This window comes from Peromyscus californicus, unplaced genomic scaffold (assembly GCF_007827085.1).
Source record: "Peromyscus californicus insignis strain IS unplaced genomic scaffold, ASM782708v3 Scaffold_13__1_contigs__length_99412109, whole genome shotgun sequence".
Taxonomy (NCBI): domain Eukaryota; kingdom Metazoa; phylum Chordata; class Mammalia; order Rodentia; family Cricetidae; genus Peromyscus; species Peromyscus californicus.
In genome coordinates, this window is record NW_026294424.1 from 24,172,238 (window position 1) to 24,225,528 (window position 53,291).

The 53,291-nt window shown below is 45.9% G+C and overlaps 2 protein-coding genes across 4 annotated transcripts; one reads left to right on the top strand and one right to left on the bottom strand.

Annotated features, from left to right (window-relative positions):
* Nucleotides 1-5,908: 5,908 nt before the first annotated feature.
* LOC128109023 (translation initiation factor IF-2-like) lies at nucleotides 5,909-28,013 on the bottom strand. Its single transcript, XM_052736027.1, has 3 exons — nucleotides 27,899-28,013; nucleotides 11,635-12,367; nucleotides 5,909-10,932 (listed from the first exon to the last, which is right to left on the bottom strand). Exons 1-3 carry the CDS (start codon nucleotides 28,011-28,013, stop codon nucleotides 10,818-10,820), a joined length of 963 nt encoding a protein of 320 aa, XP_052591987.1. The 3' UTR covers nucleotides 5,909-10,817.
* On the top strand, nucleotides 12,079-36,885 carry B3gnt2 (UDP-GlcNAc:betaGal beta-1,3-N-acetylglucosaminyltransferase 2). 3 transcript variants are annotated; one of them, XM_052734703.1, is made up of 2 exons: nucleotides 12,079-12,244; nucleotides 34,330-36,885. In XM_052734703.1, the coding sequence occupies exon 2, from the start codon at nucleotides 34,339-34,341 to the stop codon at nucleotides 35,530-35,532; it is 1,194 nt and encodes a 397-aa protein (XP_052590663.1). In that variant the 5' UTR covers nucleotides 12,079-12,244; nucleotides 34,330-34,338; the 3' UTR covers nucleotides 35,533-36,885. The 3 variants fall into 3 exon arrangements, with proteins under 3 accessions (XP_052590663.1, XP_052590664.1, XP_052590665.1); XM_052734704.1 differs by lacking the exon at nucleotides 12,079-12,244 and adding an exon at nucleotides 12,858-12,881; XM_052734705.1 differs by lacking the exon at nucleotides 12,079-12,244 and adding an exon at nucleotides 32,138-33,323.
* The last annotated feature ends 16,406 nt before the right edge of the window (nucleotides 36,886-53,291 follow it).

The window sequence follows — 53,291 nt, forward strand, 5'->3', positions numbered from 1 at the left end:
TAACAGGCTTGTGCTCCGATAATCATATAATGGTGCAGTCTCATGCCCCACGCTGCGGTTTTAGGCCTCTCCTCTTGAACATAATGTTTCAGCTTGATGATAATTAAGACTCTGATTTTGCATTTCTCCTTACTGAGTGCTCCATTTCCCAAATATGATGACCCTAATAGGGACAGCCAGTTGGCCACACCCCTTCAAATGGCTGACCTTGTGCACCATGGCGGTGTCATGTCAGACTTCCCAGAGCTGGGGACTTCGAGTTGTTCGAGCATCAGGCTGTGTGTTATGGAGTCCCCTAGCATCTGCATCTGGTGACAAGCTTTCTGTTTTCCTCTGTTGCAAGTCACCCTGGGAGCAAATCGTCTGGTTTAGGGCCTGGTGATTTTAGCCTGTGACTTGCTTGTCCACCATTCAAGATAGCATCTGTGGTATGTGGCCTCTGGAAGTCACGTTAGGGCCTTTCCCCCCTCAGCTGCCAATTTCAAAGGACTCAAAATAGAATTCTTAGAATTCCAGTGCCAAGATTCTACACTTTCAATCAATAATTACTACTTCACCCAATGACAGGTGTGTTTATAGTCCCACTGAGATTAACAGACTTGCAAAACCGCTATCCGTCCGCAACAGTGGTTCTCAACCTTCCTAATGCCGTGACACATTAATACAGTTCCTCATGTTATGGTGACCCCCAACCATAGAAGTATTCTCATTGCTACTTCATAACTGTAATTTTCCTACTGTTATGAATCATAATGTAAGTATCTGTGTTTTCCGATGGTTTTAGGTTGATCCCCTGTGGGTTGCGACCCACAGGTTAAGAACCACCGGTCTAGAAACACCTAAATTCACAATATATATGAATTTAGGGAGTTTTGCTGTGGATGCCTGCTGTGTTGCGCCCCTTAGCCACGCTAGGCCTTTCCTAGGCCTGCGGGTGAAAGGCAGAGTGAGCACCAAGGACTGACGAGGCTACGGGACTAAGAGGCTCACCACTGAGGAAGGGAGGTCTTCGTCCTCAGAGTCACATGAGCTGGATCTGACAGAACTGAGGAGGTAGACGCCAGCTTTGGGCTGGAAGATTGGTGCAGGGTCCTGGCTGGTGAGGCAAAGGCAGTCAGGAGCAGAGGGGATAGTGTGGCCCAGGGCTTTGGTTCTGTAGGCATGCAGGAGCTATAGGCTAGCCAGGGGCACTGAGGGGGCTGCAGAGCTCAAAAACATCCAGATCTGCTTGCTCAGAAGTTTGCGGTCTGTATAGGCAAAAATACTAAATGGGCACTATGGTGTTGAGGAAATGTATGCAGAATTATTCTGGTGGACAGGAAGTGTGTGCAGAGTCTTCTTAGGTTTCTCCACTTTTTTTGGTCACTGGAGAGCCAAATACGAGAGGCACAGTGTAAAATGCACTGATTCACCGTGTGGCCCAAGCTCTGAGTCCTGAGAGGGGTCAGGGACCCACAAGTAGCAATATTCTGAGTGAAAAGGGTATAGTGAAACCCATGACCTAAGATCTTTTCCTAGACCCATGTCACACTGTGGTCACAAAGGAGTGGGCCTATCTACAAATGTCCTCTTCAGGCTGGGTGAGCAATCTGGGCAGCTTCCACATTATCCTCTCCAGGAACCCTCCCAGGCTTCCCCAACCCTGGCTAATTGTTCCTTTTCTGATCTCAGAGCTGCTATTGTAAGCACCTAACAATTTAGCACTTAATCGGGCCCAGCTGTGCATTCCTCTCTAATTGTTTTGGATGTGTTTGTCTGTCTCTGAAGCAAAATTATAACCTCTTCTGGGGCAGAGAGTCACAATCTTTTGAAGGCCATGAGAGAGCTGTGGGTGTACCTGGAGGCACTCTGGGGGTTACGAACAAGGAAACTCCCTCACATTCACACAAGGTTTCACAACGTGGAAAGCACTCGTGTGCAAGCCACCCCTTCCTTGGGGGGAGAGATAGGTGCATTTTAACAGTCCTATTTTATAGACAGTGAAACTAAGGCTAAGGAGTTAGTTAACATGTGTCTGGAAGAGGTGGCAGACAGAGTTGGGCAAGCTTAGTATCTGAGATTCAGAGCTGCAGAGGGCCTGCAGGGGCTTATTTGGAGGAGGCTGGAGGCTTGGATACCTTGCCCTGATGGAAATCCTGGGATGGAAAGGAAGCAATGGGGACATGGCCCTGGTTTGCAGATTCAGAAAGAAACAATCGAGGCAGACTCCACTGTGCCTCTCATTCTTCCCGTCTTCGTTCCTTAGGTTTGATTCTCACTCCAGCACACCATTAAGCGCTCTGCTCTTCCTGCAGCTGACTTAGCCTACTCCTGAGAAGCTGAGCGCAAACGCTCCTTTTCCACAAGGTCCGGGGAAACTGCAGACTCCAGCGAGCAGAGTGAACCGAAGGCTGCTTCACCTCTGTCCAAGTCTGTGACCCATCCCCCAACAGCAGCTGCTGCTCAGAATTCAATTCCTGCTTTGCTCTCCCTGAGGGGCTGTGAGGTGAGGCTGCTGACTCTCACCTGTGTTCTCCAGGGGCCCAGAGGCAGGGATGAACCTTCCTTCTATCTCTGCCCCCTCACATACTCCTTTGAGAAGACTGACATCCGGCCATATTCCCTTCCCTTTTCTGGTGCTCCCCACCTTCTGATCTCCCGGCCCCTTACTCTCTTAGGACTTTAGCTCCTGGCCCAGTGTCTTCACAATGCTGCATTCCCAATTCCTGCCCACATCCTGGATGGCTTCACTCACAGCAATGGCCCATCCATTAACCTTGCCACTTAATCCCTTGGCCTTGATATTACTACTCTTAGGGTGTTCACCTCTACTCTCCCCCACCACGCTCAGGCTTACCCATGGCTCCAAAGTTCACCTCTGAGCATCCAGATCTCAGACCCAACCTCCTTTTCTTAAGTGACTGGAGCAGATGGTCTCTTGTCCCCTCTCTCTGCTCATGCATCACTTGGACCGGGCTCTCTGCTCCTTTGCTCTTCTCTTCTAATAGTTCCCTCACCTGAGCCTGGACCACAGCGGGCCGCGGAGCTGTTGGAGGAAACCCCAAAGAAGGGCTGCAGCCACCAGCCTCAAATGGATTGTCATGCTGACATGCTTGTCTTGCTGTTTGTCTGATCACTCCAACCCTTCCAAACCTTCTGAGAACTTTTCCCCACTCTTCAAGCCTCACATCAGTCCTTGTCTCTAGCCTCCCTGTCACTAGGTGTAAAGGTTCTACACCAAGCCTCTTTCTTCCTCACATGAGCTCAGCCTTGCCTCCGAAACCCTGGCTCCACCTTCAGCCTTGGGTACAGACCTTTGCCTTCCGTACAGACCTTTACATCGTCTTTTCCTTGCTCTACCTTCCTCTTCTCTGTGGGCTCCTCCCGTGTGCACTTACAAACTATCAATCTATGTTATCTTATAAACAAGGACAAGCATTTTTTTTTTTTTTAAGATTTACTTAGTTTGAGTGTTTTGCTTGAATGTATGTCTGTGTACCACGTGTGTGCCTGGTATCTGTGGAGGTCGGAAGAGGGTGTTGGATATTCTGGAACTGGAGTTAGGGATAATTGTGAACCACCATGTGGATGCTGGGAATTGACCCTGGGTCCTCCACAAGAGCAACACATGTTCTTTAACAGCTGAGCCATCTCTCTGGGCCTCTGGCTACTTCTAACTTTTCACAGTCAAACTTTTTTAGAGTTGCCTACTCTCAGTACCTGTCTCAAAAAAAAAAAAAACTTACTTATATTTTGGGGGTAAGTGCTCTTATTTGTGTGTGTGTGTTTTTTTTCAATTTTTTAAAAATTAAAATATAATTACATTATCTCTTCCCCTTCCATTAGTGCTTTTCTTCATCTCATTTACTCCTTAGGTCATTCTTTTCTCCACCAGCTATGACCTGCAAAAGTCCCAACATTAAAGCCACTAAACACATCACTCTTCATCTTGCTTGAGTTTCTCTGCCATTTTAAGAGCTGTTAACTTCTGTTAAAACAGTCTCTACTGACTGTGAATGCACCTCCCCAAGCTCCTACCTTTCCCCCTGCCTCATTATTGCTCTTCCTTCCCCACAGTGAGCTAGCTCACTCTGTCCATGCCTTAGTTAAGAGACGTCAGGGGGAAGCCTCTGGCCCCCTCCTGATCGAACTCTACATTCTTTTAGTCTACCTTATGAACTTCATTGCTACAGCAACACCAGCTACTCCAGCGCACAACCTGCTCAACAGGACATCTCACAGGCACCCCACACCTGCCCTGCCCAGCTAGAACCTTGGCCTTCCATCAGGCTAAAGCAGCACCACTTAGGAGTGTTCCCCGACCCCTCCCCTTCTAAGCAGTGACCTAAGCCTGTGTGATGGTATCCGTTCTCTACTGCTGTCTACACCAACACCCTCCTGGCTGTGCTCTGCCCCCTTCACATGGCAAAGAATAACTTACGTTTAGTGCCAATTTTAGAATATAATTTCTACCTCAAATGTCTCATTGAATAAAATCCAAACTCCGCTTATTTCTACGGCTTCCCCCTTAGAGCTAGAAACTTCTTGTTCTGGTTGTTTTTGTTTATTTGTAAACTTGATACAAGCTAGAGTATCTGGGGGCAGGCGCCCCCAAAAGAGCAAAAACAACCAACAACATTTTGGCGTACCAATGTGGGCTGAACTTCCATGTAGGTCCTGAGAAAGCTAAAAAAAGAAAAAGAGAAAAGGAGGAAAAGCAAAAGGACGTGGCTCCTTTAAGAGGCGCTGCTGTTTAGTCAGCAGCACTAAGTAGAAATGGCAAGATAAGAAAAACCGTGCAGAGACAGTGCAGATACCAGCTTCCTACAGCTAGGAGAGTTCTCGGTCACAAACCTCCCACTGGGTGCAAGCTCTAGGTTTGGCTTTCCAGAACAGAGAAGCAGACAGAGCCAGCTGAGAGCCACGTGGAGGATCCAGGTGAAGGTTAGAGTTTAAAGGTTTTCTTACATGGTCAAAAGGGCTAAAAGACAGGCAGTAAAAGAGTTCCAGACAGGAAAAAAAAAACAAACCTCTAAACAGGCTACAGTGTGTTTGACAATGTACATAGGCTTAAGAAAAGAAAAAGGGTATAGTCATAGAAAAAAATGAATAGTTTAAAAATAAAGTCTTTAAAGAGAGAAGTAAAGTAATAAAAAATAAGCCACATAGAGATGGGAAATACACAGGGAATCTGGCTCTTGTGTATTATTATGTTGATTTTGAATTTTTTTTTAATGTTGATGAGCAAACAACAGCTGCTGAGAGACATGGGATTGAAAGAGGGACTGATGAGCTGGGTGGTGGTGGTGATAGCAGTGCATGCCTTTAATCCCAGCACTCAGGGGGCAGAGCCAGACGGATCTCTGTGAGTTCGAGGCCAGCCTGGTCTACAGGACAGGAACTGAAACTACACAGAGAAACCCTGTCTCAAAAAAAAAAAAAAAAAAAAAAAAAAAAAAAAAAAAAAGAAAGAAAGAAAGAGGGACTGATGAAATATCCAGCCTAGATATTTTAGGAATGCCTTAACTTTAAAATGGAAGTAAAAAATGTATTTGTCAAATGGAAGTAAAAATGCTTTGGAGAAGAGGCTTTGCTTTTGTTTCCACGGGAAATAAGAGGCTGTGAATTCGTTCCACATTAATATGGATCAAGTTTGATCAAGGGAGACCTCCTGAACCTTGACAGGTGATATCTATCAACAAAGGTGTGGGAGTCTGTGGGAGACCAGCTCCGACCTGCTCCCACCTTTTGAAGAGTTCTTGGGTGGAGAGGAGAGGAATGAGGAAATATTAGGTAGAAAGAGAGACCTAGATGGTGAGAAGAAAGACAGAGACACAGGATAGCTTCGGGAGGGCCTGGATCAATACCCAACAGCCCAGAACTTTATTCAAAAGGGCTTTTTATAACAATGCCAAGGGGAGAGGCAAAAGACCTCCCCCTTGCAAGATCAAAGCACACCACACAGCCAAGTTTAGATTCTTCCAAACACCTGATAAACATGCCTAAGATCAAATCATCTCCTTCTGTAGCCCTGCTGGGTAAAGCAAGCTCAGATTCTCTGACCCTGAGTAATTTGGGCCCCCACACAAAGGTTATAGATGGTCTGCCCAGGATTTGGCCATTATTATCTTAAATTTTCTCAGGGACCTTAAAGATACTTTATCCACAGACAACAGGAAGCACTTTGGAGAACACAACACCCACATTTCCAAAAGGGGTGTGAGAGGCTTTTAGTTAATTTGTTGGTCATGGATGTTTGTTATATTTAGGGGAATATAGGAATATAGGATAAAAAGACAACTATTAATCTCAGGTATTTTGCATTGGCATGGATTTTGGTAAATTGATACAAATTTAAAGTTAATTTTGTTACACTGTATATATATACATTTCTACTCTTGTTTGGGGTATTGTGTTTATGCAGTTCATTTAAAAATGCAATTCTTAAATAAGAAATGAGATTAGTAGTTAATCTATAATAATCAAACTTGTAGTCACATTAGGTATGTTTTCTAGGTTAAACAGATATATTTTAGATAGATAAATGGTTTTCAAACACTTCAAAGACGTACAGAATATGGCATTTAAATGTTTTGTTAACCTAAGGTTTTTCATGACAATGAGACCCATCTGCTCCTGGCAGCACCAATTTATTTCATAAAAGAATGATGGGCAGTGAAGAAACTCCTTACGGGGTTTGCTTTCATTGTGGCAAGGTTAGCCACTGGGCAAAGAAACTGCTCTTGCCTTTGACTGCTGACAGTGTGCTGTGCAGACTGGACATGCAGGACCCACAGGAAAAAGACTGTTGAACTTTGCCAAACAAGGCAAGACAGTTCTTCAAAATTCCTACTTCACAGAAGTCTGCTATATATTCTGTAGGACATAGAGAAAAGCAACTGATGAACTTTGCCAACACAAGGCAGGACAGTTCTTCAAATTTCCTGCTTCACTGTAGCTGGAAGGTTTCTCTGGTCCCACCTGGCCCTGTGGTGGGATAATCATTCAGAGGCTTATACTAATTACTAACTGTATGGCCTATGGCAGGCTTCTTGCTAGCTAGCTATTATAACTTAACCCATTTCTGTTAATCTATAAGTTGCCATGTGGCCGTGGCATTACCAGTCTGCTGGCTTCTTCTTCTATTGGTGGTGGCTGGTGTCTCTCTCTTCTCTCTATATATCTGCTTGGATTTCTTGCCCGCCTCTAAGCTGCCTTGCCATAGGCCAAAGCAGCTTTATTTATCAACCAATGGGAACAACATATATTCACAGCATACAGAAAGTTATCCCCCAGCACTTCCTCTTTTCTATCTAATCAAAAAAATATAACTTTAACATAGTAAAATTACATATAACAAACAGTTATCAAGCAAGAATTACAGTTACAATATCTAGTCTATTTGTATTTGGCAAAATTAAAGAAAATACTTTATCATCTATTCTATATTTGTGCATCTAAAGTTTCATGTCTAATTTATCTTTTATCATAACCAAAGAAAATTGTAACTATTTAGTCTTCAACTACATCAAAGACCCCAGAAGGGTACACTATTACCTAAGTAAACAGGAAGTGCATTGTAAGCAACTTCCAAAAATTTAGAATGACAGAGACAGCTCGCTGCCTGGACAATCACCTAAAGTTCCTCTGAAATGTTGGGGGCATCCATCTTCAGCCCATAGGTCTAGAGTCTCACAGTCATTTCTCCCTGTGTCCTGCAGAATGTCTGGAAGTCTCCTCTATGAAGCAGGAACCTGAAGGACCATCTCGACTTGTTTTGGCAAAATTTAGTGGTCATTTTTCCATGGGTCCTGCATGTCCAGTTGATACAACATTTTGTCAAGCAGTCCAGGCAAGAACAGTTTCTTGCCCAAATGGCTAACCTTTGCCATAAGGAAAGCAAACTCCATATAGAGTTTTTTGATGCCCATCATCCTATTTGAAGTAAATTGGTGCTGCCAGGAGCAGATGTGTCTCATTGTCCAGAAAGTCTAAGTTCTTAAAACATTTTAAATGCCATATTCTGTAGGTTTTTGAAGTGTTTGAAGATTACCTTCCTAATTGAAATATATCTTTGTATACCTAAAAAACTTAACATGGCTATAAATTTGACTATTAATTTGTATTTCTTAACTATACATTACAATTTCAAATGAGCTGCACAAACATAATACCCCAAACAGGAGTAGAAATATATACAGTATAACAAAATCAACTTTAAATTTGCATCAATAAATCATAATGCATAGTAATGTAAAACATTTTAAACAAGTTGTTGCTCTTTGAAAGTAGATTCAATAATCTACCCTTTCATCCTATCATATCTATAATATCCCCCTTTCTTTAGAAAGAGGTTGCATTTATAATCAACCCCCTTTAAATAAAAATAAACATTTATAAACAATATTTTGGGAATTGGGGCATAGCTTCTCATATTACTCCCTGATGGTTGGGGCCGCTGTTAATCTTATGGGGATCTTGAGAAAATTTGAGATAATGATCAAGTCCTGGAAAGACTGGCCAAAATCTTTATTGATAGGTACCCTCTGTTAAAGTTCAGGAGGTCTCGACTGATTAAATCTGATCCATCTTAACCTGGAACAAATCCATAGCCTCTTGCTTCCTATGGAAACAAAATCAGAGCCTCCTTTCCAAAGCAATATATCTATATCCTTAGACCCAAAATTTGAAGTCAAGATACCTTTAAAATACATATATTGGTTTAACTCAGCAGCCTTTACAATCAAATGTCTCTTCAGTTAAAATCCCAAAGACAGCACAATTCAGACTCTGTGTAATCTTCATTTTTGCATGACTTAACTTTAATATTACTTTACTATCTCTTTAAAGACTTTATTTTTAAAATATATATAACTGCATATATTCCTTTTCTCTCTCTTTCAAGCCTAAGTACATTTTTACATACATTGTAAACAGTTTAGAGTTTTATTCCATCTGAATCTCTCTTATTGTGAATCTATAATTCTTCTCTGACCAGGAGAGGTTTTTTTTCCCCCCCAGACAGGGTTTCTCAGTGTAGCTTTGGAGCCTTTCCTGGATGTCACTCTGTAGACCAGGCTGGCCTCAAACTCACAGAGATGTGTTGCATTTTTCAAGGCTGTGTAACATTTGTTTTAATGATGCAAAGATGTGTTGCATTCTTTTATGCTGTATTTGTTTAACTCTGTGAAGCTGTGTTACTGTGCCTGTGCAAAACACCTGATGGTCTAAAAGAACTGGCCAATAGCAAGGCAGGAGAAGGATAGGCAGGGCTGGTAGGCAGAGAGAATATATAGAAGGAGAAATCTGGGAGAAAGAAGAAGGAGCAAGAGAACAAGGAGAGAAGGACAGCAGGGGCCAGCCACCCAGCCACCCAGCCACAGAGTAAGAGTGAAAGTAAGTATAGAAAGAAGTAAGAAAAGGTAAAAGCCCAGAGGCAAAAGGTAGATGGGATAATTTAAAGTTAAGGAAAGCTGGCAAAAAACAAGCCAAGCTAAGGCCGGGCATTTATATATAAGAATAAGCCTCTGTGTGTGATTTACTTGGGAGCTGAGTGGTGGGCCCCCAAAAGAGCAAGAACAACAATCTCAGAAGAGGAACCTCAATTGAGAAATGCCTTCACCAGATGGCCTGTAAGTAAGTCTCTAGTACATGACTGACGCCTGATATGAAAGGGCCCACCCCATCTGGGGTGGTGTCACCCCAGGCAGGCAATCTTAGGTGGTGTAAAAAAGCAGACTGAGCAAGCCACGGGGACCAAGCAGGGTTCCTCCACCTGTATCAGTTCCTGCCTCAGTTTCCCTTGATGTTGAATTGTAAGTCAAATCAACTCTTTCTTCTCAAGCTGCTTTTGGTCATGGTGTTTTATCATAGCAAAACCAAACAAAAACAAACCCACTTAAAGACACTTTACTTGGACTCCCCAAATGATTCTGTGCTTACACTTCCTTTGGTCCATATCAAAATTGTAATTAAATAGTTTTAGTACATTGAATTATTAAGCACCTCTCCAGGGGGGCTGTGAGCTCCAGGAGAAAGCGTCATGTTTAATGCCCTGGTACGTGCCCTGTGCTTGCACCTATGTTGGGCAGCATATTTGTTGAGTGTCTATCTCTGCCTATGGATATTGAACCCCAGGAAAGTGGGCGTGGACTCCAGCACTAAGTTATTTCCCCAAAGTCACACTGTGGACGGAGGACGGCACACTTCAGCTGTACTCAATGGTACCATGGAGAGAATGCTTTCCATTTCTTTTTAAACTTTAGGGCCCGGCAGCTTTTGGCAGCTGTGGAAGACACAAGCTTTATTTCCCTGATGCCTGCCAGCTGACTTTACTCAAAACTCTTTGGCTAGCAATCCTTGAAAGCATGTCTGTGGCTACTGAAAGCACATTTAAGGGAAAACAGTAACATCTGATGGTGGGAAATAATCCAGCTTTGTCTCCTCACAGTATTTAAATATCAACACAGCGGCCTTCAGCTAATCAAATACACAGACCTAACTTCTAATTTACTTCTTTTAAAATGTTTTATTAGCTTTCTGAATTATGAATAAAATCTGTGTGTGTGTGGGGGGGGACCGCTCAAACCCCGGGAAGGTATACAATTTCCCTTCCTTTCTTGCCCCGGGTGACAGCGGTTAACAGTTTGTGTGAGGAGATAAAAATTCAACTTGTTGCCTGGACTTCACGTCGCTCTTCAGAGAATCCTGACCAACATAAAAACAGTTTGGTCTGGAGACTGCCAATCTTAACATTTCCGGAGCCACCGACTCAGAATCCCTTCTTTTTGGTGACTCCATTCACGTGGCTCGACGCATCCAAAACAACACGCACTGCTTTAGGCTGCTGCGTTTCGCTGAGAGTACGCGCTCGGTGGTCCAGCGGGCTGAAATCCAACCCCCAGCGCTCGAAATTCAATGGCTTCCCTTTGGCTAACGCCGCCTGACAGCCCGCTGCAAAAAATCAAACAGGTGCGGAGTGTTAATTTCTCAGCGGGATTAACTCCAGAGGGTCGTTCTAAGGCCTCGGCGAGAAGGACGGAAGGGGAGCTTCCAGGAGGGCCCCCGAGCGGGGCGGGGCGGGGCGGGACTCGGTGCGCTGGGCGTACCGGCCAGGCAGGCCCACCCGAGCCTTGTAAACTAGAGCAACTTCACCATCCGGTCCCGCCGGCTTCCCAGGGGCCTCACCTAGGCGTGCAGCGCTTTGGGGAGCCTGCGGAGGCGCTGGGTCAGGGGCGAGCATCGTGGGTGCAGTGCGCTCTGCGCGTGGGTGTGGCTAGTGCCCACCCCAGTAGCGTTACGGGGGGCGGGGTGTCAGCGTTGAGATGGCAGGCTGCACCCAGCTCTTGGCGTCACGGTGCTGGCGCCCCCCCCCCGCCCCCCGCCCCTTACATTCCTGGCTTTCTGACGCACGAGTGGAACCACGTGGAAAACCCATGTTTTTGATCCGAAGGCGCCGAACAGGCACCATCCTTAGGCTTTGAGCAGCTAGGTGACTGCAGGTACCGGGTGCGCTGAGAGCAAAGGTCAGGTCCACTGAGGTCCAGCTTTCCCTCTCCTCACCTCCCAAGGTGGAACCCTCTCACCAACCACACGGAGCCGTCTAGGCCTAGCCACACGCCGGCCCTGGCCGGAAAAGGCCATCAAAACTCTCACCGAGCGCCTCGCCGACGGCACAGAGAGGCCCCGGTAGCGGAGGGGTTTGGACTAGACCCTGAGTTGGAGACGCTGTCGCTGCTGTTTTTCTGGGGCAGACTACATCTTGGGGCGGGGGAGCGCGTCTCTGGAGATGCGGCTCCCCCGTGGCGCCTAGGGTTTTCTAGGTGCACCGAGAGGCGGAGAGCCCCGCGGGGACCGGGCGCCGACTGGCGGGAGGGTAGGAGTTCGGCCTTTCCCAAACTTGGGCCAAGGGGCGGGAACGCGGCCGTCCCGGCGGTGACGCGCGCGGGTAGCGCGGCGTCTGATTGGTGCGCTGGCCGGGGGCGGGGCCGAAGGGACGCTGTAGGTGGTGGCGGTGCCGGGCGCCGCGGCGGGGAGTGAGGCGCAGCGGCGGCGGCGGCGGCGGCAGCAGCGGCAGCGGCGGCAACAAGTGCTGGAGCTGAGGCGAGCCGGAGCCGCCCCGACCCCGCCGGGCCGCCCGTCCGCGCCTTGCGCATGGAGCAGGAGCGGCGGCGGTCGCGGGGCTGAGCCGCAGGCGCGGCTGGGACGTGGATGCGGCCGCGGTCTCCCGCCCCGCCCCGCCGAGCTGGAGCTGCCCCTGGACAAGGTAGGGCGGGCTGGGTGGGCACGGGCCCTGCGTCCCCGCCCCGCCGCCGCCGCCGCCGCCGCCGCCGCTTGCCAGTTCCGGCCGGTGCGGGCACCGTGCGCTCCCGCCGCTCCTCTGTGGCTTCTGTGGTGGCGGCGCCTCCGCGCCTTCGGGTTCTCCTCACCTCCCCCAGGCTCCTCACTTCCCCGGCCTCCTCACCTCCCGGTCCGTCTCCCCTCCTTCACTGCCTCCTCACCTCCTCCCCGACCATCTCACCTGCTCGCCCCCTGCCCCCGCAGGGAGAGGGCAGTGACCCCGGGGCCGCGCTGCACCCCGCGCGGGCCGGGAGGTGCGGGCCTGGGCGGTGGGGGAGCGTCGCGTGCGGTGTGCTGCCCCGCCCGCCCGCGCGCGCAGTGCGCCGGTCTCGGGTGCCGCAGGGGCAGATCAGGTGTTTGTGAGCCGCTGGCGGCCGCTCTCCACACTTCCCCCGCCACCCAGCCGCTGGCACTGTTACCTCCGGGTCCCCAAAGACTAGTTTCTGTGAAACTTCGGGAGAACCTTTGGCTTTGACCTCTAAAAAAAAAAAAAATATTCCACGCCGCCCGCGTTGAATGATTAACCAGACTGAGGACTCAGGAGCTGGCCCTGCGACTGGCAGGTGGGCGCGCCTGCGGGGCGGGGACCCTTCGGGGGGACGTGACACCCAGCTCCTGGTTAATTGCACTCGCCCGGGGTCCTCTGAGCTCCGGGGTCTTGGGTGGAGAGGAAGCTCGGTGGAGACGACTCTTTCGTGTCACGGTGTGCGAGGTCATCTTGGAAAGTATTGCACACATTTTGTAACCTGGGCTGGCTGCAGGGTGGCTGGTCTTGGCTCCCCTCCCTGAGGTGGTCGCCTCGACGGTCCCAACTTGGTAGACTAATGGGAACGATTAAACCTGTTCTTCTGCCACGCACCCCCCCCCCCCCAATCCCCCGCAAGCCGTGCTTTTCAGGTTTCGAAGCCAGTGGGTGAAAATGGGCTTCCTGTTATAACAGATTCTTTCAGGGGTTTTGCGTGTATTTGGGGGAGTGTTGTGTGTGTGTGTGTGTCGGGGGGGCGGATGGTTCATGAGGAGGCCACTGGATCTTGAGTGGAACTAGGCGATTGGGACCAGGACCCAGCCCAGAGCGCGCTCCAGTGGGGTTCAGACCTCGCTCCGAGAGGGACCTGCCCGAGGACCCCCGGTGACTTCCCACCTGACCTAGTCCGACTTCTGTTTTTCTAATAAAGATTATGAAACTGGTGGAATTTTTTACGCCCAGTCCGAGAGCTCTTCATATTTGATTAGGTTTTAAGACCAAAGAAGTGTGCTGGAGCCCTGTAGAACTTGCCGGAGTAATTTCCGCCCTTTCCGGCGCGGTGGTCTTTTTTTATCTGCTCGGAACTTCTTTCCCAGCGTGGAATACTGCTTTCTCCCTCGGGACTCTGCCTGCCGCTCTTAATTTAGTGTTTTGTGCAGATGGCAAATACAATAAACTGCCGAATTCCCCGTTAAACTTGACCGAGTCCCTTCTCCAGTCTCGTTTCTCTGCCACGTGCTGTTAAAAGACTAGTTAGTTTTTCTGTATGAGCCTTGGTTCCCCTACTTAGTTTCGGAACGGGATACTTGCTTTGTAAGATTGTTTTTGAACACAAATAGGATGCTTTAAGTACTTAAAGAGATCACAACGAAGTTCGCGCTGGTTCAACTTCCGCTTGCCAAAAACAGTGATCTGTTGTTGGAACGGTTCAGATATGTCTAGCCTGAAATCACCCAAGCTTGACAGATGAGATAGCCGGTTTTTAAGACCTAAGGAATGAGGTAGTCTTTGAGAAAAACAAACATAATTTGCTTATGAATTGCTTTCACCCAGCCCACGTGCTTTTGAAGGCCTGGGCATAGAAATGACTTACAGCTTTGAACATATCATTCAAAGCTGGACATGGTGGTACATGCCTCTGATCCTAGCACTCAGGCAGAGGCTATCGAGTCCCTGAGTTCCAGGCCAGCCTGGGCTATACAGACCTTGTCTCGAAAAACCAAAAAAATAAATTTTTAAAATTTTTTTTAAATTTCTTTTTAGATTTCCCAAATTCTAATATACTAACAGTTATGCTAAAAATGGGGAAGGGGAAATGGATAATTTACTGTTGTTTCCACTAACTATACTGTTTGTTCAAATATGTGCATATGCTTAAGGGTTGTATTAGGAGACAAGATCCAAATATTGCTCATCTTAAAATAATGCTGGTTGGTTTAAAAGTTGGGATACTCTGTATTAGAAATTTGTAGGGCTTTTTTCAAATGATGGAGAGAAAGGATGAGTCTTTGTTTCTCAAACTTTGAAACGGCTACTGTTACGTTTTTAAACCACAATTTAAGGTCAGGTGTGGGGCCTATATCTTTAATCCCAGCACTTGGGAGGCAGCTGGCAAGCAGATTTTTAAGTTCTAGGAGAGCCAGGGCTACATAGAGGACTCTTATCTCAACAAACAATAATCCATAATTTCAGATCTCTATCAGACCTGTCTTCACGTTGGGTGGGTGCTGTTAATTTGTCCTAACTCGTTTAATGAGCGTAATATTTGACTCTTTGGGCATTTTAAAACAGCTTTATTGGATAGTCTGTTCATACTTCAAAACTTAATAAGTATAGTTCATAAATGTGAGATTTTGCAACCAGGCTAGTATTTGGTAATACAACCTGTTATAACACCCAAATAGTGATATATAAATTACCAAAACTCATAAATTATCATAGCAGTCTTTTGTCTTCTGTAATTGCTCTGGGGTCAAAAATCATTGTGATCAGTTGTCTGGCATTTTTTGGTGTGTGAGGTGAAAGAATGAATAGAGTGAGGCTGAACTCTATCCAAAGCGGTAAATATTTCCTAATTAAAGAAATCACCCAGTGAAGGAGATAACCCCAGCCCAGCTCACCCTGCACTACCCCAGGTAGTTCCAGCTGCCTTCTCCCCTTCTGGAGTGGGTGTTTGATGGCTATATTAAAATGGTAGGATGAATATATGCCTCTCTGGAGAGGCAATTACTGTTTGGATAAGAGGCGTGTGCATGTGTGGGGCGAGGCTTTTTGAGAATTGATGTAATGATTTCATCATCATCTGCTGTAGAGAAGCTTTGCCAGTCTGAACAAAGCCTGAGAACCATTTACGGTTTGATGGAGGACTTGTCCCTGGGCATCCTGGTGCGGTTACTACTGGAAACAGTTGCTCCCCCTGAGTCCCAACTGTATGCTGCCCCTCTTTTGAGTTTCTTTCTTTTGCTGCCAGCTTTGTTTGCTTGGCATGGCTTCATGTTGTAACAAGACCCAGTGTTTTTGACAGCCAGCATTGTATCTGATTAAATAGATGCATATTTTAACATTTATGCACTTTCAGGTGTCTACATTTTATGTAAATGTAATAAATTATTACAAATGGTTTTCTGTTTCTCTATAGACATTCCCTTCAGTTTTTTTCTTTTTGTTTTTTGTTTTTTAATTCTGAGGGGAAATTCCCAGTAGTCAGGAAATTGATACTTTCCACTTTTCATTCTGTGACATTTTAAACTAGGTTTATTTAGGTTCTTCACTTTTTTTTTTTTTTAAACAAACAAACAAAAAAAATCCTTACTAACCAAGGTAATCGGTTTTAAGAATGTAGGCTCTCTGAGCTGTGAAAAGGTGGTTTGGTTAGTTAGGAACAGGAACTTGGAGTCAATTGCCTGAGGTTTTTCTTTTTGTTAATGACACAGTGGTGAGTGTGAGCTCCTGTTTATGAAGAAATGGGAATTTCAGCTGCTCCATGAGGCTCCTGTGCTCACCCCTACAGGGTGACATCATTGCAGATGTCACTCACAGCCCTGTAGGTTGGTTTTTACCTGCCCCCTAGTTAATCGGAATCAGTCATAGCATATGTAGTGTTTTATAAACAGTGGGGTTTGAATCTGGTTTTACCACTAGCTTTGTGATTATGGTGAGTTGCTTGGCCTCCCTGAACCATGAGATGCTAGGAAAATTAAAGCAAATGATACAACTAAGATACCTGGGTGGGTGAGATACCTTAGTGAGTGTGGGGTCCCTGCCATCAAACCCGACCGTTGGAGTTCAAACCCTGGACCTCATGGGCATGGTGGAAGGAGAGAAGCAACGCCCCCAGGTTGTCCTCTGACCTCTACCTGTGTGCCATGGCTGATGCTCACATGTGTGTACTCATACATGCAAATTAATAAAACAGTAGCACTGCACCTGGGACGGTGATAGCTAAAGGAATTACATATTCTCTCTTTCAATAAGCTACATTATAAAAGCTAATTAAGTCTCGTTTTGAGGCTTGGAACTCAGTATGTAGATCAGGCAGATCTTTAAACTCTGATCCACCTGACTGCCACCCCAGCGCTGGTATTAAAAGTTTGCAGCCCCACGCCTGGCTGACATAGGGCTTTTATTAGAAGTTAGAAATAAAATCTGTTGATGAATACCTTGCTGTGGCATTTAGTCTAAATAAGATGTGTTCTTAAAGTTGATGACCTCCTGTTTTTCATAGATTTATCTCTGATAATCCACACTGAGATGTCCCACCCAGAGCCGTTTGGGCACCCGCATGGTATGAGTGAGCTTGTAAAAGGTGAGGTGATGAGTGCTCCTGAAGTGCCCTGACTAAGCACCCTGAGTGCTCAGACAGCATTTACCACTTCATGTTCTGTGAGTGAATTGTTTTAGAAGTGAGAGCACATTGCTGGTTGTTTTAATTGCATGCTTCCTTCTGGCCATTTAAATCACTCTGCTGTATCAGGGCACTCCTGTCCTGTGCGTGTTAATTGGGTACTTCTCATTCTTTAATTGCAACATCAATGATACTTTGCTGTTTTTTTCCTAAAAGGATCTTTTTACTTACATTTATTTAGAAATGATATTCAAGATCTCTTAAAGGAAATTGCCTTTGGTTGCCCTGCAAGTTAAGGATGACTCCTGTCACCAGCTTCGTTTGTACCCCTCTAGGAGCTCACCTCTGCATCTCAGCATTTCTGGAATGGCCAGGAAAGCATATTGCTGGGTTAGGTGACACTGGTCCCTGTGGGTCTGCCTGACAGGGTGCCTGACAGACGTAGCAGGCCTTTGAAAACCCTGCACACCCCGGCCTCTCCTGGGGATAGACTCCTTTGCCCACAAAAGCTGGCACATTGTTGCTGGCAGTGTTTGAGGGAATGGCTGCTCGTGGCAGCTGTGTTTGTAGGTAGAGTGCTGTGGTTCTGGGTCCTGTCTGGGCCGTTGGGTCTGGAGAGTGCTCGGCTAATAGTGACAGGGTTACAGGATCCCATGGGAGCAGGCTCGGCACCCTCCTATCTCAGCTTTGGAGAGCAGGAAAGGTGGAAAAGGCCATGCAGAGACAGGAGTTGGTGAGCGTTGGGAGGGCCGTTGGATGCTCTTGCAGTTGTTGATGAAGATGAGCTTGCGCAGAGAGGTGGCTCAGAGGCCTGTTACAGTTTGTGTCCCTGCAGGACTGTCTGCTTCCTGTTACACGGCCTGATGGGTTCTCACAAGCTGAGGATCCTGTAAAAATCGAAATGTCTGGAGGTCACTTCTGTGCTGACTCCTCCTGTCTCTGTTGGAATACCGGAAGTTCTGGTGTCTCCCACGGGGATGTTCCACCTTTGTTCCTCGCCCTCATTCCCATCCTGGCCTTTGGCTCTTGTGCCCACTGCTCCGCTCAGTGGCGTCAGTCCTCCCCTTCTCTGGCCATCATTCCTCTTTGCTCAACATACTTACCAGCCTCTTCAGTGAGCCTGCAGCCTTATTTTTATTGTCTATTTTAGGCACTGCATGTTGGTATTGGTTCACTTCTCCCATTACTCTTGGGAGGGAAAATCTGAGGGCCTCAGAATTGGTCCAGGGTTAAAGTGTACGTTGCATTTGACAGAGGTGAGAGGTGAAAAAACCAACCCATAGGGGATGAGGTGGCATTTGGAAACATTAAGGAAGGTGTGGAGGAGGGTGTGAACCCCCAGGCAGGTCTGATTGGGTGGAGTCTGGGGTAGTGTCTAAGAGGGTCCCAGCCCAGCAACAGACTTGGCCCAGGTCTGCCGAGGTGGGGCGAATTTTGAGGACTCTGGCCAGGATCCAAAGCTGCCAAGAGTCAGGAGAAAGGTATTGCTGGGACGGGAGGGCTGAGGTCATGACCAGCAGTGTTGGGCCTGGAAGTCAGCAGAACTCAAGAACTATGACAATCTAGAAAGAAGGGAGGGAGATTGGGAAGGTCCAAGCAGGGCTAGGAGCATAACAAGGACAGTATGCCTGTGACCACCACAGAGTGCAGACATTTGGGATTTGCTGTTTTACCCTGGCTCTAAGGGAGCAGTGTGGGAGTCTAGGACAGTGGCCTTGGGGCAGGCAGCATGACAGCCCACTGGAGAGTTTGCTGAAGTTGTTTTGACTTTGTGGCTGACAACCAGAATTCTGGCAACCGTGGCAAAGGTTAAGGGGCTGTTTGTACCCCTTTGCAAAGACAGGACACAACTCTAGTGTTGGCTGATAACACAGCTGTAATCCCAGCACTTGGGACGCAGAAGCAGGCTAATCTGAGTTTTAAATCCAGCCTGGTCTCCATAGGGAGTTCCAGGCCAGCCCAAGGCTACATAGTGAGACCCTGACTCCAGACACCTGGGGGCGGGGCACATTCACACACAGGTGGGTAGAATGAATGCTCTACGTCTTGACTGCGAAGGCATTAACATTCTAGCCAGATTCTGTGACCCTTGAACCCCACACTTAAAATTCATGTTCAGGTTTTTAAGAAATTGTTTGTTTGAAATGCACTTCGAGGTGTGTGTGTGTGTGTGTGTGTGTGTGTGTGTGTGTGTGTGTGTGTGTGTGAGAGAGAGAGAGAGAGAGAGAGAGAGAGAGAGAGAGAGAAATGGACCCTTTAGGTCTGGCCTTAGATTGTCAAGGGGAAGCTCAGTGATGTTAAAAATCAAATTATTTGAATTATTTGTCTAACACTAGAAAGGATCCAGGTGGGTGTATTAACAGATGGCCCCTCTGAATCTTTGAGCTTGGCAGTAGAGAGTTCAACCAGAGATGGAAAATATCTAGGGAGGGAACCCAATAGAAAATGATACAATAGAAAGTAATGCTGCAGCAATAAAAGTAACTCAAGTTAAAGGTACACCTATCAGCTACTCTGTAGCTCCTGAATTGTATTAGTCTACCCGGCTCTGTAGGGCATGCTGGGTGCTGAGCCCTCTTATGTGAAGGCTCATTGGGGGGCTTTGAGAGTCTTGAGGTCCTGGGGCTACTCCCTGATGGGCACCAGATGTACCCTGGTTGCTTTGATTGTTGAAATGGGAGACAACCATTTTATTTTTCCTTGCCACATAAGGAATTATTCCCTTCAACGGAACTTAGAATATCTCCCACGAATACTACTATTTTTAACTGAATGTTTTCTTTTGAGTTTTTGTTCTCAAGGTTCTGGTGGGTCTGCTTTAAAAAGAAAAAAAACAACAACAACAAAAAACCCAACCCTCTTTATAATGGAAATTTTCAAATCGGTAGTGTGGTGAAGCCTCTGGGGCAATCCTGCTGTTCTTGCCCCACCCTGCCCATATCCTGTCTGCCTTGGGCACTGAGCAGGAGGGAGAGGGAAGGGCCCCTAGGTGGGGTGGGGCCAGCCAGCCAGCCCGCCCTGGAGATAGCTGCAGCTCTGTGTTCCCTACAGCACGTGCTGGGGTGTAACACTGAGGTGACTGGAATCACTTGTAAAGAGGCTGGGGCTGGGTTTCCAGGCTGTTCTGCCTTGTGCCCGTATACTGAATGAACACTAATTTTTCTTGGCAAGTGGCCAGAGAAAGATACATTACTATTTCACCTCTTGAAATATGTAGCCATTAGTCTTGGTTGAATTACTGAATGATTTCTCCATCCACCTTTAACAGGACTTTTAGATGAAAGGCCAAAATGTCACTGTTTTGAGGATGTGTATTTTAAATCTATATGCTTTGTTTTTATGTTTAAAAAACTTAGCTGAAACAGTCTGCAGATATCTCTCAGTAAGTAGTTGAAGTCCAAGCAGTGTCCAAGAGGCTGGAGGAATCAGAGATGGGGGTTGAGAGGAAGGATGGCTTGTTTGTGTTACCCCAGGGTCACATTGCACTAGGAACATAGTCTTCTGGGAGAGAATGGCCCCTTAGCCTAGAGAAGGGTGGCATTGCAGAGGCTGCTGCATGCGTAGGATGATGAGTGATGCCTGACTTTTATTAGCGGAGTGCTGGGGGAGCATCCATCTTGTAGGGCTCTGGGGGGCGGGGGGAGGGGGGGACTGTACAGTACAGCCTCTCTCTGGGCTCAGAGCCAGTTCAGCTTTCCTGGAGCTGTTTGGGAAGCAGGCCTGGCAGGGAAGGTACATCTAGGGACTAGATCGTCTCTTCCTTAGTGGGATGGACTCCTTGTGATTATACAGGGCCCACAGAGGAAGGCGGAGATTGAGCCTGACCTTCAGGGATTGGGTAGAGCTGAGAAGCAAGAGATCGCCCAGCGGCTTTGAGAGCAGCACTGCTGGATGGACAGGGGCCAGACCCTGTGAGAACGCTCAACAAGGATGGGGGGATGGCCATCTCCTCTCCACCCGCTACCCCATGCTGTCCTAGGGGCAAAGGGTGGAGAGCATTTGGGTTTCTAGTTCCTGCTGCCTCCTGCTTCTCTCGGGGAACCTCAGGCAGGTTTCTGATCCTAGGGGCCAGCTTCTCCCGAAAGTGAAGAGACTTAGTGACTGCTTTCCTGGCTTAAGCATTCTGTGGGCCTTTGATATTCTTATGGCTAGGAGGAACACTCAGACAGTGCCTGAGGACTTAAGTGTGCAGTTTGTTATTTAAAATTTTCTATTTAAAGTAAACCTGGACCAAAGTTATATACAAAGTAATGAGCATCATTATTCTATTTTATTTTGTTATTTTATTTTGCCTTGCTAAGAATGGAACCCAAGGTCTGGGGCATGCTGGACGAGTGCTCTGCTACTGCGCTGTATCACCAGGCTCCATTATGGTTTTCATGCTCAGGATTTTGTTTGAGCTAAGACCTACGTATTCCAGATTGACCTTGAATTTACTGTGTAGTGAAGAACTTCTGATCTTCCAGTTTCCATTCCTACTGAGATTACAGGCATGCACCACTACCCCTAGTTTGTGCGGTGCTGAGGATCAAATCCAGGGCTGCTTTCATCTAGGCAAGCTCTCATCCAGCTGAGAGCCACATCCTCAGTTCTCAGGCCTGTTTTCAGAAGAGTGAGATTGCCGCTCTCTAAGAGACTCTAAAGCTGTAAATCAAGGAGCCCTGGAATCTCAAAATGCCATCTCTTATTTTCCTTGGTGTCGTCTTCACAGTAACCAAGGGCATGGTCTCTTTTAGGAGAAATGTGTCACCAGAACGAGAAGTTGAGACTTCCCACTGCAATTTATTAAGTTACTTAAAATAAACACAATGAATGTCATTGGTATAAGTTTAAATATTTATTGAAGTTACAAAAGAAGATAATTATTAATGTGCTCAGTGTAGTCCCTACTGGCAGCTCGTTTACACAATGCTTTCCTGAGTTTTAGAGGTTGTATCTTTTATTTTGGAACAGAGATGCCTTCAAACTATTTCACAGGGCATAGGAATTACCAAATATAATTTTTTAGACTTGAGAAAGACAGAGTTTGCTCATAGAATACCTGTTGGGAATAACAGGTCTGTGGTGTTGTTTGTTTTTAGGCAGAGTCTCATCGAGGAACCCAGGCTGTCTTTGCACACACTTGTGATCCTCCTGACTCCCCAAGTGTTGGAGTTACAGGTGTGTGACACCAGGCCTAGCCTTATGGAGGTGATTGAAAATGTTTATTTTTGAAGTTTTTACTTAATATGTGTATGCATGCATGCCACATATGTGGATGCCTAAGGAGGCCCAGAAGGCTTTGGATACCCTGGAGAGGTGGTTATGAGCCATCCCATGTAGATGCTGGGAACTGAGCCTGGGTTCTTTGGAAGAAGAGTCAGTGTTCTTAACCACTGAGCCATCTCACTATCCCTTAATTAAAAATTTTTAGAAGATTTACTTTTATTTTAAAGTGTGTGTATGTGTGTGCGTGCGCCCACGCGCGTGCGAGAGGGAAGGAGGGGGAGAAAGAGAGAGGGGGGAATATACATTTGCCCCTGGGCGCCCCCCCCCCCCAGGGGGGGCTAGAAGAGGGTGCAGAGCCCTTGGAGCACAAGATGATTGTGACCATTCTAATAGTTACTTTAGTTTGTTTCCTAATTGCTTTTACTGACTTTTGAGGGTATGAGTCTATAGAAATGGGTAGCCAACTCCCAGCCCATCTCTACACTAAGATAACCAAGTCAAGACCAGTGGCCTGCTTATTTCCAGAAGCAATTACACAGTTTATATAATGGGATTCTGTTTCTAGTCCAGTGCTATAATCTATGCTTGTGCATTTTTATTAATTTTTAATTGCCTTCTTCCTCCCTTTCCCTATCCCTCGGGCCTGTGTGTGTGCTTATAGACCTACTTGTGACTGTTTCCTGAGAGGTATTTCCAGGTATCTCTTCTGTCTTGAGGATGGTACCGGGTAATGTCCTAGTAATATTAGTAAGTGAAGTATTAAAGGTAAGAGGCTTATGGCAGGGATTGGCAAGTAGCCAGCCAAGGACTAGAGAGGGAAACTTATGGCCTTGTATGAAATTAACCAAGAATGATCATGTCAGGCAGTGTTAGATACTTGGTTGCAAAGAGTAAGCTTCCCTTGAAGCCATGAGTGGCTATGAATACTTGTTAACTCTGCCAGCCTGGGAGGTGAAGTCTTGAGGACCAGGAGCTCAGGTCATTCCTTGTTCGGGAATTCAAGGCCAGCCTGGTTAGACATCCAGTCTGGAAACAACAGAGAAGTTTTCCGTTTAGGCCCTCCTGTTGCCTCCCCTGCCCTGGAGCCTGGCGTGTTCCCGTCCTCACATTGGTTGTCTGTGGAGTGGCAGACTGACTGGAGAGAAGGGGCCTGGTGTTCTGTCAGACTTGCAGTAAGTCAGATAAACGTGGAGGAGATGTCAGAGGGAGAAGCAATAAAAGCCATGGTGTGGGGAATGAGAGGTAAGACAATGGACGGTTTGTTTTGTTGTGTTAATGAACCAGAATTTGTTTACTGTGCAAAAGGACTTTGTCACCAATAATTCCCACTGCAGACTGACAGTGACATGTCGGTTCTCCCTGTGGGTGACTTCAACACAGCAAGGCTCTTGTCTCTGGGGGCTTTGGTCCTCTTCTGTAAATGAGGTGAAGGATCTGTAACCCTGGTCTAGGAATTAGTTTTCTCTGCACTTGGTCTGGGCTCTGGGAAATGCATGTGTGTTGTTGGGAAAACATGTGAGTGCAGTTGTACCCAGGACTGTTTCTAGTTACCCTTTCTGTCACAGGCTGGTTATTTTCGGGGCAGGTGAGACTAGGTTGTGGCCATACTGGTTCCCTCCAGTCAGGCTCTGCTGCTGGAGGGCAGCTGAAAGCTAAAGTTCTAACAGAAGGTTTGCACGAACATGTTTGTGGCTGCGCTAGTTTAAGCCTTTGCCAATCTTTCATTCTTTAGTGTGAATGAATAACTAATCAAGAGAACTCATGAGTCATAAAACCCATGCCATGAATGATGCCTTTTAGCAGGCCAGCGTACCTCAGTCCAGAGATTGGTACCTAGTTGGCCATTTGCTATATGTTGTTGTTATTATTTTTTAACAAAAGTTCAGTCCTTGGTTTTTCTTAGAATTGTTTATGTCCCTTCAAGTATCAACAAATGCTGTGATTTCAGTTTCTCCATTATTTAAGAACTACTCTTCACTAGAGAACCCTGTCCTCTTTGATGCTGTTGATGGGAGTAGACTGTACAGGAGCATAGCCTCTGGGGTGGGTTCGAAGGTCAAAGCTCACCTCCACGGGGATTAACTCTTTGTTCTCAACCTAATTGCTTCACTTTTGGGAGCTTTAGTGAAAACTAAATGACATGAGAACATCCAGACAGAATAATGGGCAAAGGGCAGAGTAGGAAACTTAGGAAGGAAGTTCATGAGAAGATGATAAATGAAAACCAGGACATGTTCTTTTCTGGTGAACTTAAGGGCAATGTCCTAGGGTGACCTTGTGTTCCTGTGTGTACTGTGACAAAAGACAGTCTGGCTTCTCCCTCTTCTGGGTGTGGCCACAGAGCCTCCACTAGCTGCTAAATGACTTCAGAATTGTGTGTTCTCTTTGCCATTTTCCTGAAATGCTCAGAAGATGGGAAAAGATAGTTGGCATGGTTATCACTTTTTATCGTAGTTGGGGGTCGGTCACAAGGGTCCATCCATGCTGTTAGTTGGCAGGAGTGGTCCTCTGTGGTAAGGTGGTAAGGTGTGTACAGAGCTGAGGAGACAGACTGCTTTATAGAAGACATGCCATTTCATGTCTGTGTATGATACAGCTGATCAGTTTTCACTTTTAAGCAGAGGTGTGAGAGAAAGCTCAGTGCTGTAATCGGTCTGGCAGCCCAGCGCAGCATCTGTCGGGTTAGCGTTAGCGGCAGGTTTCTCTGACTGGGAGAACCCCGGGGTCCACCAGCTCCTGCCCACTCTGCCTCTAGTTGCTTTGTGCTCCACCCATTCTTGTGTGCCTGCTACTCCCATGCTTCTGAAATTAGCCCTGCTGTGCAGCCCCCTCAAGGCCTGTCTCATCCCTTGCTGTCGGTTAAAGCCGTGCCATTTATTGCCTCTGCTCATCCACTGAGCAGGACTGTTTGGTGGCCTCTCCTTAACTTTTACAGGAACAACAGCATTATGCAGAGATGACCCTGGGTTGACGGTGTAGAGACTGTCAGCTTGCACTGGTTCATTGGTCACTTACCGCCTCTGCTGCAGGTGCCTGACCTCTGAAAGTAGATCTGACCCTTTAGCTGTTTCTTTTACTCTCTTGGTAAGTTGGTGGTTCTTGCTCTGCTGGTAGGATAAAGAGATTTTCTTTCCTGGGTTCTCGTCTATAAATGATGAGTATGTGGCTCTCTTTGGAATGTTGGTTGCTTTTCTCACCCTCCCTGGTGCTAGGGCACAGCTTTCCCCAGTACCTGGCAGTGCTGTGTTCTCGCTCTGGCAGCATAGTGAAGTTGTGCGACTGAGACAGTGGTCTGTACCCAGCCCTCACGTGCACCTAGGCGGGCCCCTGGGGCTGGCTGTGTAGTGAGCTAGCCACCTAAGCTGTGTCCTGAGCTGCACTGAGCTGCTCTGGTCGCCTGTAGTGACTTACAGCACTGGGACATTTCCTGAGATTTCCTCTCAAGTCTGACACTGACCACTATTTCTGAAGCTCAGGTCCCCTTACTCCAGAAAGTCTATGCTTCCTGTTGCTCTTCAGTACTTAGGAGAATGAGGTGGATTTATGTAATGTACATATTTCATGTAATTCACTAGCCCACATGTAAGTGGCTTTTCTGATATCTTTTTGAGAAAAGGTTATATGTATTTAATTGGTCCAGTTTCTGCCTTATAGTCACTGTTTTCAGTGACCTTGTCAGATGCTGAATGAGTGCCTTTGAGGCACTGTGTCTTGGTGTGTAATAGTGCATCAGAGACCTTGCCTGGAGCAGATGCCTATGATTGGGCCACCCTGACTAGGAGAGGAAAGTGAGCTGGTGTGTGTGTGTGTGTGTGTGTGTGTGTGTGTGTGTGTGTGTGTGTGTGTGTGTGTTGGGGGGGAGACTCCAGCTCCAGGAGCAGGGAAGACATGAAGTGAGGCTGCATTCAGTAATGCCTTGACTTCACTGGGGAGCTGCATGAGCAGGGAGGTCACGTGTAGGCTGGTCAGCTTGGGAGTGGGGCATTGTAGTGAGCAGTGAGCTTCAGGTTCTCGGGGTGGGTATGGGCTCAAGGCTTGATGAATGGAGAGGAGACTAGGAGATGTGAATGACAAGATGGAGGTAGGAGCCCAAGATGTGACTCCTGGGTAAATGTAGGGAGCAGGAAGAAACAGGGAAAGAAATTCTGGGGTTTCCCCATGCCCAGAACCTGACCTTCTGCAATGTAAAATCCAGAGAAGCAGTGTCTGTTAGACATTCTGAAACCGTTCAAAGCTAGTTTCAGGAGTTAGAAGTGTTAAACATGTGCCCTCCTTTTGGAGGTTCAGTGGGTGGATGAAAATGTCTTAGTCAGTGAAGGACAGAACTGAAGAAATGTGCTGTATTTAGAATTTGGTGCCAGAAGCAGGAGCCCCAGAGGAGAGCTGTTGAATGACATGGTATGTAGTGTCTCATTCCCATTTTACACAGGAGGAAGCAGCTTAGAGAGGTCAAGGAAACAGTCTAGCACTGATTAGCCCAATGGAAGATGTCAGACCAGCTTTCAGCCTGAACACAGGTCTAGGTTATCTCCATCTGCTACCCCTGTTTTTAAATTACATAATCTTTCCACTGAGGAATGTACAATTCTTTTCAGCTCTATTAAAGACAGGGCAAGGTGACCTGTTTATTTTCCCCTCCTTTTCTGAATGTTCTGCATGTGTTTATTTGAAGGATAAATACAGAGGTAGATTTAGTTTTTTGTTTTGTTTGTGGTGCTGAAGATGGAATTTAGGGTTCTTGCATGCTGGACAGGTGCTCTGCCACGAGATAAACTCTAGCCTTGTGATTAATTTTTTTAAAACGATAAATTCCATTTGAGCAAATTGGCCATAATGGGTTGTAGAGGAATAGGTGAGGATGAGACTATGTCCTGCCAGACACTGTGGTCTGCACTTCTGCCTGTGGAGACATGCGGCTAAATAGACTCATTGGAAGTACTTTTCCCTTTTAATTTTGGACATGAGAGGAAAACTAGTAACTGGGAACCAGTTCCTTAGACTCTGCCTGTTCTGTGGCTTGCAGATAGGAAACACTGGCAGGCATACTTTCCTAACCTGGTGCCATGGGGGACTCCTGAGGCTCCCCTGCCCAGGCCTTCTGGCCCTGCTGAACACTCTCTCTGGTAACCTGCCATCTGCCATTTTGCTGGAAGCTTTTCTCACCACGAACCACTTAGCTGCAAACTGTGTCTGCCTCTGTTTGTTTGAACAGGGCCCAGAAAAGGCTGGCAAGGAGCAGCCACAGATGGGAGGTGAAGGTGTTGGAGAAATGGTCCTCACCGGGCTCCCACAGCAGCAGGCCACAGGAATGGACAGTGATGAGGAGCATGCTTTGGCTGGCTTCTCTCTCCTCTGTTCTGAGATTGGTCAGATTTGAACAGCAGTGAGCAAGGCTCCGTTTCGAGGCCTCTGACTCTTTCTCCTGTGTACAATCATAAGTTGGACTTCTAGTCTTGTCTTAGCCTGATTGGGTTGGGGTGACTGATCACTTCTACTTTATTAGAAAGGTCCTGCCTTTTTTTCACTCCTAACATTGTGTGTTGGCAAGATTTCTGTGCTAAGTAGACTTCAAAGCAGAAAAGTTTATTTGGCCTGTGCCAAAAAAAGAGGCTTATTTAGTCCATGCTCACTTTGTCACATTGCATTTGGGCCTTGGTGGCTCCATACATCATGGTGGGAGCATGTAGCTGAGGGAGCCAGTCACCTAATGACAATCGGAAATGAGTTGGAGAAAGAGGACTAGATTGGGTCCCGCTTTCCCAACTCCTTCCACTAGAGCATACCTCCGAAAGGTTCCACCAGCACTGAGTAGTGGCGAGGCAGGGGACCAGGCCTTCGGAGGATCTTTGGGATCCAAGCCCCCCACAGCACCTTGGTACTGTGGGCAGTGCAAGGCATCTTGGTGCAGGCGTTAGGTCTGGCTTGGATGTGTTGCTGGCATTGTCGTCCCTGGTTGCCTGTTGTTGCCTGAGACCCTTGAAATGGGGTCGTGGCTCAGTGAGAACCGGTTGTCAGGGCTGCCCTGGTCACCATCAGGTGTTTGCTGACCAGTAGCTGCATAAGTGTTTACATATCTTTTAGAACTGGAAGGAACCTCTTAGCACCTTGAAGGAAGGAGGGTGTGGCCTGCATAGAGTTGAACCGACTGGGCGTGGTAGTGCGATGGTCTCCTGCGAGTGTGTAGGTAATAGGCCAGGACACAGCTGCTGGTTAGTACAACAGGAAAATCTTAAAATTGGTGCCATTTGACAACCGTGTTTTATGTGGGGGAAAAAGAAACTAAGACACAAAGTCAAGAAACTGAGGCCCCAGCATCTGGCTTGGTGAAGGTCACAGAGAAAGCGGAGGGTTCCTGCTCTGTCCTGATGGTATGGTAAACCTTTCTGGGTTCCAGGGCAAGTCTGCCCTAGCTCAAATCTTGACTCCCAACACTGGCCAGGAACTGGGGAAACTTCCCTTGTTTATGAGAGGGCCAGCGTGGGAGAATTCTTCCTGCCTCTTGCATCTGATTTCTAACTTATGGTACTTCTGTGGGTTGAAATGTATAAATATAAAATTTTAATAATTTGGTAATTTTAAATAAAATAATTAAAAATTATCTAAGATTAATCACTGAAAATATGACTAGTGCTCCTGAGTTCTTTTCATTCATGGTCCTGCACTCACTTGCATTGAATCCCAGCCTAGCCATTAAGCAGCTGTGTGATCTGGGGCAGGTCCAGTCACTTTGTGCTCAGTGTCTCCATGGGCCAGTGAAGGGAAGAGCATTTAGAAGAGCTGCTTGGGAGTATTGCCAGTTCCAGGTGCCAGCAGATGGATTTCTTACGTTACTTCTGTGTCTGAGAGCCTTTCTAAAAAGTGGCATGGCACTCTGAGCGAGGTGTAAGCAACCTGGGTGGGATTCGGACAGAGCCATGGGAGGGTGGAGGCAGGCTTGGAGGGTGGAGCCAAGCGCTGGGGCTTTATGCAGTGGCTCCATATAAGATTGGCAGTGGGGGCAGCGCTAAGGAACCTTCCGCAGTCTCTGTTACAGTTGGTGTTATTGCCCCAGTGACCATTAGTGTGTTGTACTTTCTTGGGGCATTCGTGTAGCTTGGGCACGGCAATTATGTTTGATAACACTTTCTTCTATGTTTGGTAATCACTTTCTTGCCCCAGCATCGCCTTTCCAAATATTTTAGTTGCGAAATAAGAAAGGAAGTTCCTTTTTTTTTTTTTTTTTTTTTTTTTGTTAAATTCAGTTATAGTGTTGTAGAAGTCTGTTCCTAGCTGGGTGTGGTGGCGCACGTCTTTAATCCCAGTACTCTGAAAGCAGAGGCAGGCAGATCTGAGTTCGAGGCCAATTTGGTCTACAGATTGAGTTCCAGGATGGCCAGGGTTACACAGAGAAACCTGTGGGGTGGGGTGAGGTGGGGTGGGTCGTCTCTGAAAAGTGTCCATCCCTGTTGGAAAAAAATGCAAAAAGTTAAAATTTTGGTGTTTGCATACAGAGTTTTTCCTTGAATTCTGGGTCTCATAGGTGGTGGTGGTGGTGGTGGAGCTATGCCATTCCTCCAGCTTTGGTGTAAGTATTTCTCAAATTCTTTTAAAGCAATGTAACTTCCTGGGGGGAAAACGCCAAAACCACAAAATGGGCTTTATGTCTGCAGTGGGAATTACTTAACTACTTAAGAGCTTTTCCCATGTGTTTTTTTTTTTTTTTTCCTTCTTTTAAATGGGATCTTTGCCTTATTATCTCCCTTCTATGAGCTTCTCTTACAAGAGTCAGTGTCTGGGTCACAAGTAAAAGATGCCATCTAATGCTGGGGGATATGCAGTTGAGAATCTGGGTGTTTTCATCCCTCTCCTCAGGTAAGTTTGAAGAATACCTGTTTGAAATTGGTGGAAAGGGTTCCTTCAAACCTTTGGGGACTCCGAGTCTTCTAAGAAAGGCTGGCATTTCCTGAAGGGCCCAGGAGCTTTTCTGCTCTCCTCTTTTCCTTTCTTCGAAGGCTCTAGGCCACAGATGTGTGTAATACTAGATCCCAGGTCTCCAACCTTTTCATTCTTGAGCCAACCCCCAGACTTCACCAGTTACCTGGGGCAGAATGAGGTTGTACCAAATTGAGAAAAGAATGTGTGCAAAGAGCCCACTCCAGGATCCAGCTCACCCTTGAATCTTAGGTGATACTCAACCCCATCCCTATTTTCTTTACTCATAAAGTGGCATCCTGTGAACTTGGCAGGGGGTAGGGTGGGGTTGGTAACAGCCAATGGGGTAATAGGAAGATGCTCCATAGATGACCTCTTGAGCAAGTACAGTTGAAAGGATGGTGTCCCTTCAAGTGCATTTACATGTTCTCAAGAAGGATTAGTGGACTGGAGAGATGGACGGCTCAGTGGTTAAGTACACTGGCCGTTCTTTCGGAGGACTTAGGTTTTGTTCTGAGCACTCACGTGGTGGCTAGCAGCAGTCTGTAATTCCTGTTCCAGAGGATCTTAGCCTCTTCTGGCTTCTGCAGTGTGTGCACAGATATACATGCAGGTAAAACACTCATTTACATACATATATATATATATATACACACACACACACACATATACATACATACACATACATATACACATGCATACACACAAACATTTGTACATGTATGTATATGTAGATACGTATGTATGTATATGTATATATATATTCAATAATTTTTAAAAAGAAGGACTGATGGATTTAGGAGAAATGTCTGACTGGATTTCAGTAATCCCTGGCCCCACAACCTAGACATGTGGCTTGTTGGTTTACCTGCAGTCATTTTCCTCTTATACTGCATCTTCGGAGAATTCACTCTAGAATTTCACAGCCTGCTAAAGTAGTGTGTGTGCTTCACTGTCTTCTTCTGTAAGCTGTTGCCTTTTATTTACTGATATTTCAATTTTTTACTAAATTGAAACTATGTCTGAGTGTTCAGCTTTTGCCTATAATTATAGTGTGTACAGTTTTTTTTTGTTTTGTTTTTGGCTTTTGGTTTTGAGACAGAGTTTCTCTGTGTAGCCCTGGCTGTCCTGGAACTCACTCTGTAGACCAGGCTGGCCTCAAACTCATAGAGATCCACCTGCCTCTCTCTCCTGAGTGCTGGGATTAGAACCGTGTGTAACCACTACCTGGCTTGTGTGTACTGTTTTGTTGTTGTTGTTGTTTTCCTGAGCACCTTCCCAAATGTTTTCCTCACGATCGTTCTCTCTGTTCAATCCCATACTTTTCCTTGTTGCCTCTTTCAGAAGAGAAAGAGCCCACAAGAAAGAGACTAGGAGTTCTGAGGGAAGCGCCTTCTTTGTGTGCACAGGTGCTTGTGGACATACGAACATTGACCTGCCACAGCACAGTGTGGAGGCCCAGACTAACAACTCGAGCTGGTCCTCATCTTCTGTGCTGTGTGATGTGGGCTCTCTTTTGTGGTGGTGGTGCTGAACCCAGGGGTTCTGTAACCAGTACCTGTCCTCCTCTAGGAACACAGGGATTACAGGCGTGCTGCATGTGCCCAGCTTCGTGTGGATTTTAGGTGTTCAAACTCAGGTCCTCTGCTTACATAGCAAGTGCTGCACCCTCAGCCCAGAACTACCAGTTTAAAGAGAACCATTTTCGGGGCGGTGGCGGCGGCAGCGCACACCTTTAATCCCAGCACTCGGGAGGCAGAGGCAGGCGGATCTTTGTGAGTTCGAAGCCAGCCTGGTCTACAGAGCGAGATCCAGGAAAGGCGCAAAGCTACACAGAGATACCCTGTCTCGAAAAACCAAAAAGAAAAATAAAAAAGAGAACCATTTTCGAGGCCTGGAGAGATGGCTCAGTGGTTAAGAGCACTTGCCGAGGACCAGATTTGGTTCCTGGCACCCACGTGGCAGCTCCTAACCATCTGTAACTCTAGTTGCAGGGTAATCTGATGCCATTTTCCAGCCTCCATGGGCACCAGGCATGCACGTGGCACACATGAATGCATGCAGGTAAACACTCAAAACACATAAAATAAAAGAATTTTTAAAAAGAGAATGGGAACCTTTTATTTTTGAATTGTGTCTTTTGAAAAGTCTATTTTGGGTGTGGTGGCACATCCCTGTAATCTCAGTCCTTGGGAAGTGGAGGCAGGAAGATCAGATATTAAAAGTTGGTGTGGTTACACAGTAAGTTTGAAGTCAGCCTGAGTTACGTGTGACCCTGTTTCCAAAAGCAGTCAAGCTTAAAGGTGTCTGTGGCTTTTCTAAATTAAACTACTAATTATTTATCAGCATCAGATACTAACAAGATTTTGTAAGATGTGCTCACAGAGTCGGCCTGAGAAGGATGTGGGCAGTTAGCTATTATTCACCCCTGTGTGGCCAGGGGTGCTTTAAAACTATGATTAAAAAGGCAGGCGTGTTTTGTGGTTTTCTTCTTGTTGTAGTATAGGCAGCTTTCCTTTCTGCTGCTCAGAGGTGGGATCCTGGAGAGCTGGGAATGGGGGAGTGGCCTGTTTGAGTGTGTCACTTTCTCATGTGCAGTGGCCTGGGGAGTGGTGGTTTGCGTGTTTGTGGAGCTGTTTTAGATCAAAATGAAAACATTGAGACACTGGGAGAGACCCTGTGCACTTGAACTTTGGACTTTGGGCCCAAACAATATAGCAAGACTCTGCCTCCCACAACAAACTACGTAAGACGATCCCTTTAATTTACGGAGTTGCTCTTTGTATTTGTAGAAGTTTGGTCCTGGATTCCCTCAGACATGAGAGTTCGTGGGTGCTTAAGTCTTATGAAATGGCAATTTGTATATAACCTGGCACACTCTCCTGGGGTACATTTAGTTTGTTGTTGTTGTATGAGAGTCTGGTGTAGCTGATGCTGGCTTTGAACTCCTGGTCTCCTGCCTTACCCTCATAAGTAAGTCCTGGGAATAGAGCTGTACACCACCACTCACGGCTCCCTCTTGTGTGCTTTAATAATCTCTCCTTTACTTACCATGCTCACTTGCTACAGTGTAGACACTGTGTAAATAGTTGTTATACTGTATTGTTTAAGAAAGAATAGCAAAAGGTAGTCTGCAATGTTTGTTAGGCACAGGCAAGTTTGGTTTCCTTTTTTAAAATTTTTCATTTTATTTTGTATGTGTGTGTATCTGCATGTATTTCTATCATATGTGTGCCTAGTGCCTGAGAAGATGGGAAGAGAGCGTTAGATCCGCCAGAACTGGAGTTACAGATGATTGTAAGTTGACCCGGGTGCTAGGAACTAGACCTGGGCCCTCTGCAAGGGCAGTCAGTGCTCTCTCTGCAGAGCTCTCTCCAGCCCCTCTTGTGTGTTTGCTCTACAGTTACAGAGGGCTTAATTATGAGCTGTCTGTAGTAGAGCCGTTTGACAGTCCTCAGCACAGACTACTAGATCTATTACAGGAGACAAAGTAGCCTTGAATTCCTATGATCTGAGCTGTCTGCGATGGAAGTTTCTCAGTGTTCTCAGAAGAACAAATCCTTTTCACCTTGGAACTTTCGGTTAGGAGCCAGTGGACCTAAAACAACCCACTAATTTGTATTTTATTTACGTTAGTAGGTTAGGAAATAATTCAGTGTTGGGTCTGCGTTTCTAGAGAAATGACAGAAATTCAGAGTAAATGATATGACATTGTATGTAGTGTAATGTAATATATAGTGATGTTGTGTGCACCTGTGCATATTGGATCACAAAAAAATGATGAATTATTGGCAAGTTAGTTTGCAAAGCACTGATTTGTATGTGCCTTTTTAAGCAGAGTAGTTGAACAACCATGAAGTTATTTACTGATGCTTGCCTCTATCCACTGAGTGTCTAAAATAACGTTGATAGTTAGCCATTACTACATAGTGATTGCAGTGGGCCGGGCATGATTTCAAAAGCCTTGTATACAAAAATCACATAGTTTCTAGAACCATCCCACTTTATAGGTAGAAAATTGATACTTAATTTGAACCAGAGCTAGTGAATCTGGAGTCCTTATTCTAAAACATTTCTTTTTGGGAAGACTTTAAAAAAAAAAAAAAAGAATAGGTCTCACGGTATAGTCCTGGCTGGCCTGGAACTCAGTGGTTCATTTCCCTCTTGAGTTGCTGGAAGTGAAGGCAGATGTCACCATGCTAAGGAGCTTTCATGAAGCTCCTTAAAAAAGTAAGAAGACCTAAAGTGTACATGGAATTCAAATTCAGAGTTAATTAATATGCTTCCCTAACTCTTATTCCAGATATGAGAAATGAGTGTTGGACGTCGAAGAATAAAGTTGTTGGGTATCCTGATGATGGCAAATGTCTTCATTTATTTGATCGTGGAAGTCTCCAAAAACAGTAGCCAAGAAAAAAATGGAAAGGGGGGAGTAATAATACCCAAAGAAAAGTTCTGGAAGATATCCAGCCCTCCCCGGGCGTACTGGAACCGAGAACAAGAGAGACTGAACAAGTGGTACAATCCCATTCTGAACAGGCTGGCTAACCAGACAGGGGACTTGTATATGTCTCCTAACACAAGTCATCTGGGCTACTGTGAACCAGACCCAAGGGTCATGACAGCTGTGACAGATTTTAATAATCTGCCGGACAGATTTAAAGACTTCCTCTTGTATTTGAGATGCCGAAATTACTCACTGCTTATAGATCAACCGAAGAAATGTGCAAAGAAACCTTTCTTACTGCTGGCAATTAAGTCCCTCATTCCACATTTTGCCAGAAGGCAAGCAATTCGGGAGTCTTGGGGCAGAGAATCCACCGTGGGGAACCAGACAGTAGTGAGAGTCTTCTTGTTGGGCAAGACACCCCCCGAGGACAACCACCCTGACCTTTCAGACATGCTGAAGTTTGAGAGTGAGAAGCACCAGGACATTCTCATGTGGAACTACAGAGACACATTCTTCAACCTGTCCCTGAAGGAAGTGCTGTTTCTCAGGTGGGTGAGCACTTCTTGTCCAGACGCAGAGTTTGTTTTCAAAGGTGATGATGATGTGTTTGTGAACACTCATCACATCCTGAATTACTTGAATAGCTTATCCAAGAACAAAGCCAAAGATTTGTTTATAGGTGACGTGATCCACAATGCTGGGCCTCATCGGGATAAGAAACTGAAGTACTACATCCCAGAAGTCTTCTACACTGGGGTCTACCCACCGTACGCAGGGGGAGGTGGATTCCTGTACTCTGGCCCCCTGGCCCTGAGACTGTACAATATAACTGACCGGGTCCACCTCTACCCCATAGATGATGTTTATACTGGAATGTGCCTTCAGAAACTGGGCCTTGTTCCAGAGAAACACAAAGGCTTCAGGACATTTGATATTGAAGAGAAAAATAAAAAAAATATTTGTGCATATATAGATCTAATGTTAGTACATAGCAGAAAACCTCAAGAGATGATTGATATTTGGTCTCAGTTGCAAAGTCCTAATTTAAAATGCTAAGGTACATCTGCGCTACCTACGTTTCACACAGAGGCCTATCCTGTCTAGTTCCCACATTGTGCTTTCACAGTAGGGCAACTTCTGTGTGAAGCCATCAGCCTTGATGAGTAGCATCTGGGCCTTCAAGCCCTTCAGTTCCACACCTTTGTGGCCAGAGAAAAGCTGAAGATAATTCACCATGGCAGGATGATTAGTTCTGACCCTTCTTCTGGCTGCCGGTCCTCAGTTTCTAATTTTTCCTTCTCCAAAATCAAGTTTAGAATTTGACCATGAAGATCTTTTTTTGTCCTTGTAATGGTATACTCCTGTTTCCATTATAACTGATTGGCTAATTTTGATTTTGTAGGGCATGATCTGGTGTTTTTGTGAAATGGAATTATGTTTGTTTTCATAAGATTTTGGTGGATTTTTAAAATTGTCTAGAAAGTAGACTGATGTCAAAATTCCTGTCACCCCAACAGTATTCTCCTTGTTATTAGAACCCGTCACTTTCTTGACAAAGGAAAGTCACTGTGCAGCATGCGCAGTTCATCTTGTCCGGCCTTGGGCCATGAGAAGGGCAGAGGGTTTTCTTTTCCTTGTGTTTGATTTGCTGGGTGGCATCATGATAGCTGACCCAGTTTTAGTATTTTGGAAATCCTGAGTGTGATTCTCTAATGGCCAACTGAAGACTGAGTAGCCCGACAGCCATATGGGTTTGTGAATGTTCACTGTGGGTCAGGGAAGCATTTGTGACTTTTGAACTTGAAATGAAAAGATTGAATTTGAAGGCATTTGCTTATGTGGTTTGTCAATTTAAAACTGCAGGACTCTATTCTTGCCATATTCTCACACTTTGCTTAGATGAAGCTCTTCGGGTAGTGATGCTTCCCTCTCTGAGTGTAGAAGTGCCTGTGTTTTTATTTATTGTTCAGATCAAAGACCAAAACATTTTCTTAAAAAATATTTTGTGTAATATTTTATTTGTATACAGTGTTGTTTGTGAAATATTTAACTAGAGCATGATATTTTATTTTATTTTTCTCATTTTTTAATTAGTTTTTTGAGAATTTCATACAACGTGTTTTGATCACATTCACTTCCCCCAACTCCTCCCAGATCCAGCCCCCAGCATGATGTTTTAAATGTTAAGCTGTAACATATGTTGAATAAAGTTAACTCTTATTTTTGAATTTTAAAATTTGGATTGGGGGGTATGAACTGCTACAGTCGATAAAGTTCTGCCAAATTACTGCTTACACCTTGTGTCTTGTAACATGCTTTCTTGAAATAGTTTTGTGTTTTAGAGGGTTCTCATCTGTGCTACTGGGGACTGGGGAAAAAAAGGGGAAATAAAGTGACTGTATTTTTTAATTATCATGTGTAATAATTATCTTTCTGTTCTTGTTTTCTTGTGTTTTATTATATCTTTCCCAAGCCCTCTCTCCCAGAAACCGTTATATTAACTGTCTATCTCTGGGTTAGCCACTGCTGCATCTCTAGTCTCAAAATGCTTCACAATTAAGTCATGGAAAGGTACTGTTTGTGGCTTCCTGGCAGCTGTCCATCCCAACCAGTGCTTGCTCTCTGAGAACCGCACTCTGTGTAGTCCTGGCTGTCCGGGAGCTCACTATGTTGGCCAGAGCTGCTGCTGCTCCTGCCTCCAGAGTGGTTGAGTTAAAGGCGTGCACTCAGCTGTAACCTGCCTGGAGCCCTTGCATCCTAAGTGTCTGTAAGAAGGACCCAGACACTCCCATCCAGCGGCTTGCACTGTTTTTCCCAACTTGTCAACTACTGCACACCTCTGTGCCCTTCAGAGGCCTGCCTGATACTGACTAAACCATTTTACTGACTTGAGTAACCCAGATCTGGAGCACTTGCTTCTGTCACTTTCTTTAAAAACATGTGAGAAGTATAGAAAACTCATGCCCTCTCCTTGACTTGGGACCTTTCAGAAGCACACTCTAAGGTGAGGCTTCTAGTGTGTGTAGTTTTGGACCTGGGAAGGGAAGGCAGCTGCCTTCTGAGAACCCTGGAGGGAGTGCAGAATGTATGCTCACAGTATATGAAGCCAAGGAAGCTGGGCTGTTTTCTAAAACAGCTTTGTCGATGGCGTAATTTTTCACAAAGTGTGTACAATAACTTAAAAAAAAATGGGCTGCAGGGTTACACAGCCACTCTTACTATAATGTACTCCAACAGAAATTTGGTTGAACCCTGACAAATGTTAGCTTTCTATAGGATTTCTGTTTATTTGATAGTCGTACTATGTGGCTTAAGGTGCCCTTAAGCTATTCCCGTCTCAGTTTCTCAAATGCTGAGGTTACAAGGTTTGAGGCACCATGCCTGGCTGTAGACATTTTTCTCTTGCTGTTTTTGCTTTTTAAAACACTTTCTGGGAGCTGGGGTGTAGTTCACTCAGTAGAGAGCTTGCCCATTATTCACAGAGCCTTGGAATCAAACCCTGGGGCCAAATAAACCTGGGATGGGGTGTGGTGGCACATTCCTGTGTCCCAGCACTCTCCGAGGTGGAGGCAAGAATATCAGAATTCAAGGACATCCATCCGTTGGCTACAGGAAGTTGGAAGCTAGTCTATGGTACATGAGACACTGTCCCATTCACTTGCACTCCACAAAAAAACCCAGCAATGTCTTGTTTTCTGATTGCTTGTTCCACAGGAACCTGTTGTTTATGAGTTGATGCCAAAAATGAATTTGACTTGAAAGTATTTAATAGTTACCTCACAGTGTGTTGCTAATATTTTCACGGAGAGAATACTAAGTGATCTTGGCATTTTTTTTATGAACTCAGTTGATACGTAAAAATTCATAAGAAGTCTTTAAAACATTCTTTGACATGTATGATGTGTATGTGCACACATGTGTCATGCCACCAGAAGACAACTTTGTGGAGTCATTTCTCTTCTCCCACCTTTATGTGGGTTCCAGGATCGAATTTAGGTGGCCAGGCTTGCTTGGCAAGAGCCTTTACTCAGCGTGAGTGACCCTGTTGGCCCCTCAGGAAATGTTTTGTTTTCAAGTATGTGTACCCCAGGTCTGGCTTCCGTGCTCAAAGGCTGCAGGTGGGTCTCACTGAGTGTGTCTTCCTTTACTTTCATGGATTAAGCAGGTTGGGAGCCTGTGGCTTTGATCTCAGATGCCAGAGCTGCCTTCTGTCCTCTACAACTCCGGTTCCTTCCAGCCTGCAGCTCAGTTGAGGGAAAACCTCTATAGGTAGGTAAGCAGTTGAGCTTAACCTTGACCCAGGTAGTTGTGTGTGCACAGGGTCCATGGGTCTCCCACCTCATCACCCCACTGCCTCCACACCAGGAGCTCCTTTGGGAAAGCACTGTACATCTTCGGCCTGTTTCCGCTTCCATTATCTGTTGATAGAATTCCAAGTGTCTGAGAAACTGGTGGTGCCATCTCCATTGCCAGCCTGCACTGGGTCTTTTGGGATCTTCTCAGTGTGATTTTAGTGAGGGGACAGGCACACTTTCCATTTATTTTCCTCCGCTGGGAACACTCAGGTCATGTTGTCATTCCTGACCTCTGTAGTGGCTCACATCATTAACCACCCCACCTAGAAACCCCTGAGTGATGACATAGCAGCGCCATCTGGGGCCTTTGTTCCTTGTTGGCTCCTTAGTCCCGATGACAGCCTCCTCCTTGGATACATCAGGTCTCCTCGGCTCCTTGGGCTTGGACACCTGACATGTAAAAATTCCTAGGAAGTCATTTTTAAATGATTGTGTTTCCCTTCCGTCAGTCCACTGTTTAGTCTTCCTTTCTGGGAGGCTGTTGGCCCTTTAAGCCAATAGGAAATCTTCCGTATGCACTCCCTCCGCACCCCTGCCCGGCGGCAGCGGCCTTGCTCTCCCTCGCACCCCTTCCTTGGTGGTTGAACCTCTACAGAGTTTTCTTCTGAAGTGCAGTAAGGACTCTGAGGAGTCCCACATGTCTCATGGGCTTTCTGGTGACAGTGCCTGCCTAGCAGTGGCCTCTGGCCCTGTCTTCATCCCACTCCCGGTAACCGAGGAGGAGACTTGGTATGAAAATGGAAGGGCTTCCATTTTCTGATTTAAAATAACTTGTCTGACTTTCTCCCTTTTTCCTTTTTGTAAACCTGGGGATCCTCATGGGTGCCAGGCATTCTACCATGAAAGCATATACTTACCCGCCTCCCCATTCTTAACCTGAGGAGGGTTCCTGCCTAGTGGGTAGGCAGGGAGTGGGGCACACACCTTAGCTCTCCGTGGACTCTGTAGCTGGATCATCCCCTCAGATCAAGGCAAGAATGTGTTGTCTAAGGTCAGCGCCTGTGTGTCCCTTGGATCAGACCGTTCTTTCTTGACATGTTGGCACCTGTCCGGTCAGGGTCAGCCTCCTCTGTCCTCTACAGTGAAGGAACTGCCCCTTGTCTGACTGTCTCGGAGTGGTGTCTGCTTGTTGTTACCCTGTTATGACTACTGGAATTGACCTGGAAGGACCAGCAGCAGAGCTCTCCCCTGGCTCCTCCACACTGCCACAGAGACCAATAGCTGGAGGTGACTTTGAGAAGGAGGCTCCAGGATTCATTCAGTTACCCGAGCCTGCCCAACAGCTCTTTCCTGGGGTGGGTGGGAGTGGCCAGGCTCCCCATGTCTTGTCTGATTTTACCCACGATCTCCTTGGACCCTAGAGAAAACCCCAGGTCTTGCCTCCCTTTAAGTTAGTGATCCTCTGTGGCTCTCCCCCTCATTTAAGGGCTCAAGGCAGTTAGGGTCAGGATGGCTTCTTCCCACTGTAAAACATGGCACAGGATTGAGATGAGAATGACCGTGTGTACACTCTGCTGGACGGAGAAGGGAGGCTGCAATGTAGAGCTGTGCTGGCAGAGCATAACACCAGCAAAGCGAAAGTTGCAAGGAACGCACCTGGACAGAGACCCAGCGCGGGACAAGCCACAGACCTGCCTTGTTTTGGCTCTTGTAGTCCTGCATTCCAAGCTGCCCCTAAGGCCAGAGCTCAGACTCTCTGGCGGCAGAATTGTCCTCCTGCCTGGGGAGATGGAGGAGCCCAGGCACACAGGGAAAAAAAAAAAAAAAAAGACAGTAATCAAATGTGGGCACACGTGAGCTGCTCACATAGCAACAGCCTCACATTCTTGTTTTTGTCTTGTGGGAAATGAGAAATGAGTAGTGCGCATTGGCAGACATAATTGGGCTAAACCTTGGTGGGGAATGCCCTTATTTATCTGATTGCAAAAGCTTCAAGTGAGTCACCATGGAAGGAATGAAGGGGGGTGACTGGTGTGCTGTCTAGAAGGCTAGAGAACTGTTTTTTACTCACAGACCTGCTGGATCCAGGAATAAGATGTAAAGCAGCCCGTTGGGGAGCCTGCTGGCTCTCAGCTGGGAGGGAGGGCCACTTCATGCTTGAAGGCAGGCTCTCTGCTGTTCCCACCTTCAGAAGTGGGCGAGGTACTTACGTAAGTGCTCAGCCCCTGTAGTTGAGTACAAGCCTAGCTAACAGATCAGAGCTGTGAAACAGAACAGCTACAAACAGCCAAGGTGGTTGTGCTGGTATGTGCCGGTAAGGCCAGCCCGAGCTACCTAGTGAGACCCTGTTCCAACAAAACAACAGTAAAAAACCTACCCCCTGTGTCATATTTTAAATAAGAAGTCAGAAAATTTAAAAGTATGTTCTTTTTTTATCCCAGGACACTGTTCATTGCCAATAGACTAATCCAGTGAGCTTAAATGTCTTAAGTGACTTATTAAGTGACTCATTTGGAAAACCTGAAATTAAAAAATAATCTAAAATGTAAAATTTTATCTTATGTATATGTGTGTTCCTGTGTGTGTGTGTATGTGTGTGTGTGTGTAGGTACCCACAGAGGCCAGAAAAGGGTGTCAGATCCTCTAGAGCTGGAGTTACACACAGTTGTAAGCAACCCAGCATAGGTGCTGGCAACCAAACTGGTCCTCTGAAATGAGTACAAGTGCTCTTAAAAAAAAAATTAAGATTTGTTTATCTTGTTATTTAATGTATATAAGTGTTTTGGCTTCATGTATGTTTGCACACCATGTGCATGCCTGGAGTCCATAGAGGTTAGAAGAGGGAATGTGTTAATAGAGAGTTGTGAGGTACCATGTGGATGCTGGAGCTTGAACCCAGGTCCTCTGTAAGATCAACAAATGTTCTTAACCTCTGAGTTATCTCTCCAGCCCCAGTATATGCTCTTAACAGCTGAGCCATCTATTTAGTCCCCCAATTTTTTTTTAAAAACGTGTGTGTGCACTATTGCCTGAATGTATGTATGCGTACCACATGCTCTAGGAGCCCAGGTAGGTCAGAGAGGTGTCAGGTCCTCTGGAACTGGAGTTACAGTTGTGAGCTGACATGAAGATGCTTGGAATCGAACCCAGGTCCTCTGCAAGAGCACTAAGTGCTCTTAACTGCCCCTAATTTTTTTTTATTTTAAATTAATTTTTTTTGACACAGAAAAGTTGTAAAAACAGTTCAGAGCATCTGTGTACCGCTGTCCAGCTCTCCTTAACTTTAACTGTGTGCTAATGATCAAAATCAACGGTAGATCAACCAGCAATGAAATCAACATAGTGCCATTGCTTGTACTGCAGACTTGGTTGGATTTGACAGTGTTTCTCACCAAGGTCCTTTTGTGGTTGCCCCAGGCCTCACATTACATACAATTCTGTTTTCTCCTTGGTCTCCCATCTGTTTCCCAGTCTTTCCTTGTCTTTCATGACTGATTTTTTGGCCAGTACTAGTTATTCACAGAATGTTCTTCAGTGTGGGCTTGTGTGTTGTCTTCTCATGACTAGAGAGGGTTAGGTGTTGTGGACAAGAATACCACAGAGCCATGCCAGTGTATCACATCGGGGTTCATGATTTTGTATGTCCCCATTACCAATAGTGCGTGCTGAGTTTCTCCGTAGTAAGATACTGTCTTTCTCTTTGTAGTTAAGAAATACGAGGGATGTTTGTACATTGGAAATGTCCAGATAAATGAAGGCATCGGTGTGTGTAGTGCCCAGAGCCTGGTTTTTTTTTTTTTTTTTTTTTTTTTGGTTTTTCGAGACAGGGTTTCTCTGTGTAGCTTTGCGCCTTTTCCTGGAACTCACTTGGTAGCCCAGGCTGGCCTCGAACTCACAGAGATCCGCCTGGCTCTGCCTCCCGAGTGCTGGGATTAAAGGCGTGCGCCACCACCGCCCGGCACCAGAGCCTGGTTTTTAACAACTGCTCAACAGTGGACTAGCTCTTGCTTCCATATCGACATTACCTCCTTCGGCTTCTGCCCCTCTGCTGTTTCACACCTGGACTGCCCATTGTCCTGTCCTCACACTGACCCACCCAGGGGCACTGGCTGTCTCGTTCCATGTATCTGTGGATATGAAGGATATAAGCCTTAAGAAGGGCGCAGAAAGGCCGGGCATGGTGGCACGTGCCTGTATCACAGCACTCAGGAGGCAGAGGCAGGAGGATTGCTGCCCGGTCAAGACCACCCTGGTATGACTGTATAGCAAGACTCCGTTTCAGGAAACAACAAAACAGAGGAGCTCAAAGTAGCGGGGAGGGTGGTGGTGCCGGCCCACAGCCCTGGAGGCCTGGACAGGATGCTGCTGGACAGGATGGAGAGAAAACCCACATAACAGAGCCTCCGAGGCAGGAGTGAGCCCCAGCTACAAGAGTAGTAACCTTTAGGAGGAGGGCCGAGTCGGGTGCAGAGCCCCAAAACCTGTGGGAATCTAAGGCTTCCTGAGAGAGGCAGGCTTGCCTGGCTCTCAGAGTGAGCTTCAGGGCCTCAGCCAGCCGGCAGGCAGGCGGCAGCTGAGGCGGCTCCTAGGAGGCGCCTTCCCGCCAGCACGCCACTTCATTTGCAGGACGGCTGTTCTTGGCGGCTCTCTCCCCCGCCCAGACTCTTCCCTGACTTTGGAGCATTTGGCTCTGTTTTTACCCAGAGATGGGATGATTCTCATGTTTGAAAATAGCTGCCATGGAGAGCACTGTGGTGGCTGCTGCTTTGGCCTGCCAGGCGGCCGCCTTCATCCTTCTCCAGGAGACAGATGTGCGTAGGGCCATGGCGGTGGGGGAGTGCCCCCTGCCTGCCTTGTCCGGGACCTGTGACAGGAGAGCTATTCTTTTGCGTGATTAACTGGGCATAATGGAGATACTGGCCATCTCTCTGAGGACCTTAAGGAAACTTAGGAGGGCAAGAATAAAGGCTGTGAGTCTGTGCAGGAGGGAAGAAAGGAGGCAGGTGAGCCTTTGAGGCCCTGACCCATGTTGTCCTGGCCTTCCAGCCTGTTAGCTTCTGTGTGATTTGAAAGAAAATGGCCCCCATAGGCTCAAAGGGAGTGGCATGATTAGGAGGTGTGGCTTTGTTGGAGTAGGTGTGGCCTTGTTGGAGGAAGTGCGTCACTGAGGGTGGGCTTTGAGGTCTCAGATGCTCAAGCAGGGCCAGTGCATCTCAGTCTCTTTCTGCTGCCTGCAGATGCAGATGTAGAACTCTCAGCTCCTTCTCCAGCACCATGTCTGCCTACATGCCACCATGCTTCCCACCATGATGATAATGGACTAAATCTTGAACTGTAGGCCAGCCACAATTAAATGTTTTCCTTTTTAGGTGTGGCCATAGTCATGGTGTCTCTTCACAGCAATAGAAACCCTAAGACAGCTTTCTTCCCCCTTTTTGGGTTAAGCTAACTGGAAGTGGATGGGTTTTGGTTATGACAGACTATGAGGACCCAATTCCTTTCCTGGGATCTAAGTTGAATCTAGCTGCAGGTGCTTAAGATTCCTACCCTGAGATGCCAGAGGGAAACCTGAGAGCATGCAGCAGGTTGGAGTCCCCTGTGGGAATTCCCTGAGGGGATGATGTGGGACTCTGTGAGAGCAAAGGGAGTTCCAGATGCCAGGATTGTGGAACATCTGCCAAGAAAAACCACAGACTACAAGTCGAGCCAGACATGTAGACATGTAGGGTACAAATGGTGAAACTGTAGGAGTTGGAGTTACCCGTGTGCCCTGAAGGCTGGACACAGTTCAGGACATAGTTTTTGCCCCTTACGAGTTTGCGTTGCTTTGGCCTGGGCCTTCCTTGGTATTCTAATCTCCATTTTAGAGTGGAAATGTTTATATGTATATCTTTTTTTTAATTATCTCATATATTACATCTTTGTAGACAGTTTTCCTGTTCTGGGAGCTGCTTCCAAATTACTACACACAGCCTTATATTAATTGTAAATGCTCGGTCAATAGCTCAGGTTTATTACTAACTAGCTCTTATATTTTTAGTTAACCCATATTCCTTATTTACGCCCTGCAACATGCTGGTACCTTTATTAGCATGGCATGTTCATCTCCTGCTTCCTCTGCGTCTGGCTGGTGACTCCTCTGACTCCGCCCTTCTCCTTCCCAGCATCCTCAACTTGGCTTTCCTGCCTAACTTTATCCTGCTTAGCTATTGGCCAGTGAGTTTCTTTATTAAACCAACCACAGAACAGATCTTCACAGTGTACAAAAGGATTATTTCACAGCACATCCTGACTGCAGTTTCCCATCTCTTCCCTCCCCCAGTCTCTCTCCCCCCATTCCTGCTCCCCTTTCCCTCAGATCTACCCCCCATCTCCCCTCAGGAAAGAGCAGGCCTCCCTGTTATTGTTTTTGCTCTTTGTTCTTTTGGAGGGGCCTGCCACCCAGCTCCCAAATAAACCACACATGGAGGCTTATTCTTAATTATGAATGCCCGACCTTAGCTTGGCTTGTTTCTTGCCAGCCTTTCTTTACTTGAATTATCCCCATCTACCTTTTGCCTCTGTGCTTTTACTTTTCTCTACTTCTGTATACCTTTTCTTTCCTTCTTACTCCATTGCTGGTTGTGTAGCTGAGTGGCTGGTCCCTGGAGTCCTCCTCCTTCACTGGCTACTTCTTTCTCCTCCCAGATTTCTCCTTCTATGTATTCTTTCTGCCTGCCAGCCCTGCCTATCCTTCCATTGGCCGTTCAGTTCTTTATTAGACCATCAGGTGTTTTAGACAGGCAAAGTAACACAGCTTCACAGAGTTAAACAAATGCGACATAAAAAAGTAACACACCTTAAAATAATATTCTTACAATACCTCCCAGGGATATCACCCAAACACAGCATAACAAGCCTTAATAAGGTCAAGTACATACCATTACATTAAGGCTGGATGAGGCAACCCAGTAGGAGGAAGTGCTGTGGGTATTTGTACACTATGAAGGGGTATTGCTAGGATTGGTATAATAAAAAGCTGAATGGCCAATAGCTAGGCAGGAGAGATAAGTAGGACTTCTGGGCAGAGAGAGGAAGAGAATAATTGAGGCACCCAGGGATGCTATGGAGATGCAGAAAGAGCTGGACACACAGAATGGGAGAGAGGTAAAAGCCATGTGGTAGAAAGTAGATAAAATAAAAATTAAGGGTTAATTTAAGTTATAAGAGCTAGTGGGACAAGCCTAAGCTAAGGCTGAGCTTTTATAATTAATAAGTCATCTTCATGTTGTTATTTGTGGACTGGCAGTCCCAAAGAAAAAGCTTGCTACATTTGGTGTGGTGCATGTACATAGAGCCCACTGCTCATGGTGTACAGAGGTGCAGCACAGCTCGTTTAAGAGGCCCTGCTGTGAGCAGCCAATGCGCTACTCTGCAGTGGGGGACTAGATAGGAACACCTGTCACAGCATGGCCACAACAGCTCCCCAGAGTTTGCATGGCTAGGCAGACCTGAAGTGGGCAGAGGTCCTAGCTGCCACCAGACAGTTTAAGGTTTGTCTCATGCAGCCAGAGAACGCTGCCGGTGCTTAGTAAATCCAAGTCCAGGCACAGAAATCCTCCAAAAATGTGCTTAGATGCTGAAGAAAGAAAAGAAAATGGGTATAGACAGTCATAGAAAAAATAGTTTAAAAATAATAAAGTCTTTAAAGAAAGAATAAAGTAATATAAAAAGAATAAGACGTGTAAGGATGGAAAATACACGGCATCTGTTAACTTTGAATTTTTTAAATGCTAATGTACAAAAACAATAGCTATTGAGAGACACTGGATTATGAAAATACTAAATTAAGCTAACCTATATATTTTAAGAATGTCTTAACTTTAAAATGGAAGTCAGAAAATATGTTGCATTGGGGGAGAGGTTATGCCTTTGTTTCCACAGAAAACAAAAAGTTATGATTCTCTTCAAAATTAATGAAAATCAGATTTGATTGGAGGAGACCTCCTGAAAATTTTGGCTACAGACATGAAGAAAGAAACCAAGAAAGACTACAGGACAGGTAATGTATTAGCTTATCCCTCTATTATGGGAACAGCTCTGAGACTGGATGAGACATGATAAGTCTTGTTGGCTACAGAGTCCTCATGACTTATTTTTATACGCCATTCTTTCATATGGGCATGGATAAAGGTCTGATTATACAGTCCAAACAAACATAAAGTTAACAGGTGCCTTTTACCTGCTCAAATATAAAACAAAGAATTATCTTTAACTGACTTGTGCACACTGCACATTCCATACTGTGTTAATGCAGATATATATGTTACCTTTAAAAGTTTATGTGTTTTCAGAAATATTCTCAAAATTTGTTTCCTCAAAATTCTTCACCCAGAACAACTTCAAAGCTGCTAACAGAGAAGGTCCACCTCACAGACTGTCCAGCTAAGACTTCAGATAATACTTTCCTATCACACAGAGACCAAACAAAAAATAAAACAACTAGCTCTCCCAGGACTTAACCTTTATCCCAATTTTCTCAGGGTCCCCTACAAATGCCATCACCCTAGACAACAGGAAGCAATGTAGAGAACATGACACCCACATTCCCAAGAGGTGGGGTGGGTGGTTTCTAGTAATTTGATGGGATATGGATGTTTGTTATTGTTTAGGGGATTGGTTACAAGTTGTTATTGGCTGTGGTCAGGAAAAAAACTGAACAAAGGAGATTAGATTCAGGGATCTCTTTCTGAAGGAAAAAAGGGGGATATAGTACAGAAATGATAGGATAAAAGGGTAGATTGTTGAGTCTACTTTTAAACTATAAAAGCAACTGCTAGTCTTATAATTTACATTGGTTTGGATTTTTGTAAATTGATACAAATTTAAGGTTGTCTTTGTTACACTGTGTATATGTTTCTCCTCTTGTTTAAGGTATTATACCTATGCACCTCATTTAACAAAGTAATGTAAATTTCTAGTCCTTGAAAGTTATTATAACGAACTATTTAGGATAATAAAGAAATGTGAGTTTGTAGTTAGTCACCTATAACTATCAAACTTGTAGTCATGTTAGGTGTGTTTTCAAGGTCAAACAGATATTTTAGGTAGACAGATGGTCTTCAAACACTTCAGAGACCTACAGAATATGGCATTTAAGATGTTTTAATAACATAAGGCTTTTCATGACATTGAGACATATCTGCTCCTGGCAGCACCAATCTACTTCAAATAAGATGATGAGCATTGAAGAACCTCAATATGGAATTTGCTTTCTTTGTGGCAAAAGCCACTGTGCAAGAAACTGCCCTTGCTTCAACTGCTGACAGTGTGCTGTCCAAAGTGGACAACAGGACACAAAAGAAGACAACTAGCAAACTTTGCCCAAACAAGGTAGGACAGCCCTTCAAAATCCTGCTTCACAGAAAAGTCTGTCAGTATTCTAGGCCTGCAGGCCGAAGATAGATGCCCCAATGTTGCAGAGTACCCTTGAGCGACTGTCCAGGCACCCCACTGTCTCTGTCATTTCTACAGTTTTAGAAGTTGTCTGCTCTGCACTTCCTGTTTACTCAGGTAATATTATTTCCTTCTTGGGTCTCTGATGGGGTTAAAGATTAGATAGTTATAGTTACAGTTTTCCTTTGTCATGGCAGAAAATAAATCAGGTACAAAACTTTGGAGTCACCAAGATAGGATAGATAATGGAGTATTTTCTTTGAATTTGCCAAATACTAATGGACTGGAATGTAATTCTTACTTGATAATTGTTCTTATTGTATATAGTTTTACTGTGTTAAAGTTAAAACCTTTCATTTTTTATTTAAACAAAAAGAGAAAAATGTGCCGGGTGGCGGTGGTGGCAGCGCACGCCTTTAATCCCAGCTCTCGGGAGGCAGAGCCAGGTGGATCTTTGTGAGTTCGAGGCCAGCCTGGTCTACAGAGCGAGATCCAGGAAAGGCGCAAAGCTACACAGAGAAACCCTGTCTCGAAAAACCAAAACCAAAACAAAAACAAAAACAAAAACAAAAACAAAAACAAAAAGAGAAAAATGTTTTGAGATATTTGTACACTGTGAAGAGGTATTGCTGTGAATGGTATAATAAAAAGCTACACAGCCAATAGCTAGGCAGGTAGAAATAGGCAGGACTTCCGGGCAGAGAGAGGAAGATAATAATTGATGTGCACAGGGATGCTATGGAGATGCAGAAAGAGTTGGACACAGAATAGGAGAGAGGTAAAAGCCACGTGGTAGAACATAGATTAATTAAAAAAAAATATGGGTTAATTTAAGTTATAAGAGCTAGTGGGATAAGCCTAAGCTAAGGCTGAACTTTCATAATTAATAAGTCATGTTCATGTTGTTATTTGGGGCTGGCAGTCCCAACGAAAAATCTTGCTACAGAAAAGGGTTCCTCAAGTACACAAAAGAGTCAGAGACCACCCCCTCCACTCCCACTAAGAACGCCAAGCCACTCAGCCATAACATATATGCAGAGGACCTAGGTCAGACCCCCACGGGCTCCCTGATCTCTGTGAGTGCCCATGAGTCCCGGTCAGTTGATTCTGTGGCCCATGTTCTAGTGGTGCCCCAACCCCTCTGGTTCCTGCGATCCTTCCTCCCCCTCCTCTGAGCTCTGCCCAATGTTTGACTGTGAGACTTTGCATTTGCACTTTGCATCAGTTGCTGGAAGAAGTCTCTCTGATGACTGTTAGGCTAGGCTCCAGTCCCAGAACACTCTGCAGGCAGGACAAATTGTAGGTTGAAGGTTTTGTGGCTGGGTTGGTGTCCCAAACCCTCCACTTGAGGCCTTACCTGGTTACAGAAGGCTGGTTCAGGCTCCATGTCACCCATTACTAGGAGTCTTTGTTAGGGTTACTCTCATAGGTTCCATGGAGTTTCCACTGCAGTAGGTTTCCACTTCACCCCTGACTTGCCCCCCAATCCCAGTCATCTCTCCCAGTATTCACCCACCCTGATCCATTCTATTCTTAACCCCACCCTTGAAATCTATTCTATTCCCCCTTCCCAGGGAGATCCTTGCATTTCCCCCTGGGCCTTTGTTGTTACTTAGACTCTCTGGCATGGTTATCTTTTACTTTATAGCTAATATCCACATGTAAGTGAGTATATACCATGTTTGTCTTTCTGGGTCTGGGCTACAATTTTTTTTCTAGTTCCATCCATATTCCTTCAAATTTCATGATGCCATTGTTTTTAACAGCTGATTAATACTCCATTGTGTAAATGTACCACATTTTCTTTATCCATCCTTTGGTTGAGGGACATCTAGGTTGCTTCCGATTTCTGGTTATTATGAATAAAGCTGCTATGAACATAATTGAGTAAGTGTCCTTGAGGTAGGATGGATTGTCCTTTGGATCTATTCCCAGGAGTGGTGTAGCTGGGTCTTGAGGTAGAATGATACCAATTTTCTGATAAACTGCCATATTGATTTCTAAAATGGCTATGCAAGTTTGCATTCCCACCACCAGGTTTCCTGTGAAAGTGGGTAGGAAGTTCCACAAGGCAGAGAAGTAGTCTCTTGCTAGATCAGTCCGTAAGCGGCTGAGTTGATGGCCACAGAATGAACAAAGAGTATTATTGACTGAAGAAAGGTGTGAGTTGAATAGATGATGGGTTAAAACTCCCACAGTGTTTCACAAGACGTTTCACTTAACAACACAGACTGATTTAATTTGAATATAGTATTTGTTCTTGCTTTTTCATGAGAAAGTGAGTGAAAAGTCCCACAAGGTTGGCTCCATCTGTACCTTGTCTGTTATGAGTGATCCAGGGGTGATCATCTGTACCTTGTCTGTTATGAGTGATCCAGGGGTGGTCATCTGTACCTTGTCTGTTATGAGTGATCCAGGGGTGGTCATCTGTACCTTGTCTGTTATGAGTGATCCAGGGGTGATCACTGAGTGAATTCAGTGATTTGTTGAAGAAGTTAGACAGAGGCCTCCTGAGAGGAAAGGAAGAAAAAGGAGGGTGTGTTTGTTCCACAGTTGCTCATTATTGTGTCCTCCTGTCTGTCCTGTCGCATTGCCTTGTGTGAGGGACTTACTGGTGCAGGGAAGCCTGATGACTAGCTGTGGATACTGGTTCCTTACCTCAAGAGCTTCAGGCAGCTTTTTCTCCTGGATTCCAACCTCAGGCTGCCTTACCCCTTTGCTTTGGTGCTGATCCTGTATTTCATGACTCTCCACATGTCTGGTGTTTGTGCCAAATGAAGGGAGTTGAAATTATTGTACAACCAGCTTGTTTCTGGAGCTTGCTGGGACTGCTCTGTGTCAGAAGCATAGATGAACACCATTGTCTTCCCACGATATCTGAATTATAAATGGCTCTTTATTCCACTCTTAACTACTGATGTTAACATACATCATACAGTAAATGTATCTCACTGTGTGTGCCTGTAGGTTAGAGCCTGCAGCAGAGTTCCAGGGGTTTCAGAAGTCTGATAGAAATGCAAATAGGGTCTGCTGGGCTGAGATAAACCCAGCTGGAGAGCCTGCTGGACTCGGCAGTTAGACTCAGTGCCAGGCTCCTGGCCTTCTCACTCCCTGAGGTTAGCAGTAGATCTGTCGGCAGTTTTCACTCCTTTACACAGAGGTACGAAGACAGTCACCACACCTCGTCCTGTCCCGTATCTTCACTTCTGACCTAACACTCGGGCGACTCACTGGCTTCGACCATTCCCACACCCTTCACTCCATTTGTGGAGCTTTCACTGTGGTTGGACCGTGCCCTGGCCTCTCCCTCACCTGGAAGGTTTTTCCCACATCTGTAGAGATTCTCACTAAGGTATTTCTGTCTTTATGGGAAATGTTGATGTAGCCTAAAACTCCAAATAAGCCACAGTGGAAATATCAACAGCACACTGGCTGAGTGGGGTCCAGTGAAAGTGACTGTAACAGCCACTGTGACACTTGAAAGTCCCCAAAGATGCACAGCTCATGGGTCAGAGGAACTTGACAGTGTCCCCAAAAACACTAACAACACACACAACTTACCAGTGCTGGACTGGGAGGCTAAAAGACCTCCTGATCCAACATTGGAAAGAAAGACTGCAAGTTATCCTTTGCTATAGAGTTGGTGATGGCTCTGGGTTCAGGTGAGAGGCCTTTGCTTGGTGTACGGTGGAGGAAAACACTGGGCATCGGCCTCTCTGCCCTCCGCACACGTATGTGTGTGTGTGTTGTGTCAGGTGTCTTCCCCTCTGCCCAGTAGATAGGAATGACTGGCAGGTCCCCATCTCCACTCCCTCCAACATGGGTCTGAAAAGGGTACTTTGAAGGTGTCTTTGCTAAACCGTGTTGACTCCTCACTTGGGCCCATGTCGTAACTAAAGCAAAACGAAAACCTGACAGTTCCGCCACCTTTATTTTGTGTCTGTCTCCCTCACTTTGGCTGAGGGCACAGGCGTGACTTGTCTTTAACTTTTTCTTGAACCACCTTGGGTTCCAGAAGAACAGAAACTCTTAGACAGACCCCCTCCCCCACAGGGCCAGGTGAAGGCAGTTACCCATGAGGCCCTGCTGTACCCTGGAGCAGGAGTCACCCTCTCCTGAGAACCACCATGTTCTCTTACACTCTCAGAACTATTGCAGACCACACTGTAGGGCAAGAGCCAACAGAACCACACCTAGACCAGGACTGCTGTGTTAGCATACCTCTGACCCCAGTTCTCTTAAAATCTAGCTCAATCAATACTCCCAAACTGACTAGGCCACCTGGTCGCTTCACTGTCCTTCCCAATGTGGTCACATTGAACACATTCTCAGCTCTTCACTACTCATCTCTTAGCTGGGGCATATGTTTAACCACAGCTTTTGAGGGGCTGTCAGTTTGGGCTTTTACCCTAAAAACTCCTGTAACTGCCTGGCTCCACTCTCTTAGTTCTTCCTGGATCCCCTGAAGGAAGGAGCCTTGCTCTGCTGGAAATTCTTATTTTTTTTTAATTATTTTTAATTGTGAGTACATGGGGGAGCAGGTACATGCATGTGTGAGTGCAGGTGCTCACAGAGGCCAGGAGAGCAGGACATTAGCTCCGCTGGAACTGAAGTTACAGGTGGTTGGGAGCTGCCCAACGTCGGTGCCAGAGCTGAGCTCAGGTTCTTTGCTAGGTTGTTCGCTACTGACTGGGCCATTTCTGGAGTGGCACTGCCAGTGATTTTAAAGACACAAAGGAAAGGAGGAAATGGAAACTCAGAGCCCAGCAAGGAGACCTGAGCATGGAGAATGAGGAGGAAAGGCAGAGGGGAGAGGGAAGGGGCATTGTGAAAGCCTGAGAAAAGTCGAAAGAGGCTGCTGAGGTCCGACTTCTTCTTCACTTACAGGTATTGTTGCTGGGGAACATGGGGTCTCCCCTTTGCAGATTCATAGTTTCCTAAATAAAAATATTTAAAATCAGATGTGGAAGGAAACTTGTGGACAATGTTACTAGAATTTGAGACACACACACACACACAAACATACACACACACACACACACACGCACGCACACACACGCACACGCACGCATGCGCGCACACACA

Coding starts and splice junctions, on each gene's coding strand:
- LOC128109023 (XM_052736027.1), bottom strand. CDS start 28,013: ATGCCTTGCACTGCCCACAGTACCAAGGTGCTGTGGGGGGCTTGGATC. Junction 12,368..27,898: donor GCTGGTGGAACCTTTCGGAG/GTATGCTCTAGT, acceptor CCGCCACCACAG/AAGCCACAGAGGAGCGGCGG. Junction 10,933..11,634: donor TGCCGTCGGCGAGGCGCTCG/GTGAGAGTTTTG, acceptor GATTTTTTGCAG/CGGGCTGTCAGGCGGCGTTA.
- B3gnt2 (XM_052734703.1), top strand. CDS start 34,339: ATGAGTGTTGGACGTCGAAGAATAAAGTTGTTGGGTATCCTGATGATG.